This window comes from Dendrobium catenatum, unplaced genomic scaffold (assembly GCF_001605985.2).
Source record: "Dendrobium catenatum unplaced genomic scaffold, ASM160598v2 fragScaff_scaffold_998, whole genome shotgun sequence".
Lineage (NCBI taxonomy): Eukaryota > Viridiplantae > Streptophyta > Magnoliopsida > Asparagales > Orchidaceae > Dendrobium > Dendrobium catenatum.
Genome location: NW_021319460.1, coordinates 1,568,545 through 1,640,633, shown reverse-complemented (window position 1 = coordinate 1,640,633; position 72,089 = coordinate 1,568,545). Strand labels below are relative to the sequence as shown.

Sequence of the window (72,089 nt, the reverse complement as noted above, 5' to 3'; positions counted from 1 at the left end):
AAGAGAAACAATGTTGAACATTCGTCTGTTACCAATACAACGAACAATATGTAAAAACAATAAGGGAGATTTACATAAATACCACCCTATATTATTTTAATATCAAATATACCACCCAAATTTCCTTACTACCACTCATATATTTCATTTCAACCACTCATATTTCATATAAAAATGAACTATGGGTGACATGTGTGTAATATTAAAGTTTTAGGTGTTAAATATGTAAATAGAATAGTATAAAGTGGTATGTATGTAAATCTCCCTATTTTTAATTATAGCTTAATGAATTAATTGTTTGAGCTCTAATTTGAATTTAAATTTATGAATTTGAGTTTATGAAAAAAAATTATATAATTATGATTCAAATAATTATTTAGTGATACGTCATGCAAAAATTATCTTGATCGGTCACGAATCTCGAGGCAAAAATCAAGTTGAAAACTTCAAAAATTAAATCGAGAGCATCTGAACTCCGATTTCTGCAAACTTATAGTCAAACTGAGCGTCTCAAAAATACGAACCTATCAACACCAAATTCAACTCAATACGAGCCCAAATGAGCCCAAATCGAGCACCCGAAGTGCTGTTGGAAAGTTTGTATCACAATTTAAGTTATCAAACGGTCTCCGAATTTGATGAGCTTATAGTCGAATCGAGTGGCTCGACGAGACAAATCTAACGAGCCCAAGATCGCCGAATTATGTCATCATTAAGATCTTCAAATATCTGACAAACGGTGTATAATCAAGGGAATCAATATCAACCATCCATTCGACCACTCCCTATTTGACCCTGATCTCACGCCTATTTACAAGCTATGTCACTCCATAAAATCTATAAATAGAGCCCTCATTCTTCACAATGGAGGACGCAAGAAAAGAGAAGGGAAGAAGAAGAAAAGAAGAAGAACAGAAGGGGAAGGAGAATCAGCTCCTCCTCGGCCACCGCCGGAATTCTTCCCGCCGCCCAAACACATCGAGATTCTGCGGGATATTCGGGAGAACGCCGGAATTCTGCCCAACTTCCATGTGATGCTGAAATTCTTCCCAATTAACGACAGAGTTCTCTCCTGACGCCAAAACACCGCTCAAGTCCGGAGTTATCCTCGTCCACCAACAGACGTCGGACTCCTACCCGACGCCGGACCTTCACTCTTTGCCAAGTTTCGATCCGACACCGGACTTCTATCGGTTATTGAACTTTCGTTAGACATTTATTCGAAGATGGATTTCTTCCCATTGTTAGACTTCTCCCTGACGCCATCCTTCTGACCTTCATCGTCAGACACAGTCCTTTCAACCTCCGTCGCCAGCCGACCACAGTTCTCCTGACTTACGTCGCCCGCCGACTACAGTCCTTCCGACCTCCGTCGCCAGCTGACTACGGTCCTCCTGACTTACGTCGTCCGCCGACTACAATCCTTCTAACAAAGCGAATACGCCAACAGTGACTCTTTGTATTCCCAACATGTAATGTACTTCATATAATGTACATCAAACCCATGCCTTCCTCAAAGGAAGGGCCTCATTTGTAATTGACTGCAATACTAGTGGATTCATTCAAATTGGGCCAGGCCCCGTAGTTTTTCCCCCTTTTCAGGAGTTTTTCACATAAAAATCTTGGTGCTCATTGAATGCTACACACTCTCTCTTATCTGATTGTGTGCCGGATTTTTGTACAATGCTAAGAAATTAATTTTATATTTCTCTACCGCCACGAATACTCCTGGGTGCAACAGTTTGGCCCCATCTGTGTGAAAGTGATTCCCGACTAAGGGGCAATTTCGCTCCAACCTCAAAAGGTCATTCATTTCAACTTCCTGACTTCAGCCATTGCTTCATCAATTTCATGGAAATTAGATCCGGACTGGGGGGCAAATTTGACTATAATTTTAGTCAAGAAGATCCCTCCAAGATTTCTAAAACCAACACAATATTTAAGGAAACTCTCGGCAAATGCAAGGAAACTTTCGATAAATTATAAGGGAGGACGCAACAAAAGAGAAGAGAAGAAGAAGAGAAGGTGAAGGAGAATCAGCTCTTCCTCGACCACCGCCGGAATTCTTCCCGCCGCCCAAACACATCGGGATTCTGCGGGATATTTGGGAGAACGCCGGAATTCTGCCCAACTTCCATGTGATGCTGAAATTCTTCCAAATTAACGACAGAGTTCCCTCCTGACGCCAAAACTCCGCTCAAGTGATGTCGGAGTTCTCCTCGTGCACCAACAGACGTCGAACTCCTACCCGACGCCGGACCTTCACTCTTTGCCAAGTTTTGATCCGACTCCGGACTTCTAACGGTTATTGGACTTTCGTTAGACATTTATTCTAAGACGGATTTCTTCCCATTGTTAGACTTCTCCCTGAATCCGTCCTTCTGACCTTCATCGTCAGAAACAATCCTTTCAACCTCCGTCGCCAGCCGACTACGGTTCTCCTGACTTACGTCGCCCGCTGACTAAAGTCCTTCCGACCTCCGTCGCCAGTTGACTACGGTCCTCCTGACTTACGTCGTCCGCCGACTACAGTCCTTCCAACAAAGTGAATACGTTAACAGTGACTCTTTGTATTCCCAACATGTAATGTACTTCATATAATGTACATCAAACCCATGCCTTCCTCAAAGGAAGGGCCTCATTTGTAATTGACTACAATACTAGTGGATTCATTCAAACTTGGCCAGGCCCCGTGGTTTTTCCCCCTTTTAAGGGGTTTTTCACATAAAAATCTTGGTGTCTCATTGAATGCTACACACTCTCTCTTATCTGATTGTGTGCCGGATTTTTGTACAATGCTAAGAAATTAATTTTATGTTTCTCTACCGCCACGAATACTTCTGGGTGCAACAGTTTGGCGCCGTCTGTGTGAAAGTGATTCCCGACTAGGGGATAATTTTTGCTCCAACCTCAAAAGGTCATTCATTTCAACTTCCTGACTTCAGCCATTGCTTCATCAATTTCATGGAAATTAGATCCGGACTGGGGGGCAAATTTGACTATAATTTTAGTCAAGAAGATCCCTCCAAGATTTCTAAAACCAACACAATATTTAAGGAAACTCTCGGCAAATATAAGGAAGCTTCCGATAAATTATAAGGGAGGACACAGGAAAAGAGAAGAGAAGAAGAAGAAGATAAGAAGAAGAGAAGGGGAAGGAGAATCAGCTCCTCCTCGACCACCACCGGAATTCTTCCCGCCACCCAAACACATCGGGATTCAGCGGGATATTCGGGAGCGCCGGAATTCTACCCAACTTCCATGTGATGCTGAAATTCTTCCCAATTCACGACAGAGTTCCCTCCTGACGCCAAAACTCTGCTCAAGTGATGCCGGAGTTCTCCTCGTCCACCAACAGACGTTGGACTCCTACCCGACGCCGGACCTTCACTCTTTGCCAAGTTTCGATCCGACACTGAACTTCTACCGGTTATTGGACTTTCGTTAGACATTTATTCGAAGATGGATTTCTTCCCATTTTTAGACTTCTCCCTAATGCCGTTCTTCTGACCTTCATCGTCAGACACAGTCCTTTCAACCTCCGTCGCTAGTCGACTACGGTTCTCCTGACTTATGTCGCCCGCCGACTACAGTCCTTCCAACCTCCGTCGCCAGCTGACTACGGTCCTCCTGACTTACGTCGTCCGCCGACTACTGTCCTTCCAACAAAGCGAATACGTTAACAGTGACTCTTTGTATTCCCAACATGTAATGTACTTCATATAATGTACATCAAACCCATGCCTTCCTCAAAGGAAGGGCCTCATTTGTAATTGACTACAATACTAGTGGATTCATTCAAACTGGGCCAGGCCTCGTGGTTTTTCCCCGGGGTTTTTCACATAAAAATCTGGGTGTCTCATTGAATGCTACACACTCTCTCTTATTTGATTGTGTGCCGGATTTTTGTATAATGCTAAGAAATTAATTTTATATTTCTTTACCGCCACGAATACTCCTGGGTGCAACAGTTTGGTGCCGTCTGTGTGAAAGTGATTCCCAACTAGGGGGAAATTTTCGCTCCAACCTCAAAAGGTCATTTATTTCAACTTCCTGACTTCATCCATTTCTTCTTCAATTTCATGGAAATTAGATCCGGACTGTGGGGAAAATTTGACTATAATTTTAGTCAAGAAGATCCCTCCAAGATTTCTAAAACCAACACAATATTTAAGGAAACTCTCGGCAAATGAAAGGAAGCTTCCGATAAATTTCAAGCAACGTACAGTCCCATACTGGACTTCTACTCCTTGGGTAAGGTCTTAATCTCAACCTCAAAAAGGCAGTAACGGTCTAAAGATAGACCATTCTTTACCTTTGATGCGGGATACACGCGACTTTCGCCCCATCTCAATCAAGGCAAAATCGATCCCAAGGGGGATCCGATTCGACCTCTTCCACACAGGTTAACGTCATCAAGCAAAAGCTTCGACATACAACCTCAGATAGGTCTCACATCCTTGGTGGATTCTCTCGACCTCTTCTACACAGGTTAAAGTCGTCGAGCAAAGGCTCCGACACACAACCTCGGATAGGTCTCACATCCTTGGTGGATTCTCTCGACCTCTTCCACACATGTTAACATCATCGAGCAGGGCTCTGACATACAACCTTGGATAGGTCTTACATCCTTGGTGGATTCTCCCGACCTCTTCCACACGGGTTAATATCATCGAGCAGGGCTCTAACATATAACCTCGGATAGGTCTTACATCATCGGTGGATTCTCTCGAACTCTTTTATACATGTTAACATCATCGAGCAAAGGCTCTAACATACAACCTCGAATAGGTCTTACATCCTTGGTGGATTCTCCTGACCTCTTTCACACAGGTTAACGTCATAGAGCAGGGCTCTGACATATAACCTTGGATAGGTCTTACATCCTTGGTGGATTCTCTCGACCTCTTCCATATATGTTAATGTCATCGAGCAGGGCTCTAACATACAACCTTGGATAGGTCTTACATCCTTGGTGGATTCTCTCGACCTCTTCCACACAGGTTAGCGTCGTCGAGCAAAGGCTCTGACATACAACCTCGGATAGGTCTCACATCCTTGATGGATTCTCACGACCTCTTATGCACAGGTTAACATCATCGAGCAGGGCTCTGACATACAACCTTGGATAGGTCTTACATCCTTGGTGGATTCTCCTGACCTCTTCCACACAGGTTAACGTCATCGAGCAATGCTCTAACATACAACCTCAGATAGGTCTTACATCCTCAGTGGATTCTCTCGACCTCTTCCATATATGTTAACATCATCAAGCAAAGGCTCCGACATATAACCTCAGATAGGTCTTACATCCTTGGTGGATTCTCCCGACCTCTTCCATACAGGTTAACATCATAGAGCAGGGCTCTGACATACAACCTTTGATAGGTCTTACATCCTTGGTGGATTCTCTCGACCTCTTCCATACATGTTAATGTTATCGAGCAGGGCTCTGACATACAACCTCAAATAGGTCTTACATATTTAGTGGATTCTCTTGCTCTCTTCCACATATGAATATAAAATTCTGGAAGACTAGAAAAACCTCAAAGAGCACGAAAGGCACATTCAAAGCATACCTCAAAGAGGCGTGAAACAACTTAGTTTTCTTTGGATGACGAGTTCATTTCAAATGAAAAACAAGCATCAACCTCATATAATAATCTCAACTTCATATACAATATCATTGGAGTTATATTACAAGATTGTACTTCAAGCAACAATAAAGATTACAATTTGATCTTCATCAAGCCTCAACTCAGTTTGCACTATACGTGTGTTGTCAGACCACTAAAATAACACACTGCTTCGGCCCCTTGACTCAGTGATATCTGTTGTCGGTACACTTCAGTATGGATGCATATTGCATGGGCAAAATGCCACTGGACTCTTGCCATCATTCCGTCATTTGGCTGATATTTACTGGCGATCTTTCACTTCATATCGACCATCATCGATTTCTCGCTCGACTGATACTTACAACACACCCTCGAACTCTCTCCTTTAGCTCTATACTCGATTGTTAACTGCTAATGGGCTTCAACTCGTCATCCATAACCGACTGACTTCCGCTCAAACAACATCAAAATTCTCCCCGTCTACTAACTCTCCTCCCTGATACTATTGACACCAGATCTTCACAAATTACCCTCGCATACAAGAAACAATTGATCTCTTTCTATCACGGGTTATCTATTTAGAAGATAGCCTCCCATCATGACTCTTTCTACACAAGAGAGGGGCACTGAAGCTTGATAGGGGAATGTCACCTATCTCCGACAGTGGAATGCCTCCAATGCAAGAAGAAGAGCGCAAACAAAGAACAAGAAGGAAAAAATTCTCCTTCTACATAGAGGAGGGGCGCTAAGTCGAGCAGGGAAAATTTTCCACTCGAAAATAGCGGAAAGCCTACACTGTTAGAAAGCTATAGGAGGAGAAGAAATCCCCTAACTTCTGCACAAGAGGAGGGGCGCTAAGTCGAGCAGGGAAAATTTCCCATTCAAAAATAGCGGAAAGCCTCAACTGTCAGAAAGCCAGAGGGGGAAAGAAGAGGAGAAGAAATCCCCTAACTTCTGCATAAGAGGAGGGGCGCTAAGTCGAGCAGAAAAAATTTTCCACTCAAAAATAGCGGAAAGCCTCCACTGTCAGAAAGCTAGAGGGGGAAAGAAGAGGAGAAGAAATCCCTAACTTCTGCACAAGAGGAGGGACACTAAGTCAAGCAGGGAAAGTTTTCCACTCAAAAACAGCAGAAAGCCTCAACTGCCATAGAGCTAGAGGGAGAAGAAGAGAAGGGGCAACTTTCTCCTTGGCCTTAGGGGCCAATTTATACTTTTTCGTGAGAGGATGGGGAAAGTTTTTAGAGTTTCTGAACTTTAAATTTTTCTAATTTTTTTTAGAATTTTCTGAAAATTTTTTTAGATTTTTTTGGAATTTTTTGAAATTTTAGGGGCCCCATAACATAAAAAAATAATTGAAAACGCGCAGTCGCGCTGTTTCGCGCACGGCGCGCGAGCTGCCGCCGATGTGCGGCGGCCGGCTGTCCAGCCAGCCGGTTCGGCCGCTACGCGTGTCCGGGTCCGATTTTCGGCCCGAACGATCCAAATTCGACGTTTTTGGGATCCTCGAACACATTTTTCGTTGCTCTAGACTCAATTTTGACATTTTTGGAGCTCAACGGGACCTCTATGACCAAGTTTGTGAAAATGTTCAACTTTTGGAATGCAAATTTTTGTGATTCAATCAATGTAAAATTTTGAAATAAATATTTTCGAACTTCTGGAACTTCGACGTCCGAAAATAGGGGGCAACTGATATGTCATGCAAAAATTATCTTGATCAGACACGAATCTCGAAGCAAAAATCAAGTTGGAAACTTCAAAAATTAAATCCTAGAGCATCTGCACTATGATTTCTGCAAACCTATAGTCAAACTGAGTGTCTCGAAAATACGAACCTAACGTCACCAAATTCAACTCAATCCGAGCCCAAATCGAGCACCCAAAGTGTGTTGGAAAGTTTATATCACAATTTGAGTTACCAAACGGTCTCCGACTTTGATGAGCTTATAGTCAAATCGAGCGAATCGACGAGACGAATCCAACGAGCCCAATATCGTTGAATTTCGACATCATTAAGACCTTCAAATATCTAACGAATGGTGTACGATTAAGGGATTCAATATCAGCCGTCCATTCGACCACTCCCTATTTGACCCTGATCTCATGTCTATTTACAAGCTATGCTACTCCAGAAAATCTATAAATAGAGGCCTCATTCTTCACAAGGGAGGAGACAAGCAAAGAGAAGAGAAGAAGAAGAAGAGAAGAAGAAGAAGAGAAGAAGAAGAGAAGGGGAAGGAGAATCAGCACCTCCTCAACCACTACCGGAGTTCTTCCCGCCGCCCAAACACATCAGGATTCTGCGGGATATTCGAGAGAACACCGGAATTCTGCCCAACTTCCATGTGATGCTGAAATTCTTCACAATTAACGACAGAGTTCTCTCCTGACGCCAAAACTCCGCTCAAGTGATCCAGGAGTTCTCCTCGTCCACCAATAAACGTCGGACTCCTACTCGACGTCGGACCTTCACTCTTTGCCAAGTTTCTACCCGACACCGGACTTCTATCGGTTATCGGACTTTTGTTGGACGTTTATTCGAAGATGGATTTCTTCCCAATGTTAGACTTCTCCCTGACGTCATCCTTCTGACCTTCATCATCAAACACTGCCCTTTCAACCTCCGTCACTAGTCGACTACGGTTCTCCTGACTTACGTCGCCCGCCGACTACAATCCTTCCGACCTCCGTCGCCAGCTGACTACGGTCCTCCTGACTTACGTCGTCCGCCGACTATAGTCCTTCCAACAAAGCGAATACGTCAACTGTGACTCTTTGTATTCCCAACATGTAATGTACATCAAACCCATGCCTTCCTCAAAGGAAGGGCCTCATTTGTAATTGACTACAATACTAGTGGATTCATTCAAACTGGGCAAGATCCCGTGGTTTTTCCCCCTTTTCAGGGGTTTTCCACGTAAAAATCTTGGTGTCTCATGTGAATGCTACACTCTCTTTCTTATTTGATTGCGTGCTGGATTTTTGTACAATGTTAAGACATTAATTTTATATTCCTCTACCACTGCGAATACTCCTGGACGCAACATTTAGCAATATAATAAAGGTGATATATTAGAAATATATTAAATTAATACTTAATAAAAATAGTGATATATGTATATATATATATAATTTTATCAAGATTGTGAAGGCAAACATAAAAACTAACGATCTAAGAAATAAGCCTGGGACCGCCATGAGTCAGCCTAATCATTTTTTTTTTACTTCTCCTACTTGTTAGGCACCTCCTCATCTGCGGGTTCTAGTAGACCACTTGGCCTTTAAGGGTGGAGATTTATCAAGGGGATATTGTGCATTCTCTAGAGAAAAATAATTTTTAAGTCTTTTTTAAAATGTTATATATCATTTTACTCATTTAATCGAGTCGATCAACATGCATTACATTAGAAATCAATTTAAAAAGTATCTAAAACTTTAATTGCATTTGCTTCAAGTATTTTCAACCTATATAAGTCAAGGGTCCAATCAGGATCCGTTCTAAATGTCGGTTCTGATTCTCAAAATTTTTAAATAATATCCATATTACTCTTTCATAAAAATGATTGGACTTATGGGTTTTAAATCAACTAGGTGGTTAGATGGCTCCCCAATTCAGGTCGAGATAGGTCAAGGTTTTGCATTGCATTAGCTAGGTTTGGTCTACTATGGTCCAGTTTCCAATTTAGATTTAGGATCCGAGGCAGGTTCTAAATCATATGACCCCAACCTTCAAAAATATAGTCCCAAATTTTTAATAAATTATTCATCTCAAATTAAAGATTTTCTTAATAAAAAATTTAAAGTCCAAGACTTAGATTAGAATGGGGGACTTCTAAATTATTTCAGAATCTCAAAGTGTCTCTTACCCCTCTGTTGGCTCAAAAAATAAGTATTCAAAATTTGATCCAATTTTGGTCGAAATTCCAAATTCACCTTCTTTGATATCACTCCTAAAAAATCTCAAAATAGAAATTTTGTCGTTATTTTAATAAAGAGTATTTGTAGGAGATCTCGATTTCCTAAGATATTAACTACGATGGCTTGTGCTCGTAGGAGATTTAGGATTCACACCCATCTTTTTAAAAACAAAATCAAATTTTGAAACTCAATTAGCCTTCTTTAGGAATGTTAAATCAACAATGATCATTATCATCATATTTAGACGATCGATTAATAAATAGATTATTCTTTCCTTGGAATGATATATCATTTTTAATCAAGGCCATAGATATAAAATTAATAATCTCCTATCCCGCTATTATAGTTAGATGGTTCATAAAATGCCATGTTAACCCCTCGGGGTTATATGTCATCCTTCATTGACTTTAACTATTATAGCCTAGATGAAATTTTTAGCTTCATTATCTGATGAGAACCCATTAGAAATGACGTCATCGCCTCCCGGAGTTATATATCGTTAGTAGTAGCATGTTCAATTTTAAGGCAAAAAATTTGAATTAAAATTTTCAAAGAAAACTAAAATTTCAAAAGCCCCTTTTCAAAACACTTTTAACCCTCAAAAATCCACGAAGGATGTATGAACTATCCGAGGTTATTTGTTAAAGCATTGTTCGATGACCTTAACCTACATGAAAGAGATCTAAGGAATCCACCAAAGATGTATGATTTATCCGAGATTGTATGTCAAATTGTTACTCGATGATGTTAACCTATGTGAAAGAGGTCCAGAGAATCCACCAATGATGTAAGACATATTTGAGATTGTAGTCATAGCGTTGCTCGAATGACGTTAACATATATGGAAGAGGTCGAGAGAATCCACCCAATATGCATGACCTATCCAAAGTTGTATGTCAGAACATTGCTCGTGATGTTAACATGTATGGAAGAAGTCGAGAGAATCCATTAAGGATGTATGGCCTATCTGAGGTTATATATCAGAGCAATGCTCAATAACATTAACATATATAAAAGAGGTCGATAGAATCCACCAATGATGTATGACTTATTTGAGATTGTATGTCAGAGTATTACTCAATAAAATTAACATATATGGAAGAGGTCGAGAGAATCCACCAATGATATATGACCTATATGAGGTTGTATATTAGAGCACTGCTCGATGATGTTAACATAAGGGGAAGAGATAAGATCGAATCTCTTTAGGATTGATCATCCTTGATTGGGAGGGGCAAGTGTCGTGTGTATCCCAAATCAAAGATGAAGAATGGTCTATCCTTAGACCATTACTACCTTTTTGAGGTTGAGATTGAAACATTACCCAAGGATTAAAAGTCTTAGCAGGGGCTATATAAAACTTATAATGGATTAGAAGTTTCCTTGCATTTGCTATAAGCTTTATGAGAAATAGTTTATGAATATATTATCTTGGATATTAGATGTGTTGGAGGAATCTTCTTGATTACGGCTACAACCAAATTTTTCCCCCAATCTGTATTTAATTCCCATAAAATTGATACAATAATGATTGATGTTAGGATGTTGACATGAACATTCTTTCAAGATTGGAGCAATAGTTGCCCACCTAGTCATGAACGATGTTCCCACAGACGCCACCAAATTAGAATATTCATGGCGATAGAGAAATATATAGTTTAACATATTAGCTTTGCACAAAGATCCAATACACATTTAGATAAAATAGAGGGTGCATAATTTAAAAGAGACACTAAGATTTTTATATAGCAAACCCTGAATATGGGATAAACCACAGGGCCTGTCCTAGTTTGAATGAATCCACTAGTATTTTTGGTTGATTACAAATGAAGAATTTCATTGGAGGGAAGCCTTGGCATGATGTAATAAATATACACCATATAGAATACATTATATGGTAAAAATTGGAAGAATCGTAATTGATATGCTCGTTTGGCCGGCATGACTATAGTTGGCTAGTGACAGAGGTTAGAAATATTGTATTCGGGTGACTTTGGTTGGCAATATCATAGTCGATGAGCAACGGAGGCCGAAAGGATCATTATCTGGCGACAAAGGTCAAACAGGTTGTAGTTGACGGGCAACGGAGGTTGGAAAGATTATAGTTTGGCGATAGAGGTTGAAAGGACCATTGTCAGGCAATGGAGGTCGGAAAGACCGTAGTCTGTAAGTGACGGAGCTCGGAAAGACAATTGTCAGGTAATGGAGATCGAAATGACCATATTTAAAAGATGAAGGTCAGAAGGACCATAGTCGGTAGTTGACAGAGGTCAAAAAGAATGATGTCTAATGATGGAGGTTGGAAGGACCGTAGTCAGCAGATGACAGAGATCGAAAAGATAGTTGTATGGCGATGGAGGTCATAAAGACCATTGTACGGCAATAGAGGTCAGTTGGACCATAGTCGGCGAGCGACAAAGGTCGGAAAGACAATTGTCCAATGATGGAGGTTAGAAAGATCGTAGTTGATGGGTGATAGAGGTCGGAAGGATTGTTGTCTGAGGATGAAGGTCATAAGGACCGTAGTTAGTGGCGGGGTAGAAGTTCAGCATTAGTTGGTGGTTGGGAAGAAGTTTGACGTTAGTTGGTAGACGAGTAAAATTTTATGTCAATTGGAGGACATGAAGAAGTATGACGCCAGTTGGTGGCCAAAAAGAAGTCCCGTGTCAATTGACAACCATATGTAAATCTCACGTCAATCGGTGGTTGAACAAAAGTTTGGCATCAGTCAGAGGTAAGGTAGAAGTACGACATTAGTTGGCGACCAGGTGGAAGTTCTGTGGTCGTCGAGGAGTCTAATGGAAAGAGGTCTCTCTTCCTTACTTTCCTTCATCCCCCTCTCCCCTCCTCTCCCAAAAAAGAGAAATGAGGGGTCTATTTATAGTTTTCTAAGAGTGTCATGGCTAGTAAATAATAGGAAGATCAAGGGTAAATTGGGTATTATTTGAATGGACGGCTGATGTTGATTCCCTTAATCATGGATTGTTTATATGATATCAGATTTTGGGCGATCTTAGTCTCGTTGGATTCATGTCATTGAGCCGCTCGATTCGACTATAGGCATGTCACATTTGGAAATTGTTTGGCAATCCAAATTATGGTTTGAACTTTCCAAAAGAGCTCCGGGTCTTTGATTTGGACCCATCTGAGTTTAGATTTGGTTGAATTTAGTGCTGTTGGGTTTATATTTTTGAGACGTTCAGTTCGACTATTACTTTGCTGAAATTGGAGTTCATATGGTCCCGAATTTAATTTTTGAAGTTTCCAACTTGATTTTGCCTCGAGATTCATGCCCAATCATGGTAATTTTTTTATGATATATCAATAATAATTATTAAAATTTTATTTGAATTAGTAGGCATAAGTTCTAAAATAAGTTACAAAATAGTTTATCATGATTTAACTAGAAAAAAATTATGTTAACCAAATAGATTTTGGAATTTAACCACCTTAGGATTTATTATTTCCAAATTTACATGATTTACAAAATTCAACTTGAAATGCATCGGAACATTCACAGTGGTAAACAAAATGTTAATTTAATGTCTGAGGCTTTTATGAAGATCTAGCACACACATAGATAAGAAAGAGATACTTCATATTTTCTTACATAGCACTTCAATCTATTTTCAATTTTCAAACATTAAATATAATACTATGTTATGAATCTAACCTAATTCACTCTTACCACACTGATTCTTCCATCAACTCTCGGACTCCAGCCCCCCACCCCCATGCAAACACACACTTGCTCCTCAATAATAAATCACTATAGCATAAAACCTTCATTGAATCCCTGTTTTGATCCTCCCCCTCTCACCTCCATCCTCCCCCATTATCACTGACATTGTTGAGCTCATGACATGATTGTGGCTGCTTTGTTGAGCTTTGTCCACTCCTTACCTACAAGATGTTGAATCCATATAGGTTGTTAAACCTAAGCTATTATCCCAAGGCTAATCAAGAGGGGGGTGAGTTAGTAATTTAAAATTTTCTTAGATTTTTAGATATAAAATAGATTGAAATTTTGTAGCATGTTAATTTAAATTTTTAAAAGAACTTTTCAACCACAACAAATAACTTGCAAAAATTAAAAAGACAAAAAGATTTATAGTGGTTCGGTCAAATGCGACCTACATCTACTCCGTGAAGACTCCCTCTTCAGGTATTACACTATTACTAAAGTGTCTCTCTTTTTGCTCCCACAGCAAGGTGGAGAAGCCTTTACAAAACCTCTCTTCCACCAATCCCCGGTGTGGCAGAGAACTGTTGTCCTTTCACACCCTCCAAGTGTCGGAAGAGAACTGTCGTCTGTTCACACTCTTCAAGCGTCAGCAGAAAATCATCATCCTTTCACACCCTCTACGTGTTGGTAGAGAACCAGATGCTCTTCAAAGATCTTCTCACGAGCGACTAGAAAGATAAGAAGAAGAGTGATAACCAAAATCTCAAAGAGATCATTACCTTTGAGTAACTTTGTGAACCCTTCACACTCCACTCGTAAAAAATCTCTCTCAAATACTCTCTCACACTCTCTCTTTCAATTGCCCTTGAAAATTCATGAAGACAAGACTTTTTCACGTCAGTTTTAGTGGATATTTTATATCAAAAGACACAAAAAATCGTACAGAAAACTAAAAGTTTTAATTTTGAGCATACATGATCATACAGTACTATTGTATGTTCATACATACGAACAGTTCAAAAACTATTATGTATGAAATAATTGTGAATTGGTACAAAATTATTTCGTACATGATGATCGTCCGGGACGAACCAAATTCGTTTGGTACGAACAATTATAAAATTTTTCATCTTAGTCAGGACAAAAGGGACCCCATAATTTTGTACCCTATATGACGTACGTACGACGACGACTTCGTACAGCACGATCAATTACAAAATTTTTCAGGTTCATTTGGATGAAAAAGGGTTCCATCTAATTTGTACCCTGGACAGCGTACGTACGATGACAACATCGTATGGTACGAACCGTTCAAAAATTCTTCAGGTTTGTCTGGACAAAAGGTCGGGATGAAAAGGGACCCTTCCAATTCGTACTCTAGAAGGTATGTACGAATGGTATATCATACAGTACGATCCATACTTAAAATTTTTTTCTCTAATATGTTCGTTCAATTGCTTGAAGGGGAAAATAACTGATCATATCATCTTGTACGAATGGATATCATGTAGTACGATTAATTTTAAAAAAAATTAGATTTTAAACTCTCCTCTAGTATGTGTGTGATTAGTTACTCAATTACAATCACACTCTCTCAAACTTAATAAAATGAAAAATACAGACTTCAATTACATTAAACTCTAAACTAATCTTAATTTAAAGTATTCAACAATCCAGAGTATAATTTTTCTAAAATGTTAGTATCCACAAGAGCAAAACAATTCTTTTAAAACATGTTAGGAGAAATAATAATAAAAACAATAATATTTGAAATTATAAAAACCATACAAGTTGCAAGAATATGACCAAACAAGAACTAAGTAGCAACTATCTCAACACAAGATACTACCTTCACCAAGTTTTGCTCCATATGCTGTGTTGGAGTTGACGAAGGAATCAACGCGAGAAGAGTAGGGTAGATAAGATGGTATATTTGAGGTGTTGAGTAAGATTTAGGTGTTTAAAAAGCAAATATAACATTTAGGTGCTATGTATGTAAATCCCTTATAGTTTTAATCTAACTACAAACTTATAAGGGTACGTCATATTGTAATATGCTACTTAATTAAAAGATGAATTATTATACATATGAAAGTTCAATATATAATATATTATTTATTTATTTCTTAGAAAAGCTTATAGATTTTACACTGAAATAATAATTGTTGAGTAGATCATCACATAGAAATTGTGTAAAATGTTTGGCAAGAAGAAAACATTTACAAACCTTAAGCAGAAGCTTTCTAGTGCCCAAGACAAAGCCTGCATCAGTTTTCCAATTCCATTAGACAATTGGTAAAAAGCCCTAGCATTACAAATGTGAGAATCCATCTCAAGCAAAACCTAAGTGCAAGTATAAAAACTAGATTAACATACCATAACAAATTATATAACATTATAATCATCGGCCATCTCCATCCTAAATTTGTTGCCCATGCATCTCTTAATTCGAGCAGGTATTCTTATAGAAGATTGACCCATCCTCTGCTCCCTCTTCAGCATCATTTGAGTAGGCATTCATATAGAAGGCCAACCTTATAACCCGCACTGATACCCTTTAACTCAATTTTTAATGACGGAATTGCACACTCTCATCACTCTTTCCTCTTGTCTCCCCATGTTGCACTCATAACATGTCCTTTAACTCATTTTCTACCAATAGATTCGCACACTAACCTGATCATTCTCTCCCCTTGTCTCCATAGGTTGTATGATCCAAGTGCCTCTCTTACTTGTTAGCTGACCCATCTATTGAGAAATAAATGTTACGCAGATTTTTTGTGCTTTCATAGTTTGAGATCAAATATTGTATTAAGAATGATGTATCATTTCGAGAGACGAACACTATATTTTGAAATAGATTTAATATCAAAATAGGGTTTTAGAAAATATGATTTTTGTAATTAAACACAATTCAACGAATAAAATGTCATCTTAAAGGAAAATAAGTTTTAAGAATTTGACCACTCCTACCATCAAATGCAACAAAAAATATTAAATCATCTAAAGAGACTAACATAATATTCTAAAAAGGATCTAAAAGTAAGAATGGATTTTTCAAAATGTGTCATTTCCAAGATCAAACACGATCAAGAGAATATTGTATTATCTTGGATGAAAATAATGACATTCCATAAAGGTATTTAAAAAAAGAAATGTGTTTGAAAAGAATATCCACATTTCTAGTTATTTTTTCCTATTAGAATAAAACAAAGTTTATTTTAATATGGAGTTCTCACTTCGTATGGGTAAACCCCTATGATTAATTATATATTAAAAGAGGAACTCTTAAGAAGACTCAATTTAAGCATTTATTTCACACCCTTTGATTACAGTGTAGAGAATTAGAGAATAAATTGAAATTTTTGAAGGAAAAAGTGCAACATTTAAACAATTCTTATTAGTGAGTAAAAGGAGAAAAGTAGGTAGAACAGATTTTGAGAAGCTCAGGGGCAACCTTAGCCTGCCATATGCTAGAGTTTACAGTTTAATATAGAGTTTATTGTTTAAGTTGATGTTTTATTAATAAGCTGGAATTGTGTTCTCGAAAGGGTGAAGACTTACGATTTTGAGTCTGCCTTGAAACCTGAAACATTGGTTAACTAGTATAGACAAGTGATTCAAATAAATTCTAATAATGTACATAATAATGAAATGGGTCTTATATCTTTGACTCTTTGTAAGGGAGTTTTGGGAATGCCTGACTCTTCTGAACTTATACTCCCGCTAGGAGTGAGATTGCTAGTTACAACTCCTAATCGATTTAAAACCATGACTCAAGTATTTATAACAGATATGTTAGCTGCTATTTATTTAGAAATGAGATTGACATAAATCCTAAATAGTCCAGGACTATGAATGATATATTATGCTTCTAAGCTAATATAATTTTAACGCAACCATGTTTAGCTATTCTATAAATGATTTGAAGAGAAGAATGAGTTTTAAAAAATATGCAATCTCTAAAATAAACTATCAAGAAGAATGTCGTATCATATGAGGAAATGATAATAACACTTTTAAAAAGGCATTTGAAAACAAAAATGGATTTGAAAAGTACGTTCATGGAGATCATTTCCCTACCTTATGATAACAAGAAAGATATTATTTTATTCTATAGGAATAGGTTTCCCATAAGAGTAATCCCCTATGATTAATACATCTCAAAAGAGATGAATATTCTGAGAATACTCTTAATTAAAATTATTTTTTGTTCTATTAATATTTTACTTAATCTATACTATTGTTTGTTATAATTTTATGTGTTCGTAGAAGTTTGTTTCATATTTTTCTAATTTTTATTGAATTTTTAATAACTTTTTTAATGTTTTAGTTAAATTAAGAGATTTATTTAATTTGGGTGTGAAGATGTGTTGTTAAATGAAATATTTATTTTGTTTATTGTTCATTGTGATTTTATGAGTTCATAAATGTTTATTTTATATTTTTCTTATTTTTATTTTATTTATTACAATTTTCTTTATTTCTATAGGTCAGAAAGACTGTAGTTGAGCGACAGTGGTCGAAAGTACCATAGTAGGTGGGCGATAAAGGTCGAAAAGATCATAATCGGGCAATGGTGGTCAGAAGGACTAGTCGAATGACGGTGGTCAGAATGATCACAGTCGGACAACGGTGGTCAGAAGGACCGTTATCGGTGGGCGACAGAGGTCGTAAAGACCATAATTGGGTGATGGTAGTTGGAAGCATCGTAGTTATGCGACAGAGATCGAAAATACTGTAGTCGGGTGCAGGTGGTCGGAAGGACGATCGTAGGCAGGCGACGAAAGTAAGAGAGATCGTAGTCGGGTGATAAGTGGTGGCCGGGCAGAAATCCGGCGATGAATGGCAGCCAGGCATAAGTCCGATGACAGTCGATGGCTGGGCGTAAATTAGGCATCAGTTAGTAAAAGCCCGACGAAATCTTGTAGTCGAGCGAAAGTCATGCGATAGTTGGCGGCTGAACGTAAATTCAGCATTAATTGGAGGCCGAGCAGAAGTCCGGTTATAGTTGGTGGCCGGGCGGATGTCCGAAGATAGCCGATGGCCAGGCATAAATCCAACAAAAGTTCGACAATGGTCGATGTTAATAGAATTATGATTTCTCTTCATTCTCTTCCTTGCTTTCTCTCTCTTCATGTGAAGAATTAAGACTATTTATAATTTTTTAGGAATGATATGACCAACAAATAAGGAGAGGATCAAGGACAAGTTGAGAATATTTTCAATAGATGACCAATATCAACTCTCTTAATCATAGACCGTTTATCGAGTATTTGAGTGTCTTAATGATGTCAGAATTTGGTAATCTTGGGCTCGTTGGATTCGCCTCGTCAAGCCACTCAATTCGACTATAAGCATATCACATTTAGTGATCATTTGATCATCTAATTTAAGATTTAAACCTTCAAAATATGCTTTGGGTCCCCATTTGGGCTCAAATTGAGTTGAATTTGATGTCTTTGGATTCATCTTTTCAAGACATTTAATTTGACTATAAGTTTGCTGAAATCAAAGTTCATATGATCATAAATTTAAATTTAAATGTTTTTAATATAAATTTGCCTCAAGATTCATGCTCAATCAAGATAATTTTTTTATGATATATCAATTATATTAATTTTAATTAAAATCTAAGAATTTTAAACTCCATCCGGACCAAAAAACTAACAAGGATATCCAAGGCAATTTTTTCTCTGTTCTCATTGTTCTTTACAACTGTTCAGATTCTTCAAGATCTAACTCTAAAATTGATGACAATAGCTGAAACAGTAAACCAAACAATAATCATAGTATGTTTTACATTAAAAATTAATATTTTTTTCTAAATTAATATTTGGTAAAGCAATTATAGTAGTATGTAAACGAGTCGAGCTGAGCTTGAGTTACCCTTGACTTGAGCTTGATTAATTAATCCAATTCCAGCTCAAGCTCAAGCTTTATTTTACAGCTCACGAGCCGGCTCATTTAAAATGAAAGAGAATAATTATAATTCCAACAATTGTTATAATTTAAAATAATAAAAACATGAGAAAGAAGTAGCAAATAATAAAAAATAACTTAACAAAGAAAATGAGAATAAAATTTTAAAATATTTTTAACTTTGCACTTAAAATTATAAATGTTAATATATTTTAAGTGCATCTTTTATTAATATTTTTTAAACGAGCTTACTCGCCAGTTAACGAGTCGAGTCAGGGTCAGCTCAAACTTGACTCGCTAGCTCAGTTCACGAGCCATTTATGGAGTCGAGAGCTCAAACTGGCTCACAAATAGCTTCATACACCCCTACTTCATAGTCACTTGTTCAGGCATTACAACCTTTGTGCTTATTTCTCCACTAACTTTCCTAGCAGGGCAAGTTCTACTATTATGCCCCTTTCCCAAGCACAACTTGCAGGAGTAACTCCTCTTAGCCTTACCAGAGTTACCTTCTTCCACCTTACAAGGCTTGCTTTGCCGGCTTTGTTCTTTTTTCATTGTTGATCTTCCACACGTGCGAAGGTTATGTCCCCGTGCCCCGCACAACGAACACCTGAACCTCATCTCACTTGAAGCCCCCCTTAGTACTTGGCAATAGTGTCTTCTATGTCCTTCCTCCCCACAGTGGCTGCAGTAGAACTTTACTCCTGCAGGATCGACAAAACATCAAAATGAATGATGAACGGGCGCCATTTGGGATCTCTTGTAGTTATATTTTGTTTTAAGAATCCCCTAAATGGTTTGCCATTCTATGCCAAAGAAACATATAAACACAAATATGCAAATGATGTTTTACGCTTCGTTTGGGGTGTCTTTCTTACTGCTTCTTAAAACAACTTTTTAGTATAAAAATTAAAGCTTTTGTACTAGAAAGTTGTTTTAAGAAACAGTAAAAAAGCCGTCCAAAATGAGAGCTATTATTTTGTGCGGACACCGGTTGATTCTCCTATCCGATTATGCTTAGGTACTGAGGGATACCGAGCTCGATACTTGACGTGGCGCATTTTTATTGGTCTCCGGACTTTGCACAAAATATTTTTTTTTCCAAAATGAGGCCTAGTTTTATGCATAAATATGGATCATATGCCAAGGAAAAAAGAAATCATTCATATTGCTTCTATGCATGACTTGTTTAGCTCATATGCTGAATGCATGTGTCTATCACAAAAAATGTATGTAGAGATGCTGCATGCGTACATATTGTTTTTGTTGATGAACAATGTAGCTTCAACATAATAACCTTTCATTGCCATGCTTCTCTTAAGACGGTTCTCTGGATCACTGAAGTAAGCTTTGGAGATTTCAGAAGCACGTTTCCTTGCTGCAGGAGTTCCTTTTGTTTTCTTTCAAGAAATGAAATAAAAATAAAAGGGAATTTAATCTAACGAAGCAAATTTAAAATGTAAAGACAAACTAAAATAAGTAACTAGAAGGAACTGCTATAACTTTTGCACATGAAAGAATGTGAAAAATGTTTCAGAAAAGAAGTCAGTTATTCAAAGATCAAAACCTTGATTGCAGACACTCTCTGCGCATATAGCACTGGATCTTGGTGTATCATCTTCATTCTCTTGCTGAATAGCCCAGTTTTAGCATTTAGACTCTGCAATCATGAAATTAGGAAGAATAAATTGAGTGATAATTATATTCAAACAGTAAAGAATTTATTAAAAACAAGGTAATAGTGATGTAGTTAGCATATGTACAAGGGAGATAAGAAGAGATAAAATTCAATTTAGAACTATTAAGTAGTAAAATGAATAAAACAAAGATAACATGACCATAAATTGAGTAAAACGATTGCAAAATTGATGCAACCGAAAAACAACCTTGGTTCTAGGAATGCAAATTGCAAACTTCCTTTTAATATAACAAAAATAAACATCGATAGAACAAAATAACACACCACTTTAAATTTACATTAAACAGAACAAAACAACACCTTACCCCTTCCCATAAAACAGGTCAAAACAACACTTCAAATTTCAATAAATCAGAAAACAAAAATACTTTGCAACTTATAAAAGTTTCGAGAAGGATACAAGCGGAATGAAAACCGTGGAGAGAAGACGTAGATAGAAGTCCAAGATGAATTAGTAGAGGAAAGGTAGAAGAGGATACTCGCAAGCTAAAAATCCGGAGGTTTCACATTAAAAAAATTCATCAAATCTCTTTCTTTCACAAAGGAAATCAGCAACTTTATACTGGAGAGGAAGGGGGAAAATACATTAAATGCTCTCCTAAATGAGCCACGCAAGCAGCCAAAAGAACTCAATCAAATAGCCACCATGAAGGGAAGTCAAAACATCATTTATAGGAATCAACAAGGAGTAAAAGACAAACAGCCAGTAGCAAGGAAATCGAGAAAGCAGGGAATCTGAGCCAGCAGGGAGACCGAAGGGCCAGCAGCAGGGAAACCGAAATCTAACAGGAAAATAGTGAGCCAACAGGGAAAACTAAAGGGCCAACAGGCAATCGAGGAGCTAAAAACAAGTAACGAACAACCACAGGAGAAAGAGAGCTAGAAACACAAGTGAAAAAAAAAAAAAAACATAAAATAGCTAGCCTTGACTGCATCAAAAATATAATTATTACTTCATTTAATATTCAACAGCAACAAATGGAGAACTAATAAAATTCAGTGACAGATAGTTGACCTAAGTTTCCTGCATATGATGATAATGATGCACCATGAAACTAATGAAACATGATGAGAGAAAGGTTCCCACAAATCTCCAAGTAGCAGAGTTCAACGAGAACCAAATATAATGCCGAGCAAAACAATTGGCATTACTGTAAAGCACAAAGCCTTGAAGACTTCACCTCCTAAATTATAACAATGGGCATAGTTATATGAGGCTGCAATCCTAGATTCTAATGAGTTCTTTGCTATTTAAGTATTTAGTAGAATTATAAAATCAGAGAATGAGCTGTGCAATTGAGTACCACATAAATAATCTACCACATAAATAATCTTCTGATGGCAAGATGATAAATAAACATATAAATTCTCTTTATCAAACTAAGCATAAATTTAACAGTGCAATCTCACATAAATAAATTAGTGTAGCTTTGAGTCCCCCTCAATTTGTTTTATTCATGAGACATGAGTAATCTCTTTACAATGTAAGGGTACATTTTTTTGGAGTTTCACTCAAGCACTTTGTAGCTCTTTCTTTGCACATTATAGCATGAGACCAGTCATTCAAAGGGAGAAGTTAGCCTAGTCCATATAAAAACAATTAAATTGGCAACATACAACCTATCATATGAAATCCAAAGAAAAATAGGGAAGATTTTCAAGAAAGAAACTAACTCTCAATGATCTGCTGATCTTCAAACTAACTTCAGGAGTTGGTGATCGATATATTCTTCTAGATTTTCTCCCAGCATCCACCTTTATGTCTAGTCTGTCGACCTCATCATCTTCTTTCACTTTAAAGAGAGAGCTGACAGGTGAATGAAAAAATAGGTATGATATACAAATACAAGTTAAGCCTTAAATCATCAAAGAAGTTTTATAAATAACATTATTCGTTCATGGAGAGTATCCATATTGTACCACCTCATAGCAATTTAAAACAAGGGGCTATAAACGAACTGAGTCGAGCTAAGTACTATCTTGTTCAAGTTCAATCATTTATTTATCGAGTTCAAGTTAAACTTAAATAAAATCTAAGTTTTATAATTTTATTCAAGCTTGTTTATTAGTTTCCATATTGAATATGAGTCATAATCAAGCTTTAATTGATCCTAATTAATAATAAGCATGATATTAATGATTTACATATAAAGCCTTAATATTAGGCATAATTGAATTTATAGATTTTAATCAAAATTGACATATTTAATTGGTATTAAGTCATTTGGTGAATTCAAAAGTTATTAAGAAAATATTTTAATCTCTATATCTAGTCATTTGTTGGATATTTTCATCTTACTTATACTTATAATAATATGCATAATTTTTAAGGTGCATAAAATATAACAAAATTGATATAATTACACAACAGTTAACAAATAAGCAATTACTCAATCATTAAATTTATATTTTATTGAGTTATTATCCAACAATATGTTAAACAATAACTGAGCATATTCATAATCATAAATGAACATGTGAGATTGTATTCAAATTTGCTCATTTATCTAAGCAGCTTTTTAACTTTTGTTCAAGCATGTTCGATTGTGTAAGCAATGAGTCTTATATGAATCATGGTTTAAAATTGCGCAATATGAGGCTCGCCTTTGCGCAATTCCAGTAAAAAACGCCTCGATGCTTACGCCTCGAGTTTTTTTATGAGGCTTGCGCCTCAACTTGGTTGAGGCCCGCCTGGCCTCACTGGCATGAGGCTTACGCTTCACGCTATATATATTAAAACTTACATAAATATTGAAGTAAATGCTCGACATTGGACTCTATAGGAGAGGAGGGAGGGGAGAGAGCAGTTCATCATAATGATGATTCAAATGAAGAACCCCTTAGTGATGACAGTGCTGATGACTTATGAGTTCTTATGTGATATGTCATTGCTATTTATTTTTGGAAATTGAAATTATATTTTAATGAAAAGAATATTGAGATTTGGGAAAGATAGAATTTTGAGTTGAACTATATTTCATGTTGTCTTATTATTGGGATATTTTGATTTCACTTCATATCTTATGTTTTTTTATGTTTTATATTATTCATTCATTAGTATATAAAAAATTTATCATTTTATGTTTACGCAATCTTTTCATTTTGAGGCTTACGCCTTGAGGCTTACGCCACGCCTCACGAATGAAAAACGCCTCAATACCTGAATACACAATTTTAAACATTGATATGAATGAGTATAAAGCTATTCATCAAGGACACTAAGCTATATGAATTCAAAGATTTATTGAAGTACAAAATTTTAGCACACAATTCTTGGAGAAATTATTACGTGCAGAGTTCAGACGTAGCTCTACGTCCGGACTCCAATAAAATGTTTACACGGGCATCCCAATGACCTGACCCGGTGCAATGGTGAAATATTTTAACCAAATTCATGAAAATTTTAAAATCGCGACATTACAAAAGTCCCACCATTCAGAGTCGTTTTGTTTTTCATTGTCGTTTCCTTTTAAGCTTCTCAGTTCAGGAGCTATTCAACTTCGAACAGGGATCACTATCATATTCTAAGAGAAATTATTAGGAGCGGACGCTGAAGTTAAGGTCAGATTTATCTTCACTGGATATGTGATATGCCAAAGCTATTGGTTATGCAAATGCTTTATGTAAAATACTTGTTAGGATTTAGGGTTTATGTAAAATGTTTGTTAGGGTTTAGGGTTTATGAAAAATTTATGTCAAACATGATATTTTTTTTCTTAATACAAACAATGCATTGCTGTGTATTGCTGTATATTACTGTGTATTATTGTGTATTGTTATGTATTGCAGTATACAAAGCTGTGTATTTAACTATGTATTGCTGTGTATTACTGTGTATTGCAGTGTATTGTTATGTATTGCTGTGTATTTAGTTGTGTATTATTGTATATTGCTGTGTATTGTTGTGTATTGCATAGCTATTTATTATAGATATTATGATCAAAATGTTGTTAAAACCCTATACATGTTGCAAATGTATGTTCCAAAGATCACTTTTCGTTATAGAACATCAACATTTAGAGTTACTTGCAACTCTTTGGTTAAAAGTTTTGGCAAGAATTTCATGGGCAGATTAAAGGAATTACATCTACATCAATTTCTGGAGATCACTAACTTCCAGCAGAATGTTCCTCTAATATAAATGATATTGTTATTATGGGATGTGTCAAAACAATACTTCATCGTCAAGAGGTATGAGCTACCATTCACTGTAGATGATGTGGCTCTTGTTATTGGATTACCAAACAAAGATGCTGCATTCAACATGGATAGCGAGACATCATCAACATATTCTGCAATTGATATTAAACATGATATGTCAAGAATTGAAAAATCAATACATAGTAATATACAATAATACATCAATACAAAATAATACACAATAATACACAACTCAATAGACATCAATACACAACTCAATTAACAGCAATACACAGCTCAATTAATAGGAATACATATGATACATAGTAATACATAGCAATACATAGTAAAACACAACAATACACAATAATACAAAGCTCAACACAATGTTTATTAACAAAAAATAAACACATTTACAACATAATTTTTCTGTGTATTGCTATAAGCTTATATATAAGATTGTACATAGCAATACACGATATGTATTAGAAAAAAAAACATTTCTAACATAATTTCACTATTACACATAGTTTGACGAATACACCCTAAATCCTAAATATATATATATTTACTAATTTACATTAACTAATGTTTTTTGCAGCATTCGACATATAAATAATGAAGAATACATCCTAAACCCTAAAAAATTATATATTACATTAAAACATAGTAAAATTGGAATGAGTTTAAAATTTACCAATAATAACCCTAATTTTTCTCCCATGATTAGTTGTAGTAAGTCTCCTGGACCGTTTTGCATACCACATTTTCATCTCCTTCCCCTTGTTTCTCATTTTCTTTCTCAGTAGGTAAAATGTGATATTCCGCTCACAAAATCCTAAATATTTGGATGCTTTCGAGATTTATTTTTTAAAAAGGTAAAAACGAGTTTGTCCTCGATTGGGTGCAGGTCGCTAAGAAAAATAATAAATATAAATATTAAATATCCACATGTCAGGTATTTTTTGAAAGTCCGTACATAGAGCTATGTCCAAACTCCGCACATAATAATTTCTCCAATTCTTGAGCAACATACCTCAGGGTTTCATTCCAAGACAATAATAAATCATTTTATGATGTAATAAGCCAAATAATTGATTATTTAGACAAGATACACAAACAGGATATTTGGGTCGAGAAATCAAAGTGAATAAGTCCAGAACAATGACCAATAAGTGGAGCTCACTTGGCTATTCATGCAACTTGGTGCAAAGGAGAAATGAAAAGAATTTTTTTCAAGCAGAAACCGTGCTTGATTTTTAACTTGGATGCTCTTTCAATGTTTGGTTCAATACATTCTACCTTTCAATGTTTGCTTCAATACATTCTACTCAGCTTCCTAGGATTAGAGTTTTGAATATTTTACTAAATTTAGTTGTTCTTCATTGTTTTTGGGCTCTAGCGACGTCTAGAGATTTGGACAAGAAGTCGGATCCTCCTCGTCAATTGAGGATCAATTGTATCTTGTTTTTCTTTCCATCTATTATCAATATAATTGTTTATTGTTAGTGTTTCCACCAATTTCATCTTATTTCTGGTTTTGAACCGTGCTGAAATTCAAATTCAGCCAAGTTAATTTTGATTTCTACAAGTGTTCCTATTCAGTAAATATACTAGCCATGTATATGCTAATGAATGTAACCTTTTTGTCTAGCCCAGAATAAGCATATCATGCTATTTCTTTTTTTTTAGTTTATTTGAATATATATTAAATCCAACCTAGGTTAAAGAAAGGTAGAGGTAGTTTGGAAAAAAACTATTAGAAAGTATTAAAAATGACATTTTTTATTAGAGTTAAATAAGAATTTGACTCTTAAATAGAACATAAATGAAAAAAAAAAAAAATGGATTTCATGTAGCCGACCCCATTAGTAGGATAACGGTTGTTCAAAACTTGTAGTTGACTTCATAGAAGCACGTGGTAGGCAAGTTAGACCGCGTAGGTTAAAGTTTCAGTAGATTGAATTCCAAGAGTTGACAACATTTCAAACCTAATGGTAAGTTTGCAAATAAATGATTTTGTAAATTAGATACTTGATTGATTATATATATATATATATATATATATATTATAATATATATATATATATATATATGATATATATATATTATATATATATTATGTCTAGAATGATATAAACTAAATCAATTTAATAGAAATTTGACCAAAGTCAATAGAGATTAATCATGCAAGGAAAAAAAAACTAAATTGGTTTTTAATTATAGACTAAAGGCAGTAGGAATTTCCATTATAATACTGGTTAATTATATGCATCTAATAGCACAAATTTAATTCAAGTATATCATAGTTTCACCTAGATCGAGCTTTCTCCCAAGGTCGCTCATCGTATGACTCTTCCCAGATCACACACTCTCCCAAGCATTGCCGGCATGTCTTAACGCCCTGTCATGAATTTAAAATTGATTTTTGTCACATTTATTGTTGTGAAACAAAACATCAAACTTAAAATCATTTCAATAGAAAGCAATGCGCATATTGTAATTAGAGAAGATTTGAATATAAGACAATAACTTCATATTATTTTATTAAATGTGAATATTTATGAAATTATTAAGAGTAATTACAAAGAATATGACATGACGTGCATATTTGTTTGATAGAATTCCTCATGTATGAATTATTCTAATCATCAAAACAAACAACAGTTTGTTTAAATTATAACCTGCAATATATAATAACAAGTTTAAGAAGCAACAATCATGGGCAACAATACTCAAATAAACACAAAAAGGCACCTTTCCAGTACACTGAAAACAATCAGGTCTTGATCTATCAACTCCACACTCGGGGCATGGTGTATAACCCCTTCCCCGACAACCTGGACAAGGTAACTCTCTGATGTACTGGCCATTTGGACCAAACCATGATCTCACCTTTTCTGGAAATGGTCTAACATTCCTATGAAAGCAAATCATGCTAGATATATTAGAGAAAGCAAATCTATAAACATGTTTTAGTAGCATCTATATTTCTTTGCGAGCAAATCATGCATATATATTCAGTCGTTTGGGTCACATAAAAATTTTGATGCACTGTAATAGTTAGCTATATTCATGATTTTACCTTTATTGAGGTTCCATGATGAAGAGAGATAAAAAAAATGTTTTCAAAACAAAATGATTAAAATAGCAAATACCTTGGTTTTGTCAATAATTAACTCCGACCATACAAATCAGTAATTAAAATAGCAATGTAAAACAATTTTCTATAGAATCTCCTAGTGGCAGAATATAATTAACAAACTTTTAAACAAGGCATAAGCAACTCAACAATCACACTTGATCTAAAAATTTCGCTCAATATGCGTAGTGCTTAATTGTCAATATATTCTCTTTTGAAAAAAAATGTGTTAAATGTGACATGGAAATGGGAAAGAAGAATGGGTGATGCTTTTTTTTCAATGCTTTTTGCTCTATTTTTAGGAGGAAATAGATGAAGAAACACTATCAAACAAAGTATAGGACTGATGTAGGACTAGGTATTGATTTAAATGAAATAAGATGTTGCACTCTTCAAGTAAGATAAATAAGAATTAAAAACGTTAGCTACTAAATGATAATTGAAAACAAAAGAGAGGTGGCTTCGCTTAGGCCAAATCACACGCTAAAAGTTAAGATCACCAAAGCAATTAGAATTTCAACATATGCAAATTAAGAAGATTTTCAATAGCATCCCTAGGTTAACAATGAGATTAGAAAGCATAGAAAGTCAAAACTCATACCCTACGTTTACTAAGCATTGACAAATAGCTTTGCACGATTCCTTGTGCTTGATTCACAACCTACAAGAGAAGAAGATTAGGAGAAAATTGAACATGAGGAAAAATTCACCCTCTCCATGGGACGGTGGTGATTTTCCACTGAACGGTGGATAGCTGCTCTTCGATGGCTTTGAACAAGGTGAAGATGATACGCTCCAAGTACTCCTTGGCGGAATTGTCTACTTCCGGATTGACGTCGAAGAAAGGTGACCGGAGGATGTCGACGAAGCTTTGTTCGTTGTAGACGAAATCGGAGTCAAGATCGGGATTGGCCATGCATCGATTTCGTAGTGTTGAAGTGTTGTAGACGACGTTCTTGCTCTCCTTGAAGATTCCCTTTGAGAGAAAGAAGTTTCTCTCAAGAATTCAAGGGGAGGAAAGGGTGAGAGGTGGCCAGCCAAAGGAAGAGACTTGGTGAAGAAATTGGTTCAGATTTTGGGGAGAAAGGATGGAGGGAATTAATAAATTCTTTCCCCTAATTAATCCTTTAATTTGGAAAGGATTTAATGGGGATTTGGAGAGAGGAAGGGGGCAGTTAGGAGAGAGGGAGAAACTTTGAAGTCTTCCCAAAGAGAGAGGCTTGAAGTTTGGAAACTAGTCAAGAAGGGGACAAGCATGGGGCCGATGGCATAGGGAGAGAATTTGGGGGAAATAAGCAAGGGTTATGACTTTCTTAAATTGGATTCTCAAATTAGGACATAGGATTTAATTCTAATCTAATTCAAATTAAATTTGGATTTGATTTTTAGAAAATTTCCTAAAAGAGGATTCTATTTTAGGAAACATTTCAAAATTCAAATTTGATTTGAATAATTGAAATTGTAAACCTTTCCAAAAGAGAAAATCTAGGATAGGAAAGTAATGATGAGGGAATTGAAAATTTGGAAGCAAGGGGGAAAGGGGAGGACGGCGGCTAGGCTAGGGTCTGGATTAGGGTTAGGTGGAGGAATTAAGTGGGTCACCCAATCAAGGGGAACCACCTTGGATGGCCGGCGGCTAGGCGGAGTGGGGAAAGGACCTTGGTCGGCGGTGGGGTGGTGGATGTAGCAGGCGGTGGGAAATTTGGAGGGGGTCGTGGAGTAGAAGGGAAGGGAGAGAGAAAGAGGAGGAAGACAAGAAGAAACTAGCCACGAACCCGGACTCTTCCAAGGTTGGTGCGTGATCCGCTTCCCTCTCCAAGGGATTTCTCTCCAAAGACCCTCAAGCTCTCACAAGAACTCAATGTGCAGAAATTTCATTAAAATTCATTCATTCCTTCAAAAGAAACATAAAGGGGCTATATATAGCCTCATACAATACAACAACATTGTTGTATTGTATGAGGCTATATAGCCTCATACAATGAACAGGAAAAAAAAAAGACAACATATTCCTTAGGGCTTACACATGACAAACCTTTTAAGTAAGGGAAAAAAAGGGAAATGAAACTAAAACAAATACATAAAGAAAATAAATAAAACTAATACATATGAGGAATCAAAAATAGATCGGCGCGATCGTGGCCGTAGATCGTCGGCCACGTCACTGATATGCTTTCCATGATTTGATGTCCCATCAAGGACACGCTATATTACAGTTGAAAAGTTTATTGCAATTTTGTCTTAGGAAAAAAAAAAGCTAATTTGTAGTGCGAAAAAATCATCTTATAGTTATTATATAAGTATCTTAATATTTCTAATAAAATATCCTCATCATTGATCATTTACCATAAACTTCACACATTTTATTAAGAGCTTCTGACTCATAGTTTTCCTTGCTTCATAATAAGCATTCATTAATTTTATTAAATCAATTTATTTTCTATTAATTTAAGGAAGTGACTTCCTATATAAAATGTGTAAATCATACAAGAAGTTGTCAAGGATGCATGGTTTAAAATTGCACAATATGAGGCTCGCCTTGAGGCCCACCTTTGTGAAATTCCAGTAAAAAAACCTCAATGCTTGCGCCTCGAGTTTATTTTATGAGGCTTGCGCCTCAACTTGGTTGAGGCCCGCCTTGAGGCTAGCCTCGCCTCACTGGCATGAGGCTTACGCCTCATGCTATATATATATTAAAACTTATATAAATCTTGAAGTAAATGCCCGACATTGGACTCTATAGGAGAGGAGGAAGGGGAGAGAGCAGTTCATCATAATGATGATTCAAATGAAAAACCCCTTAGTGATGACAGCGCTGATGACTTATGAGTTCTTATAAGTTTCTAATGATAGAGCTAAGCCTCAACTTTGTTCATTTGGATTTGGAACTGGCATTGCCAATTTTAGAGTATTTTTTGTGTTTCTTAAAAAAAATATTATAATTTAAAAACTTAGTCACCCATCCACCATTATGTTCAAAAATATTATGCATAGAAGTTTTTAAATGCTTTATTTTTGTGCTAACTTTATAAATATGTAGCCATCATATTTTTTCCATGCTACCAGAAGTGAGCATTCCTTGGAATCCCACCTAGCTCATTTTTTTTCCATGCTATCAAGAGGGAGCACTCCTTGAACTCCCACCTAGCTCATTTTTTCTTTCTCTCTCTCTTAATATTAAGCAGTAAATCTCTTTGTAAAAACTTTACCATTTCTCTTTCAACTTCATAAAATTATTCCATTAATATCCACATGTGTACCATGTTTAACATTCTAAAATTAAAACCAAGTCGCATTCTCTCTCTCTCTCTCTCTCTATTGTTATGACTTCCTCATTTATAATTTCTCCTACAATATTCACCTTATCTCCAAAACCTCCAACCCTTCCCATTCTTTGCATTAATATTGTTGGCAATTCATGATTCTCTCTCTCTCTCTCTCTCTATGTTTCTATTTATCTATTCATGTAAATCTTCCCATATCCTTCAAACCTTTTCATCCACTTGGGCCCTTCCCCTCTTATATTAGTTAATTAATTTCCCCATCAAACTCAATTGATTATGCACAATCCTAACAAACTTGCATACAAATTTCATCCACTGCTAATTTCCCTATGAATTATCTCTCTTTCTCTCTCTACATACAAGCATGAATCACCCATCATGAAACAAAAAGCTCAACCTATTCCTCTACCACTTAGTAGACAAAAATTCAAAATTCTTATAAAGTTATGTGAATTTAAATATATATTTCATAAATACATATTTTATTATACATTTTGGCATTTTAATTATTGAGGAAATTTGAAAAGAAAACTATTTTATTAGTTTTTAAAAGATCAAATAATTGTTGTTGCTAGTAAAATTTATTTTGCAAAAGTATTTAAGTTTGGTTTTATAAATTTATTGAAAAAAGATAATATGAATATCGCATATGAATAGTATAATAGCCAATATTTCTCAGTTATAATTAGTATATTGTTCAAAAATTTATTGATAAACAAAAGCTTAAATGCCCATCACATATTTCACTAATTTAAGATGTTTATTTAGAATTTAAAAATGCATTATATGTTAACTTTCTATTGCAAATATATAATTGCATATGAGTGTATTTGATGTAGCGTAATTAAATTATCATTATCTTTCTTTTATTACTTCAAATTTAATTGTTATTTTTCTTTCTTTTAATTATCATAGGGAACATGGTTAAATAGTAGATTAGAATTACTTAATTATTAATTTAATCTTGTAGAATTAGTTCAAGATTTATGTAATAGTCAATTATGATTATTGGAAAGAAATGATGTTTAGCATGCTCTTCCTCCTTTGGTTGTGTGTACTGATCATTCCATCCTTCTCCTTCTTCCTTGAGTTTTTAAACATTTTAGCAAATTCTCTGATTTCACTTCATATCCCGTCAAAACCCAACTTTGTTCCGAAAATCACAACCTTATCTATAAGACAGGTTCAATATCTAAAGAACACTTAACAGCATGACATTGCTGATTAACATAATGTGATACAATAATCAATTGTTCTTTAGCTAATATATCACAAGAGTCATCAATCAAAATAAAACAAAAAAGATCTCCAACCTCCTTCAGACCTCCAATGTGAAGTTAAAAAAAAAAAAAAAAGCCTTCCCAATTTGAATTAAAAAAAAAAAAAAAAACTTTAATCAACCTCATTTCCTTAACCTTCTGATCTAAAAGTTAACATGGTTGATATAAGTTGCTCCAAGCAGCAACACTGGTGAGATAATTACTCACTAGATAAACGATCGACTACAACAACTGTTCTAACTACCCTAACAGTGATCTGAAACTTATGTAGTTCATCTTCTACTATTGAACTTAGGTTTCGCCGTCTAATAGAAGGTTGAGATAAGGTTTAGTGAGGGGGCATGATATTTTAACCTTCTCCACAATGGAATTGGTTGCCTTCTTTATAGTATTTCATTAAGAGGTTAAGATATCCAATCGAATTTTCATTCCCCTCTCACATATTTGCTTTCCTGGAAGTCTCAAATAGGGTTCAACTTATTTTCCACTAAAAAACTTAGCATACAAAACTTTGCAAAAAGAACAATTCTTTTCAGGGAAGCAGATGAGAAAAATTTTTCATGTGTTCTGAAGCACTGCCGCAAAATTCAGGATACACAACCATTGGAATGAATAATGGAAAATAATCAACCAGAATAACATTTTCCCAGGACAAACTAAAATATCATTGCAGTATGAAGAACATAAAAGGCCAAACCTCGGGCGTGAATCCACTTCAAGCTCTAGTAGCTCCTTGGAAGGATCAAAATCATGCTGCAAGAAGATAGAAATTTTTCTGAAGGGATTGATCACCCATACGAGTCAAAGAATTAACGAAAAAGAAGAATGGGAAGAACGATGCCAAAATTTCAGAAAAAGAACATACGAGAGTTGAATTGTCGTTCATGGAACAAGGGATTCGCCAAGGAGCGACACCGATCGTCCGTGTGGCGGAAATGAAGGAGGCCCGCAGCTGCCTGCCTTTCCATCTCTCTAGAAGAAATGAGTGCCTAGGCGAAGTGCATATGGAGAACATTTCATTTCCTTGAATAAACCTAAGTTCACTGGCAATACAGTATATCGACGGCCGGTGGCAGTGGGCAAAGCGATTGCAGAGGAGCGAGAGAGCGAGCGGGGAGAGGCCGTCCCGTATCGATGTAATTTTCTGGGATTCAGAAAAATAGCTCTTAAAATTATCTCATTTATGAGAGAAATTATTAAGTGTGGCTTTCCGACTTATTAGAGTTATGTTAACATAAGATTAATATATATTGTATATTAGTTTTGTATATATTATTTATTGTATGTAAAATATCAACACTGTCATTGACAGGTCCCAAGTTCTGGATGAGAAAAGTGGAGGGTTGCGTTAGGTAGTCGACAGTCAGCATAAAATTTGTCGAACAATAATGACATGAATCATTTAAGAAATTGTGTTAATGCTAGGGCGTCCCCTGGAAGCGACGCGCTGTATGGCCTGAATACAGTGACAATTGTGCAAGGGCCGCTGCACCGGCGCCCGGGTGCAGTGTTAAATAGGCAAGGGTTCCCACATCAAGTACGGATGTCGGTAAAGAAGCTAATCCATGAAACTAAAATTAGGATAGGAACTTGGAATATAGGTTCCCTTACAGGAAAATTAATGGAATTATTAGATATTATGATTCATGGGAAGTTAAATATTTTATGCATTCAGGAAACTAAATGAGTTGGAGAGAAGGCTAAGGAAATTGATAGTTTATGATTTAAACTTTGATATTCGGGTAGGAGCTGTACTAGAAATGGTGTAGGTATTATTATAGATAAGAGTTTAAAGGATAATGTTATAAAAATTAATATGATTGGAGATAGAATTATAGCTTTAAAGATTGTTGTTGATGATAAGATTGCTAATATTATAAGTGCTTATGCTCCTTAAGTAGGCTTGGATATGAGTTCTAAATTAAATTTTTGGAATGACTTAGAAGAATTAATACAAAAGATACCGAAGAAAGAGTTTTTATTGGAGGAGATTTAAATGGACATGTTGGTAGAGAGGTAGATGATTTTAAAAGCATTCATGGTGGACATGGATTTGGAACGACGAATGAAGGTGGCAAGACCATATTGGATTTTTGTTTAGCTTATGATTTTTCAATTGCTAATACCTTATTTAAGAAAAGAAATGAGCATCTCATCACTTATAAAAATGGATATAATACAACCCAGATTGACTATTTTCTTATTAGAAAATTAAATCGTTTAGATTGCAAAGATTGTAAAGTTATTCCGAGTGAAAATTTATGTACCCAACATCGATTATTAGTTTTGGACTTTAAGATAAAGGGGCATAAAATAAAAAATAAAGTAAAACAATTTTCTAGGATTAAATGGGGGCATTTAAAGAATATTAACAAAAATATTTTTGGAGATAAGATTTTAGATCGTAAGATTTTGTCTGTGCATGAGGATGCTAATATTATGTGGAAAAAAGTGGCTAGTGATATTAAGAATATTGCAAAAGATGTCCTTGGAGTATCAAAGGGAAAAGCTCCTAATAGTAAAAATAGTTGGTGGTGGAATCCTAATGTGCAAGAAAAAATTAAAAATAAGAAGCTTTGTTATAAAAATTGGTTTAATTTTAAAAATTCCGATAATTGGGAAATATATAAAGTTGCTCGTAAGGATGCTAAGAAAGCCATATGCGATGCAAAGACATTAGCTTTTAGTGATTTATATAATAGATTAGATACTAAAGAAGGAGAAAGATATATGTATAAGTTAGCCAAACAAAGAGATAGGAGTAGTAAGGATTTAGTTCAAGTGAAGTGTATTAAAGATGAAGATCAAAAAATACTTTTCTTAGAAGATGATATTCAACAAAGATGGATGAGATATTTTGCTAAACTTTTTAATGAAGATTGTGAAAATAAGATTGACTATAGTGACCTTAGCACCCTAAATGAAAATAAAGATTTATGTTTTTATCGGCATATTAGTAAAACTGAAATTAGAGAGGCTTTAAAGAAAATGAAGGGTGGAAAAGCTGTTGGACCTGATGATATCCCAATAGAGGTGTGGAAATGCTTAGGAGATGAAGGAATTTCATGGCTTACTAAACTTTTTAATACTATTTTGAAGACTAAAAAGATGCCAGATGAGTGGAGAATGAGTATGTTAATTCCTATTTTTAAGAATAAAGGTGATGCACAAGATTGTGCGAATTATAGAGGTATTAAGTTAATGTGTCATACTTTAAAACTATGGGAGCGAGTTATGGAGCATAGGTTGCGGCGTGATACTAATGTTTCTCAAAATCAATTTGGATTCATGCCGGGTAGGTCGACTATGGAAGCCATACATTTATTAAGAGGTTTGATGGAGAAATATAGAGAAAATAAGGAGGATCTACATATGATATTTATTGATTTAGAAAAAGCATATGATAAAGTTCCAAGAGAAGTGCTATGGAGAGTTCTTGAAAAGAAAGGAGTCAATAATGCTTATATTCAAATCATTAAAGATATGTATGCAGGAGCTATTACATGTGTTCAAACACAAGGTGGATTGACCAAGTATTTCCCTATTTCGGTTGGGTTACATCAAGGATCAGCCTTAAGCCCATATCTTTTTGCTTTAGTCATGGATGTTCTCACTAGACATTTGCAAGAGGATGTACCTTGGTGTATGCTTTTTGCTGATGATATTCTTCTTGTTGATAAGACTAGAGAGGGAGTTGAAGGTAAACTTGAATTATGGAGGTCAACCTTAGAGTCTAAAGGTTTTCGCTTGAGTAGATCTAAAACAGAATATATGGAGTGTAATTTTAGTAGTAATAGACCTACTGAAGGGATTGTGACTTTGGGCGATCAAGTCATTAATAAGAGTACACGTTTTAGATATCTTGAATCTATTGTTCAGAGTGATGGTGAAATAGATGGGGATATTATCAACAGAATTCAAGTTGGATGATTGAAGTGGAGGAATGCATCGGGCTTGTTATGTGATAGAAATGTACCCCTCAAACTTAAGGGAAAATTCTATAAGATGATAGTGAGGCCTGCAATGCTTTATGGTGCCGAATGTTGGCCATTAAAAGAGAAGCATAATACTAAGTTAAGTGTGACAGAGATGAGGATGCTCAGGTGGATGAGTGGCTTTACCCTTAGAGATAAGATACGAAATGAACATATACATGAAAAGGTTGGAGTAGCTCCAGTAGAAGATAAAATTAGAGAGAGTCGCCTTAGATGGTTTGGCCACATAAAACGACGGCCTTTCGATGACCCGGTTAGGAGAGTAGAGGTATTAGATTTGACTTATATTAAGAAAGGTAGGGGTAGACCTAAAAAGACTTGGTTAGAAAATATTAGGAATGACCTTTCTTTATTAGATTTAAACGAGAATTTGACTTTTAATAGGACACAATGAAGAAAAAGGATTCATGTAGCCGACCCCACATAGTGGGATAAAGACTTGATGTTGTTGTTGTATTTTTCCAGTCCTTAATTTAAGAAGAAATAAAAACAACGAGGATTTGACTATCAATTCTTAAAAGTAATGCCCTTTTATTATAAAGAGGGTAATTTATAAGGATAGAAATTTCTCTAATATTCTTCTTGACAGGAAATGGCATGAGCTCACAAACCTTGTAGTGGATCTGCTCTAGAGGATGGTATCTGGCTGCAGCTTGAACCATCGGAGCTCAAAACCTCAATGATCTTTGGTGTATTCCTTCAAGATGCCAAAATAATAACTTTTATTAATGATTTGTACCTCTAAATACAAATATTTCGATAAAGAAAGCAACTGAACTCCTCAACAGAGAATAAGGACTATACTGAGAACACCATTCCTCCGTGCAACAAGCCTTTTCCCAGCACCGAAGGGATTCACCATAATATTATGCATCCCATGTACTATGCACTTTACATACCTTCTGAACATCTTAAAGAAGATTTTCAGGCATGCAAGAAAAGATATATAAGAAAAGCGAATATTATATATATATATATATATATATATAAACTAAAAATTTTAGAATTATTTTACAGTTAAAAGTAAGCATGAGCAAAATGCTTCATTTACAAGAAATTGCGGTACATTAAGGGTCATTTTAGAACTTTTTTTTAAAATAGTTTTGCTTACATATATTAATCAAAATCATATTTGCCTATACCTTTCTTATTGCTTTTAAAAAATGATTTGAAATAATTTTAAAAATTAATAACTATAAGAAAATTGATGTCCCAAATTTTAAAATGATTTATAATACCCATAATTTAGATATAAAAAAAATTGCTTTCCTCATATCAGTTATACAAAAGCTTTTGAAAAACACTGTGACGGCCTCAAATAGGAACAATTATTACGTCCGGTGAACGTACGTAGAGGAACGTCCGGTCGGAGGCAAAATCCCGCCAAAAAACTCGGTATTTACTCGGTATTGCTAGGTATTATTTGATAATAAAGAGGAATACAGCTCTGTGAAGATCAATACCGAGTTATACCGAGCTATACCGAGCAATACCGAGTTGTACCGAGTTTTTTCTAGGAAAAACTCGGTATTTTTTGTATAACTCGGTATTGCTCGGTATAACTCGGTATTGGGTCTTCACATGATGGTATTTCTCGTTATTGTTTGGTATTGCTCGGTATTTTCTTGGTATTTCTCATTTTTTGGCGCGATTTTGCCTCCGACCGGAAGTTCCTCTACGTTTGGTCGGAGGACGTATAATTATAGACCCTTTGGTTTCTGTAAAATTGTTACAACGAAATTTGATTTTTTTTAAATAGTTATAAATATTGCATATTTAAAAAAAAAAAAAATAGATATCAACTTTCTTACAACTGCCACATTTAGTTAAATTTATTATAAAATATTATTATTTTCTATAAAATATCTAGAAAATAATAAAAAATTTACTGTTAAATAGGATTGTGGTTGCTATTTGGAAAGCAAATCAATGAAAACATTGCCCCAAACAAACTCCAATTGTGATTTCTTAGATTTTTGGAAGGCAAGAAGACAATCAGAAAAGTAAAACAATAATGAAAAAAGGGTATAAGTTAGGTGAATTGGATGAGTAGGAAAATATTTGTCTCATGGCTAAAGGAGATTTAGTTGAATACATAAAAAACTTAGGAAGTGTTTGCCATTGGAAAAAGAATATGAATTTTCCCATAGAATTTTTTTTTTTAATATTTTGAAAAATGATTGTGGTTCTTTGAAATGGAGAAATAGTTCCTTACATGATCATTCTTTAGTTTTTATTAACCATAAAAGCAAAACAAATTATTGAAAGTGAAGCTTGATTTCATTTGCAAATAACATGCTATCATAGAAAGAAACCTATTATAAATCATACAAATCACACATAATAACATTAACATCATCATCAATGCACACATATTTACACCCAAATATATGTGAAGTTTAGAAGAGGCGCTACAGCTTTTACATAGAAAACTCTAAAAGGAAAAAAAAAATTGAGCCTAGTTTAGTTGAGATAATCTACTATGTAAGTAAGATTATAGAAATCCACTGCACCAATCAATTGAAGAACACAAGATTACAAATAATGGATTGTATCTGAATATCCGATGAATGTAGTGGAGAATACTAACAAAATAGTAAATGGTGATGACAATGATCATAAGATGGAAGACAACCAATAAATGTTAGCATAATCGATAAATGGTGGCATGCAGGAGATGATCATTGGGTGACCATGATTATGCAATATCCATTAGTGATGACACTTGGGTAAATATGGCTAAGCAACATTGATTGGCTGACAATGGTGAGGCGGCTACAGTCAAGCAATAACTCTTTTGGTGATAATTATTGGTGTGATTATCAAATAGAATTCTAGAGTTCTATAGATATTTAAACTTTTTAATTTTATTCCTTTATCATATAAAGAATGTGAGTATAGTTATAGTTTTATGGAGTGAAATTTTGGTAATTTTAACAAATATTCCTAAATACTCCATCGAATGGCCCATGTTGATTCTATTAATCATAGACCATTCTTTAGGCTTTAGGCATTTAAGATCCATAATGACATTAAAATTGAGTTAAGTTAGGCTTATTGAATTTTTTTCTATCCAAGACACTCATTTTGACTATAAACATGCAAGATTAAAAATTCTTTTGGTTCCCTTAAGTAGTTTCATGAAGTTTTCAACTACACTTTAAGTGCTTGATTTGGGCTTGTTTAGACTTAGATCAAGTTACTTAAGTTTTTTTGCGCATGTTTCATTAAACTGTTTATATTAATTATAAGCTTACTAAAATTGGAGTTTATATGACCCTAAAGCTAAACCTAAAAATTTCTTATTCATGAGTTTGTATTAAGATTCATGCTTTATTGATGTAATTTATAATGATTTATCATACTAAGAAAAAAAATTTGGTACAATGGCTATGCAAACTATGGACATATCTTATGATTGCTATGCAAAAATCATATTCACCCCCTAATTATGTTTGTTTTAGGGTATCATTGTTACACACACACCACATTAAAGTACACAATAGTTTTCATGAGTGTGCTCAAAATGTGGAGTGTTTAGGATTTCTATGCATACTAAAATTGAAATTATACCTATTTAGCATAATATTCAAATTATATAAGCTAGTGTTTTCCATAATAGTTACTTATATTTATAGTAGTATAATAAAATCTTGTATAGTGATGATGATGTTCATCATATGAATGTGTATGGCATGTGAATACTCTCATAAGCCTTCACAAGTATTTAACAAGTAGCAAACATGTCATAGTAAAGGAATTTGCCCTCAAAAGGGGCCCACTTGCGGAAATCACTGAGGACCCATAATAGGTGCTACTCTCAGGTTCTATCATGAAGGTCATCCTTCATAGGGTGAATTTAAAATTCCTCACCAACAAGTAACTCTACTCATGCCACATACCTGGATCACCTCTCTGCTCAGACGCTCATTCTCTTAGAGCCATCATCCTCTTATAAACTTTCCAAGCACAGTTATAGGAAATCGCCTACTCATGAGGCTCTCAACTCACCATGACACAATCACCTAGTCTAGATATATCTCTTCCTACAACAATATTTCACTTATCTCCATCTCTCTGTTAAGGTGATATGAGATCTCCACTCTAGTTATTAGGAACATTAGAAAGTCTACCACTCACGATCCTCTTCATCTCAACACTCAACCATTGACTCACCTAGTGCATACTCGACACATCTAAGCTTTCCTAAAGATAGGACATCAAAGCTCTATGACCTTGCTCTCCCTCAACCAACCAAGGGGAGACATGTGTCTTAGGTATTATGTATAGAATTATACATTGTACTTTGTTATGTATCATTTTTTATAACTCTCATAGTCCTATAAATAAAGTGTGGTGTGGAATAATTTAGGAATGTTTAGTTGATTCTGATAGATCCTATGCTAGTTGGAGATTTATAACTTTCTTGAGTTTTTTTAAAGATTATCTCTTCCTCTAAAGCTATCTTTCTTCTCCCCATTCTTTTACATGTTTCGTGTCATACATTCATAGAGTTAGCTTACTACTGAGGTTGGGTTTCATCCTTGAACAAAATTAGCTTCAATATTATGAATAATTTCTAACATGCACTTTCATGTGCAGTATTAATGTGTGATTTTGAAATCAAATCCAATTTTTCCATTAACAAAATCTCTTCTTTTCACAATTTGTAAACCAATGATGAATAATCAAATAAACTTTTTTTTTCTTAATGGATTACATTTATTTGCTATATTACAAAAAAAAAAACTTTATCTATGTTTTTATGTTCTTTTTATAAGCTTAAATATTTCTTCCTAAATTTCTAATTACATAAATCATTAAAAATATTGTATAACTCTTTCTAAGAAATTTTTAAATCCTATAATTATTGAGAGTGAAGCACTTCTCTCTAGTCATGAGGCAAATATGTGACTCTTCCTTTGAGTAAATTATTGATGTTGAAGAAGAATCACTATTTGATTTGGCATGTGAGGTTATATTCTCGTCGCATTTCTTATCATTTTTTCTTTCTTTCCATTACCCTTTCCCGTGCATCAAATATGGGAAACTCCGCCTTTATTCCATAGCTTCTTGTAGCCACTCATCCACTTGAGCATCCTCATCTTTGTAACACTTTAACTTACTTTTATGCATCTATTTTAATGGCTAACATTTTACGCCATAAAGCAATGCAAGTCTCACCACCATCTTATAGAATTATCCCTTAAGTTTGAGGGGTGTGTTTTTTATCACACATCAGGCTCGATGCATTCCTCCAATTCAACCATCCAACTTGAATTCTAGTAGTAATATCCTTATCTATTTCACCATCACTTTCAGCAATAGACCTAAGATATCTAAAATGTATACTCTTCTTAATGAATTGATCGCCCAAAGTCACCAATCCCCATACTAGATCTAATACTACTAAAGTTACACTCAATGTATTCATTTTTAGGACTACTCAAGCAAAAAAACTTTTAGAATCTAAGGTTGGCCTCTATAATTCAAGTTTTCCATCAACTCCCTCTCAACTCTTATCAAGAAGAAAAATATCATAAGTCAAAAACATACACTAGGGTTCATCCTCTTGCAAATTTCTAGTAAGAATATCTTTGACTAAAACAAAAAAGATATGGGCTTAAAGCTGACCCTTGATGTAATCCAACTGAAATAGGAAAATAATTGGTCAAACCTCCTTGTATTTGAATACAAATAATAGCTCTTACATACATATCCATAATGATTTGAAAGTAAGCATTTTTAACTATTTTCTTTTCTATAACTCTCTAAAGTACTTCTCTTGGAACTTTATAATATGCTTTCGTTAAATCAATAAATATACTATGTAGATCCTCCTTATTTTTCCTATACTTCTCCATCAAACCTCATAACAAATATATAGCTTTCATAGTAGACCTACCCAGCATCAATCCAAATTGATTGGGAAAAATATTAGTATAACGTCATAACCTATATTCATTAACTCTCTTATATAGTTTTAATGTATGAAACATAAGCATAATTCAGTAATTCAGACACTTTTGTGCATTACCTTTATTCTTAAAAATAGGAATCAAAACACTCATTTTTCGCTCATCTAACATCTTTTAAGTATTTAAAATAATATTTAAATGTTTTGTATGCCAAGAAATTCCTTCATCTCCTAAGCATTTCCATACCTCTATTGGAATATCATCAGGTTCATAAATTTTTTACACTTCATTTTCTTTAAATCCTCTCTTACTTTAGTTTTACAAATACGATTACAAAAGTAAAAATCTCTATTTGTATTGGGGGTGCTAAGGCCGCTAAATTCAATTATACTCTCATAATCTTTATTGAAAAGCTTATCAAAACATCTCATCCACATTTGTTTATATCCTCTTCTAATAAAAACACTTTTTGATCCTCATGTTTAATGCACTTCACTTGAACTAAATCCTTACTTCTCATATTTTTTTTCTTGGATAACTTATATATGCATCTTTCACTTTCCTTAGTATCTAATCTATTATAAATCATTAAAAGATAAATCCTTTGCATCACATATTACTTTCATAGAATCCTTAGGACCCTTTTACATTTTTCTTAATTTGTCGAGTTTTTATATCTAAAATAATTATTGTAACAAAGCTTCTTATTTTTTATCTTTTCTTGTATATTTTGATTCCAATACAATTTTTTTTACTATTAGGAGCTTTTTCTTTTAATACTACAAACACATCCTTTGTAACATTCTTAATTTCACTAGCAATTTTTTTCCAACATAACATTAGCTTTCTCATGCACAGTCATAATCTTATGATCTTGAATGTTACTTTCAAATATATTTTTATCATTGCTCTTTAAATGCCCCCATCTAATCCTAGAATAACAATTTACTTTAGTTTTTATATTTCACCCCTTTATCTTAAAGTCAAAAACTAATAATAATGTTGGGTACATAAACTTTCACTCAAAATAACTTTGTAATCTTTACAATAAAATGATCTATCTTTCTTATTAGAAAATAATCAATTTGACTTTTATGATAACCATTCTTATAAGTGATGATATGCTCCTCTCTCTCTTTTTTTTATTTAAAATAATGTATTAAAAATTACAAAAGTATAAGCTAGAGCAAAATTTAATAGGTCGTACCACCTTCATTAATTGCTCCAAAACCATAACCACCATGAATGCTCTTAAAATCTTTTATCACTCTGCCAACATGTCTAATAAAATCTTCTCCAATAAAAACTCTTTCTTCAATATGTATCCTTTGTATTAATTATTTTATATCATTCCAAAATTTTAATTTTGAACATATCCAAACCTACTTGAGGAGCATGGACAATTATAATACTAATAATCTTAGCATCAATAGCAATCTTTAAAGCTATAATTTTATCTTCAATTTCTACAACATTATCCTCAAATTTTTATCTATAATCACACATATATTATTTATAGTATGACTCCTACCAAAATACCATAGATCGAATGTCGATGCTTTTAAACCCCATAACCTTTCACTATGCATGCTCGTAATGTTCTCTCACACACTAGAAAATTAGGGAGATTTAACTACTATTTATATGCAAACTAAGTTATGTAATAATTTATTGTCAATATGGCTCTAAAAATGTACAGTTTAACTTTGAACGATTGCTTAGTACAAAGTGAATTGTATAGTATAGTTTAACTTTATTAAGTATAGAAAATTTGATATAGTTTATAGTAGTTATTTGGACTGTTAAATCAACACGATTGGGATCATATTGTATAGAGTAGCTTGTATGGTGTGATGTGGATCATACAGTATCATTAAATATAAATTATTTTTATAATTTTGTAAATCTTGAATTTTAATCATTAAGAATTGGTGAAATTATCATAAATTGCCTCAAAATCATCTTTCAAATAGTGCTGACAACTAAAACATTAAAATAAAAAACATGAATACTAAAAAAAAATAAAATAAAACTAATAAAATAAATAACAAATATAGAGAAAAACACGAATATGAATGAGCAAGAATAAAATGCAACTAAAAAAAACCCCCACAATAATACATCCAAAACTATTCAAAATAAAATAATTCTATGTATTAATATCAATGATTCCCAACTTAGACCTTAGGGTACTGAACTTCATGACTTAGTCATTTGGTAAAGATGTTCACTGATTGATTTTTTATTTCTAGTAGTTATATGTCTACATAACCTTTAAACATATGATCATGTATGAAGTGGTGGTGAATGTCTATGCACTTTTTATTTAAGTATCATTTTGGATTCTTCACTATAGAAATAATATTAGTTTTGTCCCATTTTGGGTACAATATCCATTGAGATTCCAAAATAAATGTTTATACCTTACAACTTGACCAATGTAACTTTCAGCTGCAACTCAACTTTAGTAGTAGATAAAACCACTAAGTTTTATTTTTTTATTGGATCGTGGAATTAATGAATATCACGCCCTTGTAGTGCTCTTCCTATCTACCTTACATCCTATAAAGTTTGAGTTTGAATATTCTATAAGATTAAATGAAGTATTGTTCTTAGGATACCACATACCTAATGTAAGTGTACATAATAAATACCTATCTTGATAAATTTTTAATGAGACTCTTGGACTAGCCTTCATGCACACAAGCATACACTAAATATAATACCTAGTTAACTTGCAGTAGGGTATACTAACATTCTAATCAGACCTTAATAATGATTAGAATTAATAAATTTTCTATTGAGATCCCTATCTAACAGAGTGTTCTAGCTCATGGAGATACTTGTACTATTACATCACTTTCAATCTTAATTCTTGATGGGGTCTATAATATACTTATTTACCACATACATATTTCATTATTCTCTTATTTAATGTAAAATCCTAAAATGTTTTAGCTCCACCATCAAACTTCTCTTAAACTCATGATTTATCATTTGAGAAAATTCTTTATATAGAGTCATTAATGGCATTAAATAATGCCATCTACATAAATTTACACATTTAAGATATTATTTTCAAATTTTTTGATATATAAAATTGTATGAACCATTTTCTTACAAAATCCTTTTTGTAGTGAGAATAAACTAAGCATGTCCATTCGTGCCCTAAGGGATTGCTTTAGTCAATACATAGTCTTTTTTAAACTTGTAAACATAATCAAGGTATGTTGAGCTTTTGAAATTAGGTTGTTGCTCAACATATACATTCTGGTTCATTATTTCATTTAAAAATGCACTCCTCACATTTATTTGATATAGACTAAACTTCTTAAAACATGCTAATATAAGTAGTAACCTACAAACCTCAGGTTATGCCACTAATGCAAAAGTTTATTTAAAATATATTCTTCTATTGAATTTAATTTCTTTGCAACAAGACTCACCTTATTACTAAAAACCAAACAAATTCATCCAACTTATTCTTAAGGACCTTTGGTTCTGATCTCCCATTGATCATTAGGTTTTACAACTAACTCCTACATATCATTCTTAAACATTGATTTAAATCCTTTTGCATAAATAATATTTAAACACTTCTGATAATGCTTTATCTAATTTGGTTAACTCTATTAAGGAGTTGAATGTTGTATGTTCACCTCTTGTTAAATGTGGTATGTTTACCTCTTATCTAAGTAAATTTCTAGTCCTAGCTTTGATAATTATTTCTACAATGATCAAATTCTTAGGATGACTATGTGTTTATCTCCACTCTTTGGGTTGTGTCTCTTTCTAACTCTATCTTAAACCCAAAACTACAATTTTAGGTATAGCTTAATCATTTGTATCACCTCTCTAGTTTGAATAGAATTTTTTAATTCATAAAAAATAATATGTACAAATTCTTCTACAACTCAATTTATTTTATTAAATACTCTATAAGATTTTCCACTATTTGAATATCCCAAAATATCTAGTTCATCAAATTTTGCATCAAGTTTTTCTAAGTTAGACTTGTCAGTAGTATACGATATTTACACCCAAATGCAATGATGTGTCATGCCCCAAGATCTAATATGAAAAAAATTCATCTCGTTTCTTTTTAATAATAATAATCATGTTCTATATTTTTAATTCATATTATTTAACTATTTTTAGTTAATAGTTGATACTTTTTTTTAACTAATTCATCACCATCAAGAGCTGACTAATTACATTCAAGGAAAAATATAAACAATAGAAAATTTAATTACATCGCGACTATTAATATTTACATCCTATTTCAAAAGTGAAAAGTTCAAAATAACATATACAATAGTTATAACAAGCTACAAAAGAATATATAAACTAGAGAACTGAAACTAGTAGTAAACTAACATCACTATCTAGCCTCACACTACAAGTTTCTTACCTATACCTGAAATCATATAACCACGTAATGAGTATAAAAGCTCAAAGACTAAAATCTTACAACTGAAATCAATAAAAAAAAAAAATTATGTTGTAAATCATCTAAGAAAATTAATAAACCAATGAATGAATGTTGTATCAGTCACCTGTATCACTATAGAAAAATTACCAACTTTTAGTGGATTTTTCAGCCAAAAAATAATTTTTTTTTATGAAAATAAAATTTTTTATGGATTTCTTGTAGAATATTTTTCTCCTGGTAAAACATACATAGAAAAATATTTTCCATCAGGTGTATTGCCGGCAAAAAAATTTCCAAAATTTTCTTTATGAATTTTGTCAAAAAAAAAAAAGCTACAAAAGATTATGGGTTTTCCAACAAAAAATTTGTCAAAAATACCAACTAAAATTTCCCTGGTAATTTGCTAGAATTTTATGGTGGAAATTCTAGCAACATTGCCCTAAAACTTTTTGGCAAATTTTTTGCCAAAAATCAATACGAAAATTGTCTCAAAACCACGTGCTCTCTACCAGAATATTCGTCGCTACCCCTGTATCAAAGATTACCCACGAATATTTCTTGCAAATTTGTCAGAAAATTGTAGCAACTTACAAAAAAAAAGTTCTATTACTTCATTATTACTATGGAATAATTTACAATAGTTTATGCAAGCATACTATGAAAAACTCTTATAAATCTAAATAACATTATAAGCTAATAATAATAACGAAGACATTGTTAAAAAAAGTAATCTAACGAACATTCAAATTATAATAGTTATATTTCAATTGTCTAAACATCATTATCAAATTAAACATAAAGTTGATAATATTTTGTAATAAATGCAAAAAATCTAAACTAATCATCTTCAGTGTCTCCACTCTCCTTAGACTTAGGCTTAAGTTGCTAATCCTTCTTCTTTCAATCTTCTTTTATATATGATTGTAGTTCTACCTGTATCTCAGATTATTGTGTCAGCATCTCATATTATTGCATTAATATGTTAGCTTGTAAATATCTCATCTTCACTATCTCCTTGGCGAGAGTATTCACCTTTTGTCTTATGTTCTCCTCACTTCTGGTATTACTTGTGATCATGTGTGATACTTAGAGTACTGTTTCAATCATAAAGATGAACCTATAGCAGTAGAAGATTGACTCCCCCAAATTAGTAAAAAATTATCCAGCGAGAGTTGAAGTACATGAAAATTCATTTAAAATTACATGTTATTCATGAACACTATAGAAAATTTAATACTCACATGAGCTTTCTTTGATTTCTCATCAACCCATTGGTGATCAGCTTGGCTTTAATGTGTGTGTGTATGCAACTCTAATGGTTGAGGCTCTCTACCAATTGCCTCTTTTTGCAAGAAAACCTTGCTAAGACAATCAACATATATGTGTAACAATAGGAATCATTTATCAATCATCGTCTATGCTTAGTGTGAGGTATGAACTACTAGTGTAGAGGGAGCTTTGTAAACCCCCATTGTTGGATGCTCTATTTTAATTATTCTGCTCCCTCTTCTTAGTGAATTCATGGGTGGCCAAATCTCTAGTAAGTTCACCCCATACACCCTCTTCAAGCCATAAGAGGAACTCTACTAATTTTCTAATATCCGAGAACATATCTCTTAGTCAAGTAAAATCACAATTTTCAAAATTATCTCTAACTCTTGCATTATGTTCAAGCAACGACTTAAAGTCTTTCTATTTAAGATTATCATAATTAAAAATATTAGTATAAATTTAATTGAACTTCTTTCCAAATATCTCTAATATCTTATGGAATTTTCTTCCAAGTTAAATCTAGATCATCATATCTACTCCTTATGATATCTCTAATTTTATGAGTGGGATGCCTAGCGAGATTAAACCTATATATATAATAAAATTTAAATAATGTTTATCATTTATATAACTAACTAAATAACAAAATTAAGTGACAATAAGAACTTATGTATCACCCTCAGGCTCTATATACAGACATTTATCCTCTGTAGGTCTTATCTCCTCAACTGAATGCTCTATACTATAGATGATTGAGCTTGATGTGTCTTAATCGGAGGTGGATAATAGTAGGGCTGATGGTAAAGAGGATAAGGATATATTGAGGGAACAATCTGTGATGGTGGTGGGGGTAATATGGGTAAAAGAGTGTTGACTGGGTGGGATCTGGTGATGGAAATTATAGGCTACTAATTAGAGTAGGATAGTGAGTCCCCTGCACTATTACTCTTATGGCCGATGGAAATGTTTTGCCCTAACCCTACTTAGTCTTCCTTGATGATGTAGGTCCAATGGACAACTTCTTCATGTGACCAAACATAGAAGTAATAGATTTATGGAGAGGTTCATCACCTGAAGCTATATGAAATGAAAATATTAGAGAAAAATTCTATCTGTAGTGTACCTAAAAATTTAACTTTTTAAGATAACAAAAATTATAGGTTATAAATAAAAATAGTGGAAGTTTATAAATAAAAAATTGGCAGTTAAAATGGCATGAAATAAGTAATTTGGAATGTAAACTTCATATCTACTATACCATAAATTGGACATACCCTTGTTCCTCTATTTGGAATAGGATCATATCATTAAAGTTTGAATAAATATATATGATTCATATCTTTCCTTGGATAATATAGTTAAAGAAACTCATCAAAAATATCATAATAATCACATTCACTTCTTTCATGAGCGTTTCCTCTAACACACACACACACACACACACACACACACACACACACACACACACACACACACCACATTTCAATTTTTTTACCCTCGCTCAATAATTTAACATGAAATTTGAATCCTTTTACTATGTAAATTGGCCATGTCTTTAATTTCTCATTAGATTTCATGTAAGGGCATGCATTCCTATATATAGGACCTCATTACAGGGATTGTGAACCTAAGAACAATTAAAGAATATGTTAAGTTATTAAGAAATATTGGTAATCAAAATAATAATGTAATTATTATGGCTCACATATGTTCTAAGCCATGTTAGAAATTCATCTGCTATTACTCTCTCAATAACTTTAGAATTCAATATTGATAATTACTTTTGAATAAGTTGTGTATGGATTATCAAATTTAGCTGAAAATAAAACTTTAATAATGTGTAAATTTGAAATTATTGGATTATACTTTCTCTAAGAGAGGCTAAAGTTCTTACCAATTAAGTAGCGCATATAATGTTGCTATTTTATTCTCCAAATCATTAAGGTATCTAGTTGAACATTTTATATTATGTTTACCATGGTTATTTAATGTTGCAATCGGAGAACTCGAGCTTATGATTTTGATGATAATAAATATTATGGATTATCTCTTTATTTCTTTAATTTTTTGTTGCATATCTTCTCTTGTGTGTACTAACATTTTAGAAAGACTATACACCGTGCAGTGAAGACTCAGAGCTAAAGACTGGGTAAAATAGGATGATGTCCGTGCGAGTCTGTAATTTTTTTTTTCTTTTTTATGTTTCTTGAGTCAAATTCATATAAAGGTGTCTGCTAATTTGGCGATAGTGCTCATACACATGAGGGAGTGAGAAAATAAATGTCATATTTTTTGAACTAATCATATTGTATGAACTAGATCATATTATACGATCAATTATTCAAAAAAATAATTAAAATGACTAATTGAGTAATTAAGATTTTTGAACTAATCATACTCTATAAACTTGATTATATAGGACGATCAATTTAACTCAGTAACCATAGTCGTCAATAATATTTTGGTAAGTATTTTAATGTTTAAATTTTGAACATATCGTACTATATAAACTAGTTTGTACTATATAATATTTAAAATAATATCTAAATTAATCCTCATGATTAATCAATCAAATTATGGTTTAATAAATATGATAGATCGTATAGTACAATTTATATCATACTGGATAATTAGTAGAGATGAAAATGACTGTCCAAGGGATCATCCAAGAAGAAACCTTAATTTTTGCACTATTCATATCGTACGATGTAGATCATATCGATGATTGGCATAGATAATTTTTAATTATCCCATAGTTCATCTTATATGATTTTAATATGAATGAATTAATTATATTGTGCGATCTAATAATCATACTATACATTGATGAGCTACGTTTAAATAGATCATATTATAGTTATTTAAGTCGTACTAGACAAAATAGGTTTTTAACCTAATCATATTGTATGAACTATGATCGTACTATATGAATAAAAATGATAGAAGAAAAAAATTAAGGCTTTCGAAAGCCTTGTATTTAAATACTCTTATTAGACTTTGAAGAAGTCTTTAGCTGTTGAGAGATTTCTATGAGAGTGCTTGAGAGGTCTTGGAGTTTGGAGAGGGAGGAGTAGTTGTGTGAGAGGGAGAAGTAGTGTGAGGGGATTCATGTGGTTACTCCATGTAAGCTTCTACCTTGGTTCTTCTAAGTGTCACCGTTGATCTTTCGGGCTACTTCGGGGAGAAAGACTTTAAGGCCAAAGATCACTAGGTTCTCTGCCTTATCAGGAGGGTGAAAAGGATTCTAGGATTTATGCCTCACCAAGAGGGTGAAAAGAATTATAGGTTCTCTTCCTCAACAGGAGGGTGGATAGGATTCAGGTTCTCAATTACAACGTGAAAGGGTGGAAGTGATTTTGTAAGGGTTTCTCTACCTTTTTGTGAGAGCTATAGGAGAGTCACTGAAGGTTTCGTGCAATACCTAGAGAGGAGGATTATCATGAGTGGATGTAGGTCAAGATGACCGAATTACTATAAAATTTATGGTGTGCTCGTTCTTTTTTTTTTTTTGCACTTTTATTTCTTGCATTTTTATTTTCTACATATTATTTTCTTAAAATCTAAGACAATGATATTGTGATAGCTTTGGATTATTTTTGTAAAAAATTATTATAAAAACTCTAAAAATCAAAAGGAAAATTTTTTTTTTCTATTCAATCAAAAATATAAATTTTATTTTGTTCTTTGATATTTGCTTTCACATATGTTGTAGCTTGACATCATTTTAAAAAGAATTTTTTTTTTGAAAAAAAATTTTAAAAACACAAATTCACCCCCTCTTTTGCTATGACTTGGGTAGTTCAAGTCGGTCAAATGACCTAAATTGAATTTTTAGTTAGAAATTGATAATGATAAATGAGGACGATCATCGACATCAAATTCTAAGTTACAACCAATTTTGGTTTTTTAAACTTATCATGTGTGACTCTAAGTAGTAAGAACATAAATGGGTTGTCTCTTGTGATAGATAGGCTTCACATATTGATCATTATGGGTGTGCTTTATTCTTAAAATAATTTTTTAATTTATTCAAATATTTGTTAGACGAAGAAGAAAAGTAGTTAGAGTTAAACGATGTAATGGTATATCGAATTAAATATAAACATACCTCTTAAATTAATACATCCAAATATTGCACAAGACCTCCAGCTCTTGCCTCATATGGTAAGTGGATTGATAGATGTTTCATAGGATTGAAAAAGACAGGAGGAAATATTTTTTCTAGCTGGCAAAGAATGAATGGTATGTTTTGCTCACTCTTGTGTAAAGAATCTTCAATTAATTTTGTTAAACATAGATCTTTAAAAAATATGCTAAGTTTAATCAATGGATTTTATATGTGATATTGTAAGAAGCATAGTAGAATTGGAAGTAGAAACTCCATAATGTTGTCACAGTCATGACTTTTCAGTCCAGATAATCTTCCATATCTAATATCCACACATTGACTTAAATTAGAGCCATATCCATAAGGCATTTTCAATGTTTGGAACCACTGGCGAACTGATCTTCTTTGTTCTAATTTGAATGAGAAAGGAGCTTTCAACATCAACATTTATGCTCAATTCAAGAGTTCTTCTCATACAATACTCTTTAATGTCCATTTTGGCCTTTAAATTATCTTTAGTTTTATCTGTAACATCCATTATATTAAAAATATCATCAAATATATTCTTCTAAATGTACATAACATCTATATTATTCCTAATTAAATATTCACTCTTGTATTGTAATGTCCAAAATATATGTTTTTATTCAATTATGTTGAACTATATCTAGGATAACTACACTCTGTTATAGATCGTCATGTACGATCAGTTTCTTTTCAGCTCATTTGAACAGGACGATCTAGGAGGGGTTGGATAATTAGAAGATTTGTTTGTTCTTATCGTTAAGGACTATTATAGGATCGTCCTATATGATCAGTTTAAAACAGGAAATAGCATCCAAAACATTGTTCTATTTGGCCAGACTTTACATATTGGATGATGAAAAAAAACTGATCGTCCAAAATGATTTTTGTACTGTCATGTATGATTAGTTCAAAAAATTAATTATCGTCCAACACTTCATATTGTTCGCCCAGGACGATTAGTTCAAAACATTAAATATCATCCAATACATCGTACTATTCGGTCAGGACAATTAAGGAAGAAACAAAGTTTTTTCAACTGATCGTCCAGGACGATCCTACAATCTTCCAAGACAATATGATCGACCAATCAAATCTTAATTATTTTTCTTAATCATTAGACTAACTTAGGCATAATTGTACTACATCATCTAGGATGATGTCTTGTACGATGCCAAAAATAATAAACTGCCTAAAAGAGTTGGCTGTTGAATTCTTTCTGATTTGAGCATATCGTCTAAGATGATGTTAAGATCATCAATGACAATTTTCTTAAATCAGTTTTCTTAATAAGGATGCCCTAATTAGGGTTTCTATTTTTAACCGATCTTTAAGGACGATATTGGATAGTCATGTATGATGTGATCAAAAATAGAAAAACTCTTAAGCATATAGATTTTCTTCCCCTGAGTATGTGTGTGCAAGGTTACTTAGCACCATGATCTACAAAAATACATTTGACTCAAGAAAGGTAAAAAAAATAGAAATACACTTATAGACTGACTCAGTCATAATTTACCTGATTTTAAGCTAGCTTGATTTGTAATTTATCTTGTGGACCTGAAATATTAATAAGTAGGAAAATAATAAAAAATAAAAATGCCAAAAATGTTTGTTATCATTAAAATTATAATCCCTAAATCTAGATTTGCAACAATCTCTTCATTTTTTATGATGGCAACACTTGGTAGGAAGTTCAACTTAAGTAATTAATTTGAAACAAAACGTAAAGGAAAATAGTGTGAACCAAGAAATGCAAATTTTATGAAAATCAAGCAGATGATACAAACACTAAACAATAGTAACAAAACAATGAAACAACACAAACACACTAACACTATATCCCCCACCTCCAAAGTGGATTAATTTAAATATTGATGCTTCACTATTGAGATCGAACAGTGCAAGAATTGGAAGTGTTGTTAGAGATGATAAAGGGAGATTTCTATTGGCTTTTGGTAAACAAGTTTATCATTAGGATGTTTCTCAATTGTAACTTATGGCAATTCTTTCTTTAAAGGATGTTCTATAAGATTGGATGAATGAAGTAGATGGTATTTAGATTGAAGGGGATAACATCAATATTATTAAGCTCTTACATAAATCTTTGATAAATAATGTAAATTGTTACTCTTTAGATTTATCTTTTTAATACAATTTTTAGTGTATTATTTTCCATTATATTTCTAGAGAGAAGAATAAGGTTGTACATTTTTATGCATCCATGCTTTGGAAGATAGCTCCTTTTGGGACTTTTTCATGATAATCTTCCTTCTCTTTTTATTGCTTTGATAAAGGAAGATTGTAATAGAATAGCTATCACTTAGTTTTTATCCTCTTTTTTATTTATAAAATTTTGCAATTTGCATTGCTTCAAAAAATAAAAAAAATAAAAAGAACCTTGTTGAAATCTTTAAAGAAAGAAAGTTCCTCCACCAAACTACTACCTTTGACAACATCCATCTTCCTCATATCATCTTGAAGAAATTTGATAACATTAAATATGTCCCATTTAATGATAATCCCTTTATATTGAAACACCCACTCTTGTATAAACCGGACCAATGAATGAATAGCTAAACGTTCCAATTGAGAAACATCCCAATGTAAACAATAGAACCCAAAAGCTACCTAAAACCTTCCTTTGTGGTCTCAGATTACTCCACTAATCCTAGCTTTATTCAAGCTTATTAATGATGCATCAACATTAACTTTAATCCAATCGGGAGGAGGAGGGTGCCAATGATTAAACAACAACTGAGAAGACTGATTAACACTCTAGTGGCCCGAATATGAATTACAATGAAAAATAAAAGCATAACTAATATAATTTGCTTCCACTATAGGAAAATCACCAATTACAAGTGGTATTACTAGTAGTTAAAGAACCGTCGGAATTATCGATGGTTAAACTGGCCGTGTAACCGTCGATTTTGACCGACAATTTTTAATAGTAAACTGCCATAAACGTTGGATGTAAAATGATCATTGGATATGCCTCCAGTTTTTTGTTTGGGTGTTGCATATTACTGGTGGTTTGGCAGCCAGTGATAAGTGAATTTTTTTATGGTCCAAACTGCCGGACAAATGCCAAAAATCGACCTAAAATTGGCTATCCGGTCCTTCTTCATTTTTTCTTGTACTTTTTTTTTATCCAGACACTTGCTTCTCTCTCCCTAGCCTCCGATTATGTCCGCAAGACTCTGGCCACTGACGCCCTAACTCCGATCGCCGACACCCTCACTTCGACCACTAATGCCCTCAATCTGCCTTTTGATGCCCTCATTTTGGCCTGCGAATGCCCCAAAGGTGATCTCCGTGCATTTACTTTTTTTTTATTCATGGATGTTCTCACTTAAAAATTTTAATAGTTTGGCCATGTGTTTTCCTATATTAGTTTGATTACAACAAGGATCAACCTTAAGCCCATATAGTTTTAATTTAATCAACAAGAGAATAATGAGGACCTACATATGATATTTATTAATTTAGAGATAACATATGATAAAGTTCCAAGAGAAGTTCTATAGAGAGTTCTAGAAAAGAAAAATGTTAATAATGCTTATATTCAAATCATTAAGGATATGTATACACGAGCTTACTTGTGTTCAAACACTAGATAGTTTGATCAAGTATTTTCCTATTTCAATTTGATTACATCAAGGATCAACTTTAATCATAGAGTGAATAATGAGGACCTACATATGATATTTATTGATTTAGAGAAAACATATGATATTTATTGATTTAGAGAAAACATATGATAAAATTTCAATAGAAGTGCTATGGAGAGTTCTAGAAAAGAAAATGTAAATAATGCTTATATTCAATTGATTAAGGATATGTATGCAAGAGCTATTACTTGTGTTCAAACACTAGATAGTTTGATCAAGTATTTTCATATTTCAGTTTGATTACAACACGGATCAACCTTAAGCCCATATCTTTGTACTTTAATCTTAGAGAGAATAATGAGGACCTACATATGTTATTTATTTATTTAGAGAAAGCATATGATAAATTTCCAATAGAAGTGCTATAGAGAGTTATAGAAAAGAAAAATGTTAATAATGCTTATATTCAAGTCATTAAGGATATGCATGCAAGAGCTATTACTTATGTTCAAACACTACATAGTTTGACCAAGTATTTTCCTATTTCATTTTGATAACATCAAGGATCAACCTTAAGCCCATATCTTTTTATTTTAATCATAGATGTTCTTAATAGACATTTGCAAGAGGATTTATCTTAGTTTATGCTTTTTCTGATGATATTCTTCTTGTTGGTAAGACTAGAGAGGGAGTTGAAGGTAAACTTGAATTATGGATGTCTACCTTAGAATGTAAAGGTTCTCACATGAAGGGATTGTGAATTTGGGCGATAAAGTCATTAATAAGAGTACACGTTTTACATATATTGGATACCTTATTTCTGATGGTTTATTTAGATTCCGGTGCTTTAATATAGCCATCGATAATTTTAACAATTAACCGCCTGCTTGGATGCCACTATACCAGCATTTTATATAGCCAGTACACTGCTGGTAATTACCCGGCAGTCGCTGGCGTATTGACCACCAAAATTTATCGGCAATTCTAACAGCCGAAAAATGGCCGCCTCAATTTGTTTCCTATGCAGTTAATACTGGCAGTGCACGAACCGTCAGGAAATCACTAATAATTTTTAAAACCATCAAAAAAGTCAACTAAACTGTCGAAAAGTACCACATGTAATTGGCGATTTTCCTGTAGTGTGATATGACAAGAATACTATCTTTAGAACCACCATGTATAACATTATTTCTAGCTTTCCAAGATAAATAAATCACTGGCCAATATAAGTAAGCTAAGAAAGCATTTTTGGAAGCAAGAATTTCCAAACCCATACAACATTCATGAGATGATAAAAAATTTGGAATATGAAAACCACCCCATTTATTGAAATATTGAATCACCTAAATAATCTTTAAACATTTCGCTACCACATGTTCAGAGTCCTCTAATGTATTGCAACCTCTCGGACAAGAATTAGAGTCCTCTAATGTATTGCAACCTCTCGGACAAGAATTAGGATCACGTAACCCTTTGCATTAGAAATGATAAACTTGAATTATGGATGTCTGCCTTAGATTGTAAAGGTTCTCACATGAAGGGATTGTGAATTTGGTCGATAAAGTTAATAATAAGAGTACACATTTTACATATATTGGATACCTTATTTTGGATGGTTTATTTAGCTTCCGGTGCTTTAATATAACCATCGATAAATTTTAGCAGTTAACCGGCTGCTTGGACGCCGCTATACCAGCATTTTATATGGTCGATACACTGTTGGTAATTACCCGGCAGTAGCTGGCATTTTGAACACCAAAATTTATCGGCAATTCTAGCCACTGGAAAGTGGCTGCCTCAATTTATTTCCTACGCCGTTAATATTGGCAGTGCACGAACCGTCAGGAAATCGATGATAATTTTTAAAACCATCGAAAATGTCATCTAAACTATCGGAAAGTGCCGCATGTAATTGGCAATTTTCCTGTAGTGTGATATGACAAGAATACTATCTTCAGGACCACCATGTATAACTTTATTTCTAGCTTTCCAAGATAAATAAATCACTGGCCAATACAAGTAAGCTAAGAAAGCATTTTTGGAAGCAAGAATTTCCAAACCCATACAACATTCATTAGATGATAAAAAGTTGGAATATGAAAACCCCATTTATTAAAATATTGAATCACCTGAATAATCATTAAACATTTCACTGCCACATGTTCGGAGTCCTCTAATGTATTGCAACGTCTCTGAGTAGAATTAGAATCACGTAACCCTCTGCATTAGAAATTGAAATGTAGGAATAACATTATTGAATGTATGCCACCAGAAGACTTCAACATGTGGATTAAGCTTTATTCTCTTAAGCCATTTCCAATACAAAGGATCTATTTGCTCATGAACTGACACCTCAATTTCCAATGAAGAAATTGATTTTCTAGAAAATTGGTATATAAGTTCCAACTGATCATTACCAATTCTGGATAAATCCAAGTTTGATGAATCATATAAATCTCTCTTCTCCAAAAAATGTGTAAGTTGATCCTCATTCCATGCATTATCCGTTAAGGATGAATTTTACTACTATAACCTCACTATTATCATAAAAAAGATAAATGTAGGCCATTTATTAAAGCTCATATCCAGCACCCAAACATCTTTAAAAAGATTAATAGAATTCCCAACTGAAATCTTCCATCATATAATAGGAGCCAATACTTTAGCACCATAAGATATAATTTTCCATGAAGAAGAACAACCACTCTTAACCTCATAATCCCAACTACAAGATTCATATTTTGCACCCAAAAATCTTTTAAGAAGCGAACCAAAATTATTTAAAAACTTCCATGCCAACTTAGCTCTTAAAGGCCCCACTTTGCTTACACATGAATGAAGTCCATGAACTCCAACATTTTTTGACTTACAAAGAACATCCCAATATACATAATGAAGACCATTCTTACCATTTTGCTTATGCCAAATGAAAATTTTGCACATCTTGTTGATCTAAATCATTCAAAACTCCCTTTGGAACTTGAGAATGAGTAAAAAAAATGGAAAGGAAATAATTACATATTTAAAGAGAATAAATCTTCTAGGTAGAGAAATGAATTTATTTCCCCAAGAATTTAATTTTCCAAAAACTTTGTCTAATATGTTCTTAAAATCAAATACCATAAGCCTTCTCAAAGCAATCTTCACACTTAAATAACTCATTTTTTCAATAGGTTTAAAACCCATAATACGAGAAATCCTTTCTTCTTCCTCCTTTTAACTGACTTGCCAAAATTAATAGAGGACTTTTGAGAATTAATTTTTTGACCATACCACTTACAAAAATTCATTACAATTCTCTCTATTTCCTTCACCACATTAATATTTGCTTAAGAGAAAATTAGAATATCATTTGCATATAATAAATGAGATATTCTCGGAACATATGGACAAATTTTAATATCAATACAATCACCTTTTTGAAAAAAAAAGCATTTGATAACAATTGGGAGAATAAAACAAATAAGAATGGGGACAATGGACAACCTTGTCAGAATCCACTTCTTGCATTTATCCAATTGGAAGGATTTCCATTCACCAAAATAGAGAATCTGGGATCTTAAGAGAATTCCATAATAAGCCTTGAAAATTTGGAAGGAAAGCCAAAATAATCCAAAACTTACTTTAATGTTGACCACCCCATACTGTCATGCCTGTTCCATACCAATTTTGAAAGAAACTAAACCTTTCTTAGATTTAGAAAATCTAAATTTATGAAACACTTCTTGTGCTATTAAAACATGCTATGATAATGAACGACCTATGCAACTTATTCCTCTAAAATCAGTTTTGGAAGAATGAATTTAAATCTATTCAAAAGGAATTTTGCCATAATCTATTCAAAAGATTTATGAGCCTGAAATTGGACGGAACCAAAGGATTAGTAACTTCAGGAATGAGAACAATTAAAGTATCTTTCCAATCAGCATTCACCTCCCCAGAAGAAAAAAAGTTGTTAATAGCATTCCATACATCCTCCTTTATAATACCATAATATGCCTTGATGAATGAATAAGTTATCACATCATTACTTGAAGATTTGTTACACCCAAGTTGCTTCACCCCTTTAAACTTCTTTTATTACTTTCGCTTCCAATAATACCCTGTCAGCAGCATCCATTAAATGCAATGGAGAAGGCCACCCATCAAGAAAGCAATTCCTTTCTTTCTATTTATCCTTGAAGAAATTTAAAAAAAAAATCCTTCAATACTGTTTTGATCTTCCACCATCAATCCATTAGCATCTTTAATTTGATAAATCCAATTTCCATTCCTTCTAGAATTCGTAAAAGAGTGAAAAAAATTAGAATTGGTATCCCCCCTTAGCCATCCATTTGACCTTAGCTCGTTGTCTCCACCAATTGTTTAAACGAGTAAGGGTAATATTCATTTCATTCACTTTAGATCTTAGTAATAAGATCTTATCACCAGAAAGCCCTCCTGTATAGGAATCCTCCATATGCAACTCCAAAATCTCCTTTTTTAGACAATCCTTCAACTTAATGAAGTCTTTAAGCTTGAATTTACTCTAATAATACAAAATTATCAAAGATATTTTGAACTTTATATTAAGAATTTCAACATAACCACCAACAACCCTTTTCTTCCAAGACTTGGCCACAATAGCCGACGCAGCACGATATGAGGCCCACTCATCTTCATATCTAATAACCCTATTATATTATAAGGAAGATTATATTTCAAAAGGTTCAAAATAATAGGATAATGAGCTGAAGCTACCCTTGCAAGATGCTGGACAAATTCAATGCTGCAGAGTTCAGAAAAACATCTATCCAACTATTCCAAAATACAAGCACCTCCTTCCTTATTGTTACACCATATGAATTTATGTCCAATAAAACCAATTTCATGGTAATCATTATTAGCCATAAAAGCCTTCATCTCCTTATGTCATTGGGAAAATAAGAATTTATCCCTCCCCTTTTATCATCCTTGGATAATATATAATTGAAATCCCCACCTATCATAGAAGAATTATTTTTGGAAGAGTAAAACTCATTATTATTCCATAACTCTCTTCTTTTGCACACATCCTTATTCCCATAAACAAAAGAAATCATACACACCTTTGTTAAGAACATTTAATTCACTAGTGATGTATTGAGAAGAAGCTTCCAATATTGAAAAAGAAGAATATTTGATTTCCATAGCACAATAATACCACCCAACAACCCATCAAAAGGAAAATGAAAAAAAATCTGAATCAACACCAATAAGCAAATTAACTTCCATTCTATCAATACAGGTTAACTTAATTTTCAACAACCCAACAAAAAAATGCATCATTCTCTTTAACAAATTCTCTTAACTATAGAGAAGCTTGCTTTTTTCTAGATCCTTTACAATTCCAAAAGGCAATTGATGACATTAATTATTTAATCGACCCCGAAGTGATAGTACACTCCCTCAAAATCAATCTGATGTGCAAACCGGTTATCCAGAAGAAACAAAACTTTGCTCCAGATCATCAACAAGCGATCGAGCAGGAAGTGGATAAACTTCTAGATGCCGGGTTTATACGAGAGGTGCACCATCCTACTTGGTTAGCAAATATTGTTATGGTTCAGAAGGGGAGTGGAGCTTGAAGAATGTGTATAGATTATACAGATATCAACAAAGCCTATCCAAAAGATAGGTTTCCGCTTTCTCGTATTGACCAGTTAGTTGATACCACTTCAGGACATCATATATTGAGCTTTATGGATGCTTATTTTGGCTATAATCAAATAAAGATGAATCCTGCTGATGAAGAAGCGACAACCTTTCAAAAGGACAAAGGGTTATACTGCTATCGGGTGATGCCCTTCGGGCTCAAAAATGCTGGAGCAACTTATCAACGCCTCATGAATAAGGTTTTCAAAAATCTTATTAGACGTACTATGGAGGTGTACGTGGATGATATGTTGGTAAAAAGTCTTGAAAAATCTCAACATATCTTTAAACTGAAATAGTGTTTCCACTTATTAAGGCATTATAATATGCGACTCAACCCAGCTAATTGCATCTTTGGAGTTGCTTCTGAAAAGTTTTTGGGGTTTATGATAACCCATAGGGGGATTGAGGCTAATCCTGAAAAGATTAAGGCACTAAGGGATATGATGCCACTGAAGAATATTAAGGAAGTCCAAAGGCTAAATGGGAGAATTACAACACTATCTCATTTTCTGGCACGCTCAGGAGACAAATATTTGCTGTTCTTCAAAGTACTTAAATGTGCTCGTAGCTCTGGATTCTAATGGACTGATGAATGCCAAGAAGCCTTTGAATAGCTACGAAAGTATTTGGCATCCCTGCCACTACTTTCTAAGCCGACACCAGGAGAAAAGTTATATTTGTATATGGTTGTTTCTGCCCAAGCTATTAGTTCGACCTTGGTACGAGAAGAAAAATGCTGTATAACGTCCCATCTATTATGTCAATAAGATTTTATTTGAAACAAAGAGATGTTATCCTTTAGCAGATAAGATATCATTGGCGTTAGTTTATTCCACCAGAAAACTACGCCCTTACTTTTAAGCCCATATAATCCGGGTTTATATAATTATGTCGCTGAAAAGTATCCTGCAAAGCCAGAAGCTTCGGGTAGGCTCGTTAAGTGGTCTGTAGAGCTAGAAGAATTTGACATCCACTACTTCCCTATGCCCGATATTAAATCTCAAGCACTTACAGATTTTGTAATTGAATGCACCATCCCAGTATCAGATATTCAACCAAGCTTCGCCTTCTCCTCCAAGCTTGACGTTGTATGTCGATGGAGCATCTGAGAGTTCTGGTGCTGGGGCCGGAATTCTATTAATCTCTCCAAAGAAAGTTACCCTTTAGTATGGACTCCGACTCAAGTTCCTAGCAACAAACAACATAGTAGAATACGAGGCCCTTATTGTTGGATTGAGACTAGCAATTGACTGTGAGGTGTAAAACTTAGTAATCCACACTGATTCACAATTAGTCACCACTCGGGTGTAAGGGGAGTTTAATATACACAATCCACAACTGGCCCAATATTGCAGCATTATGAAGTTACGTTTGGCCCGTATAAAAGAGCATCAGATCATACTTATTCTCCGAGAGCACAATGCGAGAGCAGATGCTCTTTCCAAACTAGCTACATATATAATGGGAGAAGTTTATAAAAGAAAGTGTATCAAAGAGATCCACTTTCTGAGTATTCAAGGTCCATGAGTCATACAATCAATTGATGAACAAAAAGAGGCATCTTGGATCGATCCCATCTTATCTTTTCTACAGGATAGGATACTACCTTAAGACCCCATGGCTGCAACACGACATCTGAGACAAGTAGCAAATTTCACCATTATTGGTGATGAGTTGTATAAGCGGGCCTTCACCGGACCATATCTCAAATGTCTTCCACATTCAAAAGCTGATTATGCACTCCGAGAAGTTCATTTAAGAGTGTGTGGAGAACATCTAAGAGGAAGAGCATTGGCTTACAAGATCATGAGGCAGGGATTCTATTGGCCTACAATGAAATAGGACGCACTTGACTTTACTCAAAAGTGTGAAAACTGCCAATTGCATTCCAATCTCACCCATATATCCGCTCTGGAGCTTGCATCACTACAGAGTCCCTGGCCTTTTGTCCAATGGGGAATCGATATAATAGAACCCTTCCATATAGCCAATAGACAACGAAAATTCATTATCTATCCTGCAGATTACTTCACCAAATGGGTGGAAGCAGAACCTTTGGCGAAGATTGCTAAAGCAAATGCCAAGCAGTTCTTATGGAAGAATATAATCTGTCGCTTTGGTATTCCTACAAGAGTCATCACTGATAACGGGACACATTTCACTGGGAGGATCTTTACATCTTTTTTTAAGGATTTTCATATTCAGCTCATCCACACAGATGTCGCCCATCCTCAAGCAAATGGACAAACAGAAGTCACTAATTGAATAATTCTGAAAGGACTGAAGACACGCCAAGGAAAGGCTGGGGGCAATGGGCTGAAGAACACCCAAATGTCCTATGGGCTTATCGGACCACTACCATAACTCCTACAGGAGAAACCCTATATAACCTCAGTTTCAGTATAGAAGCAGTCATACCGATTGATATTGGAGTCTTGAGTAACAGAGTTCAGACTTTTGGCTTCAATAACAACGAGGATAAGCTCAGGAAAAATTTAGATCTCCTCCTAGAAGTAAGAGATGAAGCCTCACTCAGAACCGCTGCATACCATCAAAGGATCGCTCATCACCACAATCGAAGAGTGAAACCTCAGCCATCTCCATTGGGAACTTAGTTCTGCGAAGCATTGAAGCTGCTGGAAAAGGCCCTCAGCGTAATAAGCTCTCCCCTCTCTAGGAGGGTCCTTATTTGGTGGCGGCTATGGTCAGCCTAGAACCTTCAAAATGAAGGATGCTAGTGGAAAAATGCTCCCCCGAACTTGGAATGTGGGAAACCTTTGCAAGTAATATCAGTAGAAGTTGATACTACTATTTGTTTGGTGTTGGTAGTGTTTGTCTTACGTAGTTATGCTTTGTATCTTTCAAGTTTTCCATACACCCTTTGTGTGTTGATTGTGGAAGAACATTTTTTCTGTATCCCTAAGTTATACTACAGAATTCTTATACTGTCTTATATAATACAGTAATATGATGTTCACTTTGTCATGATACTATCTCTTCTCCTCAAACCCTTTTCCTGTGATTCGAGAAATACACAATCTACATTATATCTCAATCACTGGACGATCAATCCCAGGGGGATCTGATCCAAATTCTTCCATACAGGTTAAAATCATCATGCAAATGCTTTGATTAACAACCTAGGATAGGTCAGGATATCTAAGGAGGATATCTCTCACATTCACTTAAGTAAACAAAGCTTATCAAAATATTTGAGTCAATTTCATATGCATGTGAAAAAGAGAAATATGTTTTTTATATATCACTGAAATATCAAGTACATCATATGAAAATAGTAACACTAGAAACATATATAATCACAAGAAAGAAAAAGTGATTCAGACAACATCAGAACAATCCTATAGGATCTCAATATCATCCTCGTCCTCCTCTAAGGAAAAAGCCTGCTGCAGCTCACTCTCAAATTCTTCACCACCAGAATATGAAGAAGGATCATGAGAAGCCTGGCTAGGAGTCAACCCCTTGATCTCCGCTCTCGTCTTATGTTGCACTGCACGAACGCCCTTCATAAAACCTTTGATGAAGCCATCCCCTAAGTAGTCCGCCTCCAAAGCCTTCACCTCCACATTATAAATATGATTGCGAGCTTCCTAAATGTGGTCCTTGATAATAATCTTTCTTTGACAACATACTCTGGAGTCTCTTATTCTCTGCTTCAAGGATTTGCTGATCTCTCATCTGTTGATTGATCATCTCTTATGCATCCCCCAACTCTATCTGTAGATAATCCATCCGCTCATTCTGAGAGGAGGTCGAAGTGATCCTGTTTGCCAATTCTGCTCAACACTCTTCAAGTTGATCCTCCAACACTTTCATCTCCTTCACTTTGCCATCATATTTCTTCTTATATTCCCCTTGAAGGTATTTAACCTTCACAAACTTGTTGTTCCAATCATCCAAGACCTTATTCATCTCAAGCTGGAAATCAGTATGTTGTTCCAAATAAAACAACAAAAATCTGTAAAAAATATCCTTTAATATATATATATATATATATATATATATATAAGGAAGGAAGAAAAGGTGAACTCACCATCTCGTCAGCCCGTCGAAGTCCAATGCACTTATGTTTTAAAACATCTTCTGGAATGTATGACTTAGACGGAGAGATGCGAGGACCTTTACTGGCAACTGTCAAAATTTCATTTGCCTTCTTCTTCTTCGGTGCCTACAAATCTCCTTCACTCCCTGGTCGCTTGGAGTGATTCTTTTGAGGAACTATCTCTAGAACTTTCACGGACCTTTTTAGTATTTGTGCATATGATCTTCTTGCTTGAGTAGATAGTCACACCTTGAACAAGTATTCTTCATTTATATATCTACTCAAGTAACGCACTTCATAATGTAGGGCGTCTAAATCAGGAAGCTTGAATATTTTCAATAAATATTCTGCTCCAATGTGTAGGGGGACGGCTAACTTCTTCAACTTTCCCCATTTTTCTTGAAGATTCCAATCATTTTGCACAAAAGAAATTGCTAATACAACCATTTGACAAGTCTCGAGTGTGAATATCCAACCACTTGGACCTGAAGGAGATATGACCTTGCGTATCACTAAAGAGACACCCCATCCGAGAAAGACATTCTGAAGATAACACCACTCCACAGTCTTTGAAAAGCACGATCAGGCCCATTACGATCGACATGGCCCTGTAGGTAAATTGAGATAAACTCACTCCACAGACTGTCAGAATGTCAATCAATTCAGGAGATGGCAGAAACCGCAACCCCGCTCGCAAACTGAATTCATACACCGTCACATATCCCGGCGGAGGGAAACGAGCACGATCAGATCTTGTCAGCACCTTCATTACCAGATTGTTAGGAAAATGGATTTTTTTCTTAAAAGAAATAAAGGAGTTGTCAGTGATGGTGGAAATAACCTCATCGGTCTTTGGCACCTTGTGAGTCTTCTTCAAACCTTCGGATCAGGTGACATGACAATCTTCTTTAGCGAGGGAATTTTTGGTGGAATGATCACCTATTTCTATTCCTTTACTAAAGGGGGGCACTAATCGAAGTAGGGAAAATCACCTATGAAAGATAGCAGAAAGCCCCTAGAGTAGGAAGAAAATACGGGAAAAAGAAGAAAGAGGAGGAGAAGTCTCCAACTTCTGTACAAGAGGAGGGGCGCTGAGTCGAGTAGGGAAAGTCACCTACTCAAAAATAGCAGAAAGCCTCAACTGTCAGAGAGCCAGAGGGAGAAGAAGAGAAAGTGCAATTTTTCTATAGACCTTGAGGGTCTATTTATAGTTTTTAATGAGAGAAGGGGGAAGTTTCTGACATTTTCAAAATTCCAAAATTTTCTAAATTTTTACAAATTTTTTTTTCTAAATTTTTTGTGATTATTTGCAAACAAAAAAATCCCAAAAAAAGGCATTTTTAAGTCGGTGGCCGCAACCGCCGGCCCCGAAATGCTTCCTGGCCACAGGCGGGCGTGTGGCACCACACGGGCCAGGCGCGGGCCTGTCGGGCTGCAGGTATAAGTCACGGTTCGCCGCAGGCGCAGCACGGGCGGGCTAGCAGCACACTGAGCTGGTTGGGCCCAGGCAGGCCGCGGGCAAGCTCGGGGTGGGCTATGGGCAGGCAAGCACACCGCACTGTTCCGTGACGCTGCTAGAGGCGGCGGCGGCCGGCCGGCTGGTTTGGCCGATTCGGCTGTCCACTTATATTCGGGTCCGATTTTCCCCCCGGAAAGGTCAAATCAGACGTTTTTTAGGTCCTCGGGACCGTTTTTCGACATTCTAGATTCAATTTCGGACTTTTAAAGCCATTTGAGGCTTCTACACGCAAGATAGGACTTTGAACTATATAGAAAATTCTTCAAAATTTGTGACGCATATTTTTGGACTCCTGGAACTACGACGTCTGAAAATAGGGGGGCAACTGATATATTCTCAAAAAATTATCTTGATTGAGCATGAATCTCGAGGCAAAATCAAGCCGAAAGCTTCAAAAATTAAATCCAAAAGCACTTGAACTTCGATTTCAGCGATCTTATGGTCAAACCAACCGTCTCGAAGATACGAACCTAACGATTGAACAGATCGTCCAGATGATCGTACGATCGTACAGACAAACAGTAAAATGAAAACTAAAAAAACTGTATGTATACTGTTCAAATCCGACAGTTAATACACTATATAATTCATCCCGTATGAAATAAATTTCGTCTCGGATGATTTTCACTTAATTTTCAAGCATACATTAAAAAATCTAGATGTGAAAATTTTTCAAAACTAAAACACAAACACAATAAAAAATGATTCAAAATATAAAAAAACATAAACTCAAATACAGAAAATCTCAAACTCAAAAATACACAAAACACTAACTAGAAAAACACACATCAATGTTACATAATCATTTTATTTAAGCATTCAAATCGATCACACCAAGCCTTATTCTTAATGTACTGAAAATATCAAAGGCTAGTAGTTTTGTAAAAATGTCTGCAAGTTAATTTTCTATAAAAATATAAATGAGTTCAATTTCTCCTTTGGATACATGATCCCTTATAAAATGATGCATGATGTTTATATGTTTGGTTCTTGAATGTTGAATAGGATTTTTAGAAATGCAAATAGCATTAGTGTTATCATAATAAATTGGAATAGTGCCTATAGTTAATCCTAAATCAATCAACTATTGTTTCAACCAAAGTACTTGAGCCACACAACTTCCTAATGCATTGAATTCAGCTTCAGCAGTAGATAGGGCTACTGAATTTTATTTTCTACTGGACCAAGAGATTAAAGAATTTCCAATAAACTAATATATTCCATAAGTGCTCTTTTTATCAATCCTACAACCTGCAAAGTCAGAATCTGAATAACCAATTATTTCAAATGAAGAGCTAAACTTAGGATACCAAATTCCTAAGTTCTGGGTTCCTAACAGATATCTTAAAATCCTTTTTACTGCTGTCAAATGTGATTCTTTTGGATCTAATTGAAATCTAGCACACAAATAAACACTGAATATGAATCGGGCCGGATGGCTGTGAAGTAAATCAAAGATCCAATTATCCCTCTAAATTTCTTTTGATCAATAGATTTTCTCTTATGGTCCTTATCCAACTGAATTGAGGAACTCATAGGTGTACTAACATGTTTAGTATTGTCCATTTCATACTTTTTGAGGACGTCCTTAACATATTTTGACTGACTAAGAAATGTACCCTCCTCAATTTACTTAATGCTAAAGCCTAGAAAGTAACTTAAATTTCCCATTAGACTCATCTCAAATTCACTACTCATTGTGTTAGAAATATCATTACAAAGATTTTTATTTGAAGATCCAAAGATGATGTCATCAACATAAATTTATACAATGAGTATATCCTTTCTAATTTTCTTCAAAAAGGGAGTTGTATCCATACTTTCTTTTTCAAATGATCTTTAAAGTAGGAAGATGCTCAATCTCTCATACCAAGCCCTAAGTGTCTGTTTCAATTCATATAATGCCTTTTTTAGTTTGAAAGCATGATTTAGGTGTTGAGAATTTTCAAAATTTGGAGGTTATTCTATAAAAATATCCTCTTGAATTATCCCATTTAAAATGACACTTTTTACATCAATTTGGTATAATTTAGATCCTCTAAAACAGGCAAAGACTAACAAAATCCTAATTGCTTCAAGTCTAGCTACAGGGAAAAAAATATCCTCAAAATCAATCCCTTCAGCCTGATTATACGTCGTAGCTACTAATCTAGTCTTATTTTTAATGACTACTCCTGAGTCATTCATTTTATTTTTAAATACCAACTTAGTTCCAACTACACTTTGATCCTTTGGCCTTGCAGTTAATTCTCAAATTTTATTTCTTACAAATTGATTTAACTCTTCTTGCATAGCCAAAATCCAAAATTTTTTTAAAAGTGCTTGATCAATATTTATGGGTTCTATGGTTGAAATAAAGACTGAATGATTGACTTCTTTGTTTAGTCCACGCCTAGTCCTTACACCTTCACTAGGTTCACCTATAATCAATTTATTTGGGTGGTTTTTAGAAAATCTCAAATCTCTAGACAAAGAGTTTTCTATCTCCAAATTTTCTTTTAAATTTTCTTCCAAATTTATTTTATTAATCTTTTGGGAGCTAATTTCAATCTCATCTTCTACAACATTTGGCTCTTCCAAAATTTCAGATTCATCAAATACAACATGTGTGATCTCCTCAATTATCAAAGTTTTTTTATTGAATACTCTATAAGATTTTATAACACTTAAGTATCCTATAAAAATTCCTTCATTTGATTTCGGATCAAATTTTTTTAAGGCAGATTTTTCATTGTTATGAATAAACACCTTACATCCAAAAACATGCAAATGTGAGAAATTAGGTGTTCTTCCTTTTAGCAACTCATAGGATATTTTATTTAATTTTGATCTCACATTCACCCTATTCAGAACATAACATGCACTGCTAACCGTCTCAGCCCAAAAATATTTAAGAAGTGAGATTCTACCAACATGGCTCGGGTGGCTTCTATTAATGTTCCATTTTTCCTTTCGACTATCCCATTCTTCTGAGGAGTTCTAGGTGCAAAAAAATTATGATCAATTCCTTTTTTTCTTACAAAAATCCTCAAATTTTTCATTCTCAAATTCTCCTCCATGATCACTTTGAATATTCATAATTTCACATCCTAGCTTTCTTTGAATCCAAGTCAAAAATTTTCTAAATTCCATAAATGATTCACTCTTATAAGATAGAAATCTAACCCATGTGAAACTAGAGTAATCATCCACAATCACAAATTCGTATACCTTCCCTCCTAGACTTACAGTTCCAACTGATCCAAAAAGATCCATATGCAAAATCTCCAATGGTTTACTATTTCTAAGATCCTTACTGAACTGAAAAGAGGACTTCACCTATTTTCCTAATTGACATGCATCACAAAGGTGGTCCTTAGTAAAGTCTAGTTTTGGTATACCTCTCACTAGGTTCTTTTGGGTAATTCTCCTACGGTTTTTCATGCTAGAGTGACAAAGTCTCCTATGCCAAAGCCATGACTCATCAGAAATAGTTTTTAAACAAAAAACTGTAGGAGTTTTAATGCAATTCAAGTCTAGCATATACACGTTATTTACACTTATACCATTCAAAATATCATTTCCATTTAGGCTTAATATACAGCTAGTAGGAAAAAATTTTACTCAATATCCTTTATCATATAGCTGGCTTATACTTAATAAATTATACTTTAAGCCTTCTACCAATAACACATTTTCAATAAAAAAGTTCTTAAGATTTTCAATCATACATGACCCAACCACCTTTCTCATGGTGTTATCTCCAAGTGTAACCTTGCCTCCTCTCCTGGCTTCCAGCGATATGAATTATGTAGTATCTCCAGTCATATGCTTTGAGCATCCGCTGTCTAGGTACCATATGCTCTCACAATATCTTGTGTGAGAGAGACCCTCTTTTTGATCTTGCTGATCAAGATTATAAGCCATTAAGAACAGATTACTGACTTCCTCTTCCTTTTCTGTCTCTGACGAGTCTGAAGCTGAGTCCGTCCAGAAACTCTTTGGAATTTTCTCTTGCCCTTCTTCATAATTAGTTTCTCCTCTACCTTTTCCTTGCTATGAGCGGCTTTGAGTTTTGGGCAGTCTGTCTTAATATGTCCAGGTTTCCTACACTCATAACATATAACATCATTTGAAACCTTGACATTTCTATTAAATTTACCTCGATTCCATTATTGGCGTCTCTTTTACTTCCTCTTCAGAAAGCTTCTGAATTATCTAGTCATCAGTGTGATGTCGTCTTCATCCTCAGGTTGTGAGTGTTCACTCTCGGACTCCTCCACTTTCATTGATATGTTATTCTCCCTCCGTGGTTTACCTGCATCAATCTTTCTTTGGCTAACTCCTTGCTCGTAATCTTAGTGATCCAAGAAGATTATCAATAGAGTAAATGTTTAGATCTTTAGACTCTTTAATTACAGTAATTTTAGCATCATAAGCAGTAGGCAAATAATGAAGTATCTTATTAACCATTTCAGCATTCATTAGTTCCCTACCCAATGCATGTAAAGATGTTACTATTTATATGAATCTTTTATACATATCAGAAATGGATTAATTTGGTTTCATGCGAAATAATTCATAATCATGCAACAAGATATTAAGTCTAGATTGCTTAACCTCATTAGTCCCCTCATAAGTTATATAAAGTCTATCTCATATGTCCTTTCCACTCTTGCAAGTAGAAACCCGCATGTAATCTTCTGATTTAAGAGTAAAAAAGAAACTATTCAAGCATTTGGCGTTTAATTATGCTAAGTCACATTCTTCTACTATACAATCTATAAAAGGTGTTTCA

The 72,089-nt window shown here is 34.2% G+C and overlaps 2 protein-coding genes across 2 annotated transcripts; one reads left to right on the top strand and one right to left on the bottom strand.

Moving 5' to 3' along the window:
* Window positions 1-19,299: 19,299 nt before the first annotated feature.
* Window positions 19,300-33,832, bottom strand: LOC110106648. Its single transcript, XM_020836600.2, has 8 exons — window positions 33,557-33,832; window positions 33,389-33,444; window positions 27,743-27,905; window positions 27,301-27,389; window positions 22,520-22,652; window positions 20,714-20,806; window positions 20,444-20,546; window positions 19,300-19,850 (listed from the first exon to the last, which is right to left on the bottom strand). Exons 1-8 carry the CDS (start codon window positions 33,704-33,706, stop codon window positions 19,510-19,512), a joined length of 1,128 nt encoding a protein of 375 aa, XP_020692259.1. The 5' UTR covers window positions 33,707-33,832; the 3' UTR covers window positions 19,300-19,509.
* A 27,831-nt stretch (window positions 33,833-61,663) lies between these two features.
* LOC110106664 lies at window positions 61,664-63,995 on the top strand. The gene is made up of 4 exons (XM_020836616.1): window positions 61,664-61,962; window positions 62,044-62,278; window positions 62,633-62,818; window positions 63,663-63,995. The coding sequence occupies exons 1-4, from the start codon at window positions 61,664-61,666 to the stop codon at window positions 63,993-63,995; spliced, it is 1,053 nt and encodes a 350-aa protein (XP_020692275.1).
* The last annotated feature ends 8,094 nt before the right edge of the window (window positions 63,996-72,089 follow it).

Excerpts from the sequence above, each read along its gene's own strand:
- LOC110106664 (XM_020836616.1), top strand. The coding sequence starts at position 61,664 with ATGTGTATAGATTATACAGATATCAACAAAGCCTATCCAAAAGATAGG. Across the intron at positions 61,963-62,043 it reads ATTAGACGTACTATGGAGGT|GCATTATAATATGCGACTCA; the intron begins GTACGTGGATGA and ends CCACTTATTAAG. Across the intron at positions 62,819-63,662 it reads TCTCCTCCAAGCTTGACGTT|AGTCCCTGGCCTTTTGTCCA; the intron begins GTATGTCGATGG and ends GCATCACTACAG.
- LOC110106648 (XM_020836600.2), bottom strand. The coding sequence starts at position 33,706 with ATGTTCTCCATATGCACTTCGCCTAGGCACTCATTTCTTCTAGAGAGA. Across the intron at positions 33,445-33,556 it reads TGAACGACAATTCAACTCTC|CATGATTTTGATCCTTCCAA; the intron begins GTATGTTCTTTT and ends ATCTTCTTGCAG. Across the intron at positions 27,906-33,388 it reads GAAGTGGATTCACGCCCGAG|GAATGTTAGACCATTTCCAG; the intron begins GTTTGGCCTTTT and ends TTGCTTTCATAG.